The sequence below is a fragment of the Oncorhynchus nerka genome, linkage group LG13 (genome assembly GCF_034236695.1).
Source record: "Oncorhynchus nerka isolate Pitt River linkage group LG13, Oner_Uvic_2.0, whole genome shotgun sequence".
Classification (NCBI taxonomy): domain Eukaryota; kingdom Metazoa; phylum Chordata; class Actinopteri; order Salmoniformes; family Salmonidae; genus Oncorhynchus; species Oncorhynchus nerka.
In genome coordinates this window covers 29,911,664-29,972,644 of record NC_088408.1, presented here as the reverse complement: position 1 = coordinate 29,972,644, position 60,981 = coordinate 29,911,664, and the positions used below count along the sequence as shown (strand labels likewise).

The 60,981-nt window shown below is 44.3% G+C and overlaps 4 protein-coding genes across 4 annotated transcripts; 2 read left to right on the top strand and 2 right to left on the bottom strand.

Moving 5' to 3' along the window:
- The first annotated feature begins 1,342 nt into the window (after window positions 1-1,342).
- Window positions 1,343-3,868, top strand: LOC115139325 (desmin-like). The gene is made up of 3 exons (XM_029676564.2): window positions 1,343-2,006; window positions 2,166-2,290; window positions 2,569-3,868. The coding sequence occupies exons 1-3, from the start codon at window positions 1,860-1,862 to the stop codon at window positions 2,663-2,665; spliced, it is 369 nt and encodes a 122-aa protein (XP_029532424.1). The 5' UTR covers window positions 1,343-1,859; the 3' UTR covers window positions 2,666-3,868.
- On the bottom strand, window positions 3,523-11,106 carry pgm3 (phosphoglucomutase 3). The gene is made up of 13 exons (XM_029676561.2): window positions 11,002-11,106; window positions 10,298-10,506; window positions 9,786-9,970; window positions 9,245-9,312; window positions 8,965-9,098; window positions 8,542-8,737; window positions 7,654-7,811; window positions 7,074-7,157; window positions 6,902-7,000; window positions 6,689-6,808; window positions 4,534-4,656; window positions 4,216-4,389; window positions 3,523-4,063 (listed from the first exon to the last, which is right to left on the bottom strand). Exons 2-13 carry the CDS (start codon window positions 10,502-10,504, stop codon window positions 3,977-3,979), a joined length of 1,635 nt encoding a protein of 544 aa, XP_029532421.1. The 5' UTR covers window positions 10,505-10,506; window positions 11,002-11,106; the 3' UTR covers window positions 3,523-3,976.
- A 663-nt stretch (window positions 11,107-11,769) lies between these two features.
- On the top strand, window positions 11,770-54,570 carry LOC115139321 (clathrin coat assembly protein AP180-like). The gene is given in 28 exon segments (XM_065026321.1): window positions 11,770-12,475; window positions 12,701-12,870; window positions 31,729-31,871; window positions 32,194-32,269; window positions 37,071-37,173; window positions 37,404-37,497; window positions 37,814-37,925; window positions 38,155-38,261; window positions 38,419-38,460; window positions 39,018-39,079; window positions 39,338-39,343; window positions 39,494-39,506; window positions 39,604-39,698; window positions 39,898-39,974; window positions 40,113-40,127; window positions 41,841-41,930; window positions 43,273-43,446; window positions 43,773-43,847; window positions 44,481-44,501; window positions 44,504-44,554; window positions 46,778-46,843; window positions 50,608-50,727; window positions 50,977-51,001; window positions 51,189-51,255; window positions 52,143-52,196; window positions 52,340-52,420; window positions 52,511-52,619; window positions 52,737-54,570. Coding segments are annotated over 26 exon segments (1,989 nt in total). The 5' UTR covers window positions 11,770-12,475; window positions 12,701-12,740; the 3' UTR covers window positions 52,601-52,619; window positions 52,737-54,570.
- On the bottom strand, window positions 54,227-57,226 carry LOC115139324 (serine protease 23-like). The gene is made up of 2 exons (XM_029676562.2): window positions 56,996-57,226; window positions 54,227-56,265 (listed from the first exon to the last, which is right to left on the bottom strand). The coding sequence occupies exon 2, from the start codon at window positions 56,244-56,246 to the stop codon at window positions 54,726-54,728; it is 1,521 nt and encodes a 506-aa protein (XP_029532422.1). The 5' UTR covers window positions 56,247-56,265; window positions 56,996-57,226; the 3' UTR covers window positions 54,227-54,725.
- Window positions 57,227-60,981: the final 3,755 nt, after the last annotated feature.

Sequence of the window (60,981 nt, the reverse complement as noted above, 5' to 3'; positions counted from 1 at the left end):
GATGGCCGAACGGCATAGGCACGATGCAGTAGATGGTTTTGAGTACAATATATACATATGAGATGAGTAGTGTATGTAAACATGATATAAAGTGGCATTGTTTAAAGTGACTAGTGATACATTTATTACATCTAATAGGTGTACTTCAATATCTGCATTGTTTTTAAAATGGCATCGAAACGAACACATTTTGCATTCCACATTGTGACAAAACAAAGAAATTAAAGGAAAAGGGGAATGGGAAAAATGTAATTGCACCACCAACTAACCCTGCACCTATACACCCCACTACTTTGGCCCTAAACGAGCCAACAACACGCCTGGGAGGATGGAACCCCTTCTCTCAAAACTTCCTGTAGATTTTCTGCACTAAAAATCTCTCACACCCAAATATTTATCTGCTGCTGCAACTACCACATCTATCTTCTGTGATTTTTGCCCCATCACCATGGCTATAAATGCAAGAAATCGAACCTTATTGGCTCTCTCTTCAGGCCTACATTTACATTTACATTTAAGTCATTTAGCAGACGCTCTTATCCAGAGCGACTCACTGGGTGGCTCCCAGTCGACTTACTCTATACACAACTCTCTTCACTGCATCAGCATAGGACACTTTCTGCCCCACTTGAACTCTGGCAATCTCAGCCAGTCTCGCTCTCTCCCAGTGCACTTCAGATCCCCAGTTGCATGGGCACCCCCACAGTTGACACACAGTGCTTTCTCTATCCAAACTGTACACTCCCTCGGACTATGCCTTGCATGAGCACATTTCTCACTTCGTGGGATCTCCCTTCTACTCTGCTGCAACATGTCCAAATCCTCGGGACCTAAAGCACCAAAGCGGGTTCAGAGCATAGGCCCTCACAGAATAGTAAATGTAACCTTATTAGGAATAAACTCGGTGTCAAAGATCAATCGCCATTGCCACCGGGTCCACGTCTCACCAAACGGTGGGCGTCAGAAACACTAGAAATATTCCCTTTCTTTCATTTGATCCACCTCTACACTCAACGCTATCCCTCTGATCACCACTCTTAACAGCACCCTGCAAAGCACACCACAGATTGAGCCCCGAGCCGCACAACTGTATTTTCCCGCTAACCGGAATACCTGTCTTCACACTTCCTCATTTGATTGGTCGGATTGGTGGGCCTTCTGCGCTGGTATACGCGTCATCACACTCCCTCATCTGATTGGTCGAATAGGCGGGCCTTTTGACTTTGTGGCTGTGGTAACTAGTGACAACCAATAGAAAATGGTCAGTTTATCATTTTGTAGTGGCATCACTCAATGCTGTTCTGACGGTGACTGGGCGTGCTATGCCTGTGTTCCGCGAAGAGGTTCCGGGGTAGTAAATGGTGGGGAAAGGCACATCTCCTGTCGTCAATTAAATTAAATAGTAAATATAATATTGCTACTGTACCGAAGTATCCTAACAATGGAAATATATTATATTTCTATGAGCCTAACACAGAAATAGTTAGAGGACGCAACATTGTGTCTGTCAAATTATGGAAAACAACTTTCACAGCAGTGGATTTAGCACCTCAGAACCCGTATGACCTTACAAGTGACGTCAAAAATGTTGTCCCATTAGCGAAGAAGGTGAAGAGGGGGGTGAAAGTGATGCGGGCTAATTTTGCAGTTCATTCACCCCATCCACTAATGGTCCACTAATTTAGGAGAGTAGGCTAGTCTAGATTATTATTGTCTGTAAACATTCTTTAAACCCAGTGTAATAAAACACATTGTATAAATAATGTATACTCATTCAACCCTTTATTTTGATCTACTAACGAAGTCTGTGATTAGTTTCCAGCGGTGAGTTAAGGTGAAGACACTTAAAGGCAATCATCATGAGTCGCAGCCCAGAAAGGATGTCTTCTTACTGCCGCCACTTCGAGGGCCCCCTCGCCGCCTCCTCTTCCTACCAGGTGCAGATCTCAAGCCCCTCGCCAACTTGTGATGCTGTGGGGAGACGCATGACAGAAGAGACACATCTGGTGAGTAGTGCAACTCCCACAACACATATTTACTGTAGAAAGAAGCACGGCAGGTCAGAGCTCTTTTAAAAGTGGGCAACGAGTTTTTTTTAAATGGACTCTAACAGCCGCTTAGAGATGGATCCCTATGACCTAAAAGCTTGTGTGTGTTTTCCACAGGAGCGTATTGAGGGGCTGAAGCTGGAGATGAAGGTGATGAAGGAGAAGATAGCTCTGCTGCTGAGGGAGTACCAGGAGCTGCTCAACATCAAGATGGCCCTGGAGAATGAGATCACCACCTACAGGTGACATCACACCTTCCCCAATAGTCTAAACAGGCTTCTGCTCTTCTCGCGTCTTATCTCCTTCTTGAATAGACAGAAGTGGACAGGTGAAAGCAAATTCACAGTAGGAATCATCCATATTGCTTTCACCTATCCTGGGTTTGTCAGATCTGTGGAGGAGATTAAAAGAGAAGACAAGGAAAGGCAGCAATGCATGTCTTTTGATATGGTTGTTCTTTTGATGTTAGTAAGTGTACGTGTGTTTTGTCATTGCTTCTCTGTGGTTGTGTATTTGTCAGGGCTCTGATCGAGGGCAGGACACCAGTCTCAATACCATGGCACAGAGCATGTCTCTGGGTGGAGGAAGAGGGGGCATGGCCATCAGTGCTAGCATGAGTGCTTGCTCCGCCTCTGCCTCCGTTAGTGCCTCTGGGAATGGGTATGGTGCTGGGCAGAGTCCCCAGTAATGGACATAACGGAAACACCAAAGAGGCCCCTGTCGGGGCAGTGGAGGTGAAATCAACAGAGAGCTATGAGGAACAGTCAGTGGAGATGACTGAGCGGAAGACTCTTCTCATCAGGTAGAGCAAGCCTGGGTCATAACCTATGATCTATCGATAAAATATGAAATACCGGTCATTTTTGTCATCTGAAAATATGCTAATTGTGTACATTTTTGTATACATTTGTATATTTGTGTCACCCAGTATCATTTTCAAAACACTTTTGTCCTGGCCTTTTAACTCAGAACAGTTAAGACAGAAGACATGTATGAGAGTGACAAACAGGAATGCACCATCTCCATCTCCGGAGCTGCTGACGACACAGACGAGGATTAGAATGTTAGACCAATACCCTTTAGACCTAAGCCCTAGCGCTTCCACCCACAAATGTATTCTACACCAACCCCCTCGGATAATGGTCTTCAGGATCAGGACGCCTATGGTCCTCTTCTGTGTGTCTCTGGCTGCACTAAACTCTCTGAGCCTCACACTGCCTTTCTGTTAGCCTTTAACTTCCCTGTGTCTTAGAACCAGCTCTCTATATAAGCAACAACAACAAAAACACACAAAAAAAGCCATTACCATATTTTCTCTTGATGTGGTCATTTCAGAGAGTATAGCTGTATTTGGGTTATTCTGTTAAGTAATACGGCAATTAAGTCTATGTACTAATGCATGCCATTTATTCCATGTAACTGGAGGGTTTTTGAGAGGATACGAACTAAAAAGAAATGCAGAACAAGTTTGATGTCAGTTTCACTTTCATATCTTTACTCTTGGTGTTGAACAATTACATAGCAGCACAGTCTTTCCAGTTGAGATCTGTTCATAGCAGTGCAGTTACTCAGATATGAACAGAAATGCTAAATTGATCGACAATAATAACCGGTAATGTAAACACTTATAATTACATGGGAATAGTACAAAACAAATACATTGACTGGATTAAGGTTGGATAAGAAGGGGGATTACATTTTATTTAACCTTATTTAGCATATGCTCTCTTCACATTTACTGAAATCAATCACATTTTCCAGACTCATAGAAAAGTAGCAATAATACAGTATTAAATGCAGTATACCGTATAAAATGATTTGGCACCTGATAAAAAGGCTACAAAATGGGACTGGATTCAGGAAGTGTGGTCCATCTTCAGGAGATTAATGGATTTTTCATTAGACTTAAATTGCATAGTGTGTGTGTTTTATAACGATTTAGGCTCCTCTCCTACTCCTCCAGCGAGGCGGTACACTGCCAGGCTAACTTCATGTGCCAGGGCATCGGCACTCTCCTGAAACACACAGAAACACATTACCATCACCACCATCAGACAGTGAGAGACAGAAAAAGAAAGTGCAAATAAAGTTAAAGGCATAGTGAGTGAACATGGAAGGTGAATTGAGTGGCTCACTATCACTCCATGTCTCAGCCTCTCAGTCCCACCTGTGTGTCTGCCTCGGCGTACACTCGGACCACATCCTCTGTGCCAGAGGGACGGACAAAGGAGCGTGCCCGTCTGTACTTCTTCACCCGGCTGTCTATGGCCTCCTGCAGACCTGCTGGACTCACTGTTCTCCTCTCTGCATCTGTAGTGTCAATCACCCGCCGGTCTGCCACCTATAGGCCGCACAACAACACTGCAACTGTGAGGCACTGGGATGAACTGTGTTAAAACGTATGTACTAGTTTCCTTTTAATATACAGTCATTTATAGAAACATACGATGCAACTCCCTGAGTGCACACACGCACAAACACACACCTTGACTTTGAGCTGTCTGTTGGGCAGGTCTGTGTAGATGGCATCCCATTGTTGTACTGTCATCCCTCTGATGGCTAACACAGCCTCAATCAGCAGCATGTCAGAGATAGCATCTCCTACAGTCTTACAGAGAGAGGGAGAGAAAAAAATGTAAGTAATGCACACAGAATTTGACCCTTCATTGCAATGACTGTGTGTAGTCCCTGAATTGCTAAAATGGTTGACTGTGGGTGTTTCGCAAAATATGCATATTACAGTGCTGCACACTCATGTGCCGAGTGCATTCTCAGAGGACATTCTCTTGAGTATGTTCTTGTGAGGACGGGAGTGTGGAGAATACATAAAACATTACATTTGAGAAGCACTCGCACTTCCCCTACTGTATTACCTCACACCGCCCCTCCCCCATTCACTGAACCTTCTTCCAGCCAGGACAATGGCACCAATAGATGAAACAAGATATACACAAAGCAAACGTTTTACTTTATAACTATCATCTAGCTATATGTCAATAGTAATAATCTAGCTAACCAGATAGTTTATTCACGTGAATAAATGTCAACAGTCAGACGTCTACAGTGGGTGGTCCCTAAAACGCTGTGTGCTGAACGATCGGCAGACAAACGCTAGAGCCACATTCGGTACGATGTGTGTGAGCCTTAAGAACTGAAATTTCAGCCTGTTTTGGTGGGATGGAGTTTTGGCCTGCCTGGTGACATCACCAGAAAATGTGTTAATGGACCAATAATAAAGGCAATTCCAAACCTCTCTGCCAATAGATGGGTTGGTTGTTTAGCAACAAGTGCGCAAATATGGGGCAAAAACAACAGGGTTGGCTGAGATTGTTGACAACATGTAAACTATATTTTGCCTCCAATGTTTATTGAATAAATTGCACATGAGCACTTGTTGTCTATGAAATACATTGTTACAGTTGTTGGTTAGCTAGTAAGTGAATTTTTTAAATATTAGCATAGAGGTGACGTCAGTCAAAACACCTCAAAACAAATAAAGGTATCAAGAACAAGAAAACACTTACGTTCCCACATGGCAGTTTCTTGTCATTGTTGCTGGTCATCCAGAATCACAACACATGGCAGTTTCTTGTCATTGTTGCTGGTCATCCAGAATCACAACACATGGCAGTTTCTTGTCATTGTTGCTGGTCATCCAGAATCACAACACATGGCAGTTTCTTGTCATTGTTGCTGGTCATCCAGAATCACAACACATGGCAGTTTCTTGTCATTGTTGCTGGTCATCCAGAATAACAACACATGGCAGTTTCTTGTCATTGTTGCTGGTCATCCAGAATCACAACAACACATGGACTTTTGTCCCATTTAAAAAAAAATGTATTTAACCTTTATTTAACTAGGCAAGTCAGTCAAGAACAAATTCTTATTTACAATGACGGCCTCGGAACAGTGGGTTAACTGGTCTAGGAACAGTGGGTTAACTGGTCTAGGAACACTGCCTTGTTCAGGGGCAGAACAACATATTTTTACCTTGCCAGCTCGGGGATTCAATCTAGCAACCTTTCAGTTACTGGCCCAACGCTCTAACCACTAGGCTACCTGCCGCCCCACTGAAGCATGCACATCATTTTTTGTGACGTTCTCAGCTAAGCCGTCTATAACAGCTAGCTGTCAGTTTTCCCCTCCCCAATCAGACCACTCCCAGACAGTCCTAGGAGAAAAAGAAATCTTGAGAATTTGCTTAGCTAAGAAACTGTTTGTTTTCAATGAAAATGGTCAAAAAGAAACAATCACAGTAAGGCACGTCATTGTTACCCAGAAATGATTTGATATTGAGATAAAAACAGCTGCATTGGACCTTTAACATAAAATACTGTAGTCAGGCAACATATGAGATGTGAATAGGCAATATTTAATTCTGAAGTCAGAGTTTATTTTCTCTTGCATCAGCCCAAATAATGTCTACCAGCGGTTGTGTTATATTTCTTAACGGACTTGCCTAGTTAAATAATAATGCTTAGAAATGTGCACAAGCGGATTACGCATCTAAGAAGTGCCCTCCGTGCTTTTATTTGGACTCCGACTGATGCATGCTCCAATTTCCGTGCTCGGACCGCAGTACTGTATTATGCATATTTAGAAACACCCTGTGTTGACCTGACAATGTGTGGCCATACCTGGTTGATGAGGTTGACCGTGTTCTGCAGTAGAAGTGCAGCTCTCCTCCTCTCGTCGTTGGTGTTGGAGTCCTGGGCTAGCTTCTGAATCTTCTCCTCTGCTGCGTTACTGAACAGAACCTGAGACAGGGCCACAACATAACCATAGTCAGACGGGCGGCCATTGATTGCGTGCTTTCAGTGCGAGTGTGTATTTGTATGTGGCTTACTCACAGTCCCGTGGCCGTTAGCCTCAAAGTAAACACCAATGTCAAACTCCTGGGCTGCATGGTGAAGGTGTTTCACTCCTGTCTTGGTACACCTCACTATTACCTGGGAAGAGGGAGGAGAGGTCAGCACTGATCGCATGTGTGTGTTGGAAAGACTGAGGAGTGTGTGTCCACACCTTCATGGTATCTTCCAGGTATTGTGTAGAGCTGCCGTTAGCGTACGCTGTCTGCACCACGGCTATCTGCAGGTCAAGACCAGCCTGCACAAACCCAAACACAAACAGGGGGAACACAGGTTAGTGTGTGCACACTTCTGAATGAGGATGGTACCGAGTTCGTGTGTGTTATGTAGGGGCGTGTTTAAGCATCATTCATCTTGGTTAACCCAGAACTAAAGTCTTGCGTAATTGTTCAGCTCCTCGATTAAGTTCTGAGTCCATACAGAAGCAATGAAGAAATGCTAAACGAGGAGCATAACCGGAACAAGTAGCTCCACCCTCTGTCTTCGCAAGCTATGGGCCGAATGTCACCTCCCCTTCCAAATTTCAAAAGATGCTAACACCTGCGAAATCGTGATTTGTCCAAATAACCAGTGATGAAAAACCCAAGCCCCGGAACTATTTCTGCTCGTTAGCGAACGGTGCTCATAGTATAGAGACAGATCGACGGTACCACTTATGTTTACTGCAGTCTGCCCACCAGAGATTAAAGCATCCAAGGTAAGTATAGCAAGTGTGTGAGTGTGTGTGCATATACTTGTGTGAGCAGTTCTTTGAGGTAGGTGCTGATGAGAGTGGCAATCTTGTCTCCATCTAGCAGATGGAATCTCCCTGCAGAACCGCTGTAGTAATAAACTATACGATCAGCATCGCCATCATAGGAACAGCAACGCTCCCCAGCAGTCATCTCCACCCCTAGAGAGAGCGAGAGACAGAGAGAGAGAGAGAGAGAGAGAGAGAGGAAAAAAGAGAGAAGAAGAAGGGTCAGAGCCATCCACTTCAGGAGTCTGGCTGTGGCCTACAGTATTTATTACATGTAACTCATTGAGATGTCTTCCCTCTGGTTGCCAAACATGGAAACTATAATATAACAATCCTGACTGTCCTGCGTTTCATAATGAGATATAGCAGGTCTGTTTATCAGTCACCTGTAGTCTGAGACACACTCATGAGTCAAAGTTCGGTGTCGACCTCACGGTGCATTAGGACACACCAAGAGGTGAGCCCTACCTCTAACAGCAGTCCCCGTGTAGCTCAGTTGGTAGAGCATGGAGCTTGCAAATACAGGGTTGTGGGTTGAATACCCACGGGGGACAGTTTGAGAAAAAACTATGAACATGTATGCACTTGCTAATGTAAGTCGCTCTGGATAAGACCGTCTGCTAAATGACAAACGTAAATAATCTTAAGTAGCTTCCTCTCCAGTTTCTTGTTCTTTCCCTATACAGATCTGAAATGTAAAATGACAGTTGCAAGTGGATATTCTCCATATAGCTTTTTCACTTGACCCTTGACCCCATCTCTTCACAGCAATACAGATGCCGTGCAAATAAAATACCGGAAACTGGGCGAGGATGCTATTTGTGGTCTATTGAGAGGCACACATGGAGAGAAAAGAGACCAGGAGAGGTCTGCTGGAACGCACCTTTGGGAGCTCTCTGCTGCACTTTGACGTAGTCGGCTCCACACAGGTGGTTGAGTTTCCCGCTGGAGCCGTCGTTGAAGAGGGACAGCTGCAGCTCGTTCTTCAGGTAGGTCTCCATCTCACACACCTTCAGAGCCCCGATACCATTAGCGCCGTCCACCAGCAGGGCCTTCTGATCATCTGTACGGTTAGGCACCTGGAGAGAGGGGGCGGAATGGGTAACATTATTTTTCACGAACAATCATTTAACTGCTTGAAAATGTGTATACATGATTTATAAAATAATATACATGCTTATAACTGCTTACAAATGTGTGTATGTGATTATAAATGATAGAATACAAATATTTTATGTATAGTCATGCTTATTAAATGGAGGTTATTATAGTGTTACAAACAGACAGAGAGGTGATGTAGTCTTACGTTCTTAGTGAGCTGGATGAAAGCCTGGGAGAGTTTCCGGTAGTAACCTTTGACAGTGGCTTCACCATAGCGACCCTGGGTGTTCTGACAGCATACCATGTAGTGCAGCTGGGGTGTCGTCACCAAGCCATAGTCTGATAGACAGGGAAAGATACCAATCAGTCATTTACAAAAAATAAAAAAATAACCAACAATCAATCACACACCAAGGTGTAGTCGAATAAGAATGACAGAAGGATTGACATAATAGACAGCTAAGGAAACCTAAGAGTTAACGCACCTTTACTGTGGCCTCCCAGGGCATGGACTCCATCCAGTACTGCCTGTGATAGGCTGTCACTACTGGGCCTGAAGTAACACAACCAATCAGATTAAACGTCTAAGGAGATATCAGAGTTGCCTGACGACTCAAACTGAATTCTTCCTCTGCTGTATGTTCGCTACATAGTTCAGTCTGAGAATTCCATCTATGAAGTTGTTTGTGGTGACGTCAAAATGTTGTACAAAGCAAAGTCATCAGTGACTGGATCATATCTAACCAATGAGAGTATCAAAGCCAATGACACATTTTTAGACGCCGCTTTACCCACGTGTGTTCTGGCCCAACCCATTGGTTTCTGGGACCAATCAGAACGGTTGCATTAATTTGCATCACCCGGTGCCTCATGTGGAAAGAGTTTACGTATTTAAGACCATTCCATTGGTCCTAAAGTTAAATCTCCACCCACCCAGGACACCGGGTGATGCAAAAGGAACTCACCCCGTTATATTGATATTCATGGTTATAGTTTAGTTTCTAGAGAATGCGAACACCCCAGTACCTGGTGTCTTTGCCCACGAACACGCTGGCCTCTTGGGCCATGCTGATGGCCTCTCTCTCTATGACGTCTTTCAGAGCGGTGAGTAGCTCCTCCTGCTCTGCGTTGGCCAGCTGGGTGGCATAGACCTCCCACGCAGGGGTCACCATCTCCCCCATGGGGTCCACCAGCTTCACCCCGTTATCCTCCTGGAGAGGGGGTGATATAGTGGATAGGAAGGGAGAGGTGGAGAGACGGAAAGAAGGGTTATGATGAGAAGAATAGGTAAATGGAGGGTGAGGTAAATGGGGGGGAGAGAGAGAGAGAAACATGGATATTGTGTAATTCAGAAAAGCAATAGTTTACCTGAAACCAAATCAATACTAGACAACCTTCCTCTAATAATATCTGAAAATCGGCCCTGAGAGCACACCAGAATAAAACACCAGAGACTATCAGTTAAAGAGAGACTCTGAAGCCACACAAACACAGTGAATGATTAATAGGCTACTGAATGCACTTCATGTTTTGTTCACCTCAGGGTTGTGTGACGCAGTGACCATGACTCCGATGGTGGCCTTAGTCTTCTTGGAGCGGAGTGTGGCCAGTAAACCCATTCGGAACATGACATGGTCTAACTGCTTAGAGTTGGTGCGGAACCCAGCAGTACCATACTGTAGGACCAACCCTACAGGTTTAGGGTGGACAGCAGACTTCTGGGATACTTCCTCAAACTGGGCCATTCCTGAAACACATAACAGGGAAACAAAGGGGATGTCCTGAAAGTCTGAAGTTGGTTCTTTTCTTCAGCTCCTCTCCTTCATAACATGTAGTTTATAGTCGTCAAGGGGCTAAACATGTTAGGAATCCCAAAGAATCACCATGATCTGATATTCATTCTGAACACATTACAATAATAACGACGACAGCAATACACCTTTGTAAACACTATTACAATATTTGATCTGTCAATTTAATGAGGTGACTGAGAAAACATGTTCATCATGCATTCGTCGTTAATCCACCATAAACCTATGCCCTACTAGGACATACTTTACGGGTCAAAGGTGTAACGTTGTCTGTGCTGAACATTGATGTCAACCAGCTAGCTACTGCAGAAACATGATTGAGCTCCTCTGACATACGTGCAGCGTAATTTACTTGTTAAACGATCAATAGAATACAGACTATTCATTTCGAAATACTTACTAAACTGATCAATTGTTTTTCTTTCACTTACTTGCAGTTGTTGAAGAAGAAGCTACCAAGGAAGTGGAGTGAATGGAAAGCTTCCTGATTCTCCTGGCGACGTGGCTGCGGTTCAGGGTACGTCACGTGACCACGCCCTTCAACTGTGGTGCGCTGCTACTTGGAACGAACCCAATAATCTGAGCACATGAACTGGGCGGATTACACATTCTGTTTTGATGCATTTATTCAGTGGCCACCGTTTTAGACGACGATTTCAAACAAGAACAATTAGTGGGTTTGTTTTTCCAATGTTTATTTTCCCAAGACAAATAAATACGGTATATTTTTAATCATAGAGCCTTTAATAAAGTGCCTAGAATAAATGTGTATAATAAAATGCAGTTATTGTCTATTATATTATCTTGTTCTGTATAGCCTTTGCAACAAACGGCAGACAACGCTACTTTACTTATAAGGGGTCGAGGCAATACAATTATGCTAATTATATTGCTTTATAGGCTACAGTGTGCGGCAAAATTTCAACGACCAGGCATGGCTACAGTAATAATGAGAGAGTAGTTTAATTGAGAGAGTAGCGTCATGAGGGCACCTGCCATTTGGAAAATATAGGCGAATCCCTGTGCGCAGTGTGTTCGAACCTGGCTTCTAATATTGTGCACCCTTGCAGCAGTGCACACTTGAAAATGAACACTGTCATATTAGCGATATGAGTTATATACTGTAGGCCTACAGGAATACTCCCCTTTAAGAACTCACGACCGTAAACGTGGTAGATTTGGGCGTGTGTCGGCTAATAAAGCGTCACCTGACCCTGACCTAACACTGACTGCACTGAGGGAAGAGAGGACAGAACCGCAGACAGATAGACACTCTAAATAAATAAATAAACGAACGAGTGAATTAAATACACAATTATTTCCAACATCTCCATCTTCATATAGTAGCCTATTCCGCGTCCTTGGATTGGTGCGCCGGTCAGTGTTGGCTACTGCCACAGGGGGAAGAGGCGCAACTGCTGTAGACAAAGAGAGAAGGGCAACGCGCCTATCAGACATTCCTGATCAGAAAAAAAGATCCGGTAGGAATATTTTAACCCACGAGCCGACAAGGACACTGTGCGTCATTACTACAAAACGGTTATTTTGAAAGCTCTACATTCTACCCGTGCATTTACCTCCTCCGGTTTACCGTTTTACGTGGGGAGTGGAAACACTTGACCGTCAATTCGATGTTCCTGCAAAACGGATAAGAGAATATTCTGTGGATTTCTGATGAAGTTTGGACATTTGGCCAAATCCATTCATTCCGAGGACAAGAAGCGCTGCGCGGTCGCAACGTTTTCGATCTCCTGGTTGATTCTTTGTTAGGCCTATTGCTTTATTGCTGTGGTGCGAGGAAATATATTCTATTGCCAGCGTAGTGTTACGTAAGAGTGGCGTTATCCAAGGTGCTGAACTGGGCGTTATAACGGGACACAAGGCAAGGGAAGAGAGCAATCTTGCGTAAGTCTAACCATGTCAGAACACACATATAAACGTAACCTAATTATTTAATTTCAAATTATGTCTTTATTTATTTACTTGAGCTAATTTTGAAAATGTGTTACCCATTCAGAAGGTCACAGGCCTATCCGTGAGGGATTTGGAGAGGACCGCACTGCACTGGCATCGTTGATACCCGTATTCCTGTAGGAAGACCGCCTTTTCATATTCTTTTTTTCTCATTAGTGAAATAAGTTCTTGAGGTGGTCGACTACACGGGGAGAAAATGTCGGGGCAGACGCTCACGGATCGTATTGCCGCTGCGCAGTACCAGTTGACGGGATCAGAGGTATCTCGCGCCGTCTGCAAAGCCACCACTCATGAGGTGATGGCGCCCAAGAAAAAGCACCTGGAATGTAAGAGCACTCCCATCCCCACCCTTTTCTGCATATATTGATATTTCGGGTCTTTAGGCCTACTCTCCAACTTGGTTAGGATAGACATTTGTTTATTCAGAACTCACAGAAACACACACACATACTGTAATCACACACACACACACACACACACACACACACACACACACACACACACACATACACACACACACACACACACACACACACACACACACACACACACACACACACACACACACACACACACACACACACACACACACACACAGAGGCAATATCAAGTGTAGAACACATGTCACTGTAAACTGCATCATTTGTATTAGATGTCTATGGACAATTTGTTTGACATTCATTAGAATGTCACTTTATATGTTAGGCAAATCTTCAACCAATGCATTACATTTCTATGTTCCTGCCCAGCATGTGGGCAGAGTGGTAACATTAATTGATGTTTCCATGGAGATGACCCCAATGGTGACCCCTAGTCATCTCACATGTGCAGCCCATAGTGATTGGAGAGAGAGGTGGTCATAATTCAAGACAGGCTGACACACACGATAGTTATAATACACAATGCTCTTGTTCACTTGCCCTTGCACACTACCCCTCCCAAACTTCCCTTAACAGATCCTTATGGCAGGAACGCATGTCTTCAAGTCTTCACGGGCTGCAGTGTCTGCTAGTTTTGTTATTGATTAGCTAAAGAGCTCCCTTACTTGGTTTCACAGGTATAGCCTACACACTATGCCGTATATCAACTGACAATGCACGGGCAACAACTAGAAAACAGATATATGTAGCCCGACTATAGGTAGATAGGCCTTTACATCCAAGTTGGCTTATTAACCAGTAGACAATTTTTCCTGCATCACCACAGAATTGCAACTTCATACCAAACAGCTCTGTTTCTATAAAGACACAGGTCTGCCTCATGACAAGACATTATTCATCACTGTCATTCGGCCTTGCAGCCTGAGTCAGACTAAACCAGTCATCCTCCGTTGCGTGGATGGGTGGTGTTCCACCTGGCTATGTGTGTGTGGTCAGGTGGCCGGCCTAGTCTTAGGCTAGGTCTAGCAGGACTCATGCCTTGTACTGTGTGATCCGCTCTCCACTGAATAATGCATTAATCAGCTAATGTCTGGCCTGCATTATTTACACAGCCAAAGGTGGCAATGCTAATGATAGAGTAGGCAGGAGACTGCTAGGGATTAGTTTAGCATAGCACAGACAGAGAGAGACAATTCACAGAATGGCTGTCAAGGGAAAGACCTGAGCTCTTTAGCCAACACATTATATTTGAATGTTTACTGTACATTTATAGGATTTTCATTTGATCACCCTGTTGCAGGATAACTTTTCTGCAATATACTTCCTGATTTGTCCTTGTTTTGAAGATTGCTCATTAAGAAATGCTAGCGGCCATGACTGATGCCAAAAAACGAGAGTTGTCTTGGGAAGTGTGGTTTGATGTGGGTGTGTTATGTTCACATATCGTACCTTGGCACCGTAGCAACAATATGGTCACTTCCTCAAAATAGTCACTTCCTTAAAATAGTCACAATTAATCTAAGATAAATTAAGAAATCTTTAATTAATTTAGACGTTTTTGCAAAGGAAGTCTTAGTCATACAATTGTACATAGCTAAGCTATTTGGTGCAGTATTTCTCAAGTGAAATTAGCATGAGGCCTCCCGAGTGGCACAGCAGTCAAAGGCATTACTACAGACCCGAGTTCGATCCCAGGCTGTGTTGCAGCCGGCCACGACTGTGAGACCCATGAGGCGGCACACAATTGGCCCAGCGTCGTCTGGGTTAGGGGAGGGCTTGGCCGGTCGGGATGTCCTTGTCCCATCGCGCTCTAGAGTCTCCTGTGGCGGCCGGGCGCATGCAGTGTTTCCTCCGACACATTGGTGTGGCTTGCTACCGGGTTAAGCGGGCAGTGTGTCAAGAAGCAGTGCGTCTTGGCAGGGTCGTCTTTTGAAGAACGCATGGCTCTCGACCTTCCCCTCTCTGAGTCCGTACGGGAGTTGCAGCGATGAGACAAAACGTCGGCTGTTGCTCTATTTTACTGCTGCTCTTTAATTACCTGTTACTTTCATTTCTTATTCTTATTCATTTTTTAAAAACTGCATTGTTGGTTATGGACTAGTAAGTAAGCATTTCACTGTAAGGTCTACACATGTTGTATTCAGCGCATGTGACTAATAAAAAGTTGATTTGATTTGGGCAGATGACGTGTGACGTCCATAGGCATTTTTCCCATTACTTTTTTCACGCCAATAGGCATGCACATTTATTTGAGTGCAATGTAAATGAATGGGACATATTGAGTGTGTTTACATTCACAGTAATAATTTGATATTAAACTGATTATGTCAGTAGGCCCCACACCTCTGGGTGTTCATTTTGTCCAGGTGGGAAAGGGCAGTTTGGAGTGCAATAGAGATTGCATCATCTGTGGATCTGTTATGGAGGTATGTAAAGTGGAGTGGGTCTAGGGTTTCTGGGATAATAGTGTTGATGTGAGCCATTACCAGCCTTTCAAAGCACTTCATCAATCAATCAATCAATCAGCTGATGTCACAAAGTGCTGTACAGAAACCCAGCCTAAAACCCCAAACAGCAAGCAATGCAGGTATAGAAGCACGGTGGTTTGGAAAAACTCCCTAGAAAAGCCGGGAGAGAGAGAGAGAGAGAGAGAGGAGTGGTCTGGAGACACGGTGGCCCCGGCCAACGATACCCCCGGACATGGCCAAATAGGCAGGATATAACCCCACCCACTTTGCCAAAGCACAGCCCCCACACCACTAGAGGAATATCTTCAACCACCAACTTACCATCCTGAGACAAGGCGGAGTATACCCCACAAAGATCTCCCCCACGGCACAAACCCAAGGGGGGACGCCAACCCGAAAAGGAAGATCACGTCAGTGACTCAAGTGACGCACCCCTCCTAGGGATGGCATGGAAGAGCACAAGTAAGCTTGTGACTCAGCCACTGTAATAGGGTTTGAGGCAGAGAGAGGGGAACAGGCCAGGCAGAGACAGCAAGGGCGGTTCGTTGCTCCAGTGCCTTTCTGTTCACCTTCACACTCCTGGGACAAACTACACTCAATCATAGGACCTACTGAAGAGATGAGTCTTCAATAACGACTTAAAGGTTGAGACCAAGTCTATGTCTCTCACATGGATAGGCAGACCATTCCCAAAAAATTGAGCTCTATAGGAGAAAGCCCTGCCTCCAGATGTTCGCTTAGAAATTGTAGGGACAGTACGGAGGCCTACGTAGCGTATGTGTAGGTATGTACGGCAGGACCAAATCGGAAAGATCGGTAGGAGCAAGCCCACGTAATGCTTTGTAGGTTAGCAGTAAAACCTTGAAATCAGCCCTTGCCTTAACAGGAAGCCAGTGTAGCGAGGCTAGCACTGGAGTAATATGATCACATTTTTTTTAGTTATAGTCAAGATTCTAACAGCCATGTTTAGCACTAACAGAAATGTATTTAGTGCTTTCTCCGGGTAGCTGGAAAGTAGAGCAATGCAGTAGTCTAACCTAGAAGTGACAAAAGCATGGATTCATTTTTCTGCCTCATTTTTGGACAGGAAGTTTCTGATTTTTGCAATGTTGTGTAGATGGAAAATAGCTGTCCTTGAAACAGTCTTGATATGTTCGTCAAAAGAGAGAGGGTCCAGAGTAACGCAGAGGTCCTTCACAGTTCTTTTGAGACAACTGAACAACCACCAAGATTAGTTGTCAGATTCAATAGACGATCTCTTTGTTTCTTTAGGACCTAGAACTAGCATCTCTGTTTTGTCTGAGTTTAAAAATAGAACATTTGCCGCAATCCACTTCCTTATGTCTGACACACAGGCTTCCAAGGAGGGAAATTTTGGGGCTTCACCATGTTTCATTGAAATGTACAGCTGTGTGTTGTCTGCATAGCAGTGAAAGTTAACATGATGTTTCCGAATGACATCACCAAGAGATAAAATATATAGTGAAAACAATGGTGATCCTAAAACAGAGCCTTGAGGAACACCGACATTTGCAGTTGATTTGTCAGAGGACAAACCATCCACAGAGACAAACTGATATCTTTCTGACAGATAAGATCTAAACCAGACCAGAACTTGTCCGTGTAGACCAGTTTGGGTTTCCAATCTCTCCAAAAGAATGTGGTGATCAATGGTATCAAAAGCAGCACCAAGGTCTAGGAGCACAAGGACAGATGCAGAGCCTTGGTCTGACATCATTAAAAGGTAATTTACCACCTTCACATGTGCAGTCTCCGTGCTCTGATGGGGTCTAAAACCAGACTGAAGCGTTTTGTATACATTGTTTGTCTTCAGGAAGGCAGTGAGTTGCTGCGCAACAGCTTTTTCAAAATGTTTTGAGAGGAATGGGAGATTCGATATAGGTCGAAAGTTTTTAAAATATTTTCTGGGTCAAGGTTAGGCTTTGTCAAGAGAGGCTTTATTACTGCCACTTTTAGTGAGTTTGGTACACATCTGGTGGATAGAGAGATGTGTATTATATTCAACATAGGAGGGCCAAGCACAGGAAGCAGTTCTTTCAGTAGTTTAATTGGAATAGGGTTCAGCATGCAGCTTGAAGATTTAGAGGCCATCATTATTTTCATCAATGTGTCAAGAGATATAATATTACAAAACTTGAGTGTCTCCCTTGATCCTAGGTTGTGCAAACTCAGGACAACTGAGCTTTGGAGGAATACGCAGATTAAAAGAGTCCGAAATTTGCTTTCTAATGATCATGATCTCTTCGTCAAAGAAGTTCATGAATTTATCACTGCTGAAGTGAAAGCCATCCTCTTTTGGGGAATATTGCTTTTAAGTTAGCTTTGCGACAGTATCAAAAATCAATTTTGGATTGTTCTTATTTTCCTCAATTAAGTTAGATAAATAGGATGATCAAGCAGCAGTGAGGGCTCTTCGATATTGCACAGTACTGTCTTTCCAAGCTAGTTGGAATACTTCCAGTTTGGTGTAGCGCCATTTCCATTCCAATTTTCTGGAAGCTTGCTTCAGAGCTTGGGTATTTTCTGTATACCAGGGAGCTAGTTTCTTACGACAAATGTTTTTTGTTTTTAGGGGTGCTGCATCTAGGGTATTACGCAAGGTTAAATTGAGTTCCTCGGTTAGGTGGTTAACTGATTCTGTATTCTGACGTCCTTGGGTAGGTGGAGGGAGTCTGGAAGGGCATCTAGGAATCTTTGGGTTGTCTGAGAATTTATAGCACGGCTTTTGATGATCCTTGGTTGGGGTCTGAGCAGATTATTTGTTGCGATTGCAAATGTAATAAAATGGTGATTATGAGGAAAAACATGAAGATCCACAACATTTATACCACAGGACAAAACTAGGTACAGACTGTGGCAGTGAGTAGGTCCGGAGACATGTTGGACAAAACCCACTGAGTTGATGATGGCTCCGAAAGCCTTTTGGAGTGAGTCTGTGGACTTTTCCATGTGAATATTAAAGTCACCAAAAATGTGAATATTATCTGCCATGACTACAAGGTCCGATAGGAATTCAGGGAACTCAGTAGCTATAAAAAGTGATTGAGTAGGCTGCATAGATTTGAGTTTAGGTTTATTTTATTTTTACAGGGACAGTGCACATTAATCAACGTTTCAGTAAAAGTGCCCGGTTTTAGCCAGCCGGCTAATTTTCAACCGCAGTCCCCATAACTAGAAGCTCAAAAGAAAAAAACGCAGTCGTTTCTTTTTTTGTAAATTGACATTTGCTATTGTAAATGTTAGCAACACCTCCGCCTTTGCAGGATGCACGGGGGATATGGTCACTAATGTAACCAGGAGGTGAGGCATCATTTAACAAAGTAAATTCATCAGGCTTAAGCCATCTTTCAGTCAGGCCACTCACATCAAGATTATGATCATTGATTAGTTCATTGACTCTAACTGCCTTGGATTTGAGGGATCTAACATTAAGTAGCCCTATTTTGAGATGTGAGTTAATAATGATGGGAATGGAGGTCTTTATTCCAGTGAGATTGCTAAGGCGAACACCACCATGTTTAGTTTTGCCCAACCTAGATCGAAGCACAGACACGGTCTCAATGGGGATAGCTGAGCTGACTACACTGACTGTGCTAGTGGCAGACTCCACTAAGCTGGCAGGCTGGCCATCTCATTGTGGATGTGAGTTTATAGCTACAGACATGAGTGCTATTGGTCGGTAGTCATTTATACAGGTTACCTTAGTGTTTTTGGGCACAGGGACTATGGTGGTCTGCTTAAAACATGTTGGTATTACAGACTCGGACAGGGAGAGATTGAAAATGTTAGTGAAGACACTTGCCAGTTGGTCAGCGCATTCTCGCAGTACATGTCCTGGTAATTCGTCTGGTACTGCGCCCTTGTGAATGTTGACCTGTTTAAAGGTCTTACTCACATTGGCTGCGGAGAGCGTGATCACACAGTCTTCCGGAACAGCTGGTGCGCTCATGCATGTTTCAGTGTTATTTGACTCAAAGCGAGCATTGAAGTAGTTTAGCTCATCTGGTACACTTGTTCCACTGGGCAGCTATCGTCTGTGCTTCCCTTTGTAGTCTGTAATGGTTTGCATGCCCTGCCACATCCGTTGAGCATCAGAGCCGGTGTAGTATGATTCGATCTTAGTCCTATATTGACACTTTGCCTGTTTGATGGTTTGTTGCAGTGCATAGCAGGATTTCTTATAAGCTTCTGGGTTAAAAGAAATAAGTTACAAGAGTCCGCACCTTGAAAGCGGCAGTTCTACACTTTAGCTCAGTGTGAATGTTGCCTGTAATCCATGGCTTCTGGTTGGGATATGTACGTACAGTCACTGTGGGGACGATGTCATCAATGCACTTATTTATGAAGCCAATGACTGAGGTGGTGTACTCCTCAATGCCATCGGAGGAATCCCGGAACATATTCCAGTCTGTGCTCGCATAACAGTCCTGTAGCTTAGCATCTGCTTCATCAGACCACTGTTTTATTGATCGAGTCACTGGTGCTTCCTGTTTTAATTTAGCTTGTAAGCAGGAATCAGGAGGATATAATTATGGTCAGATTTGCCAAATGGAGGGTGAGGGAGAGCTTTGTATGCGTCTCTGTGTGTGTGGAGTAAAGGTGGTCCAGAGTTTCTTTTCCATCTGGTAGCACATTTAGCATGCTGATAGAAATTTGGTAAAACAGGTTTAAGTTTTCCTGCATTCTAGTCCACGACTACAAGGAGCGCCGTCTCTGGGTGAGCTTTTTCCTACATGCTTATGGCAGAATACAGCTCATTCAGTGCGGTCTTAGTGCCAGCATCAGTCTGTGGTGGTATGTATACAGCTACAAAATATACAGATGAAAACTCTCTAGGTAGATACTGTGGTCTACAGCTTATCATGAGATACTCTACCTTAGGCGGGGCAAAACCTCAAGACTTCCTTAGATATCGTACACCAGCTGTTATTTACAAAAATGTTCTGTCCTGCTTTTACAGCGTATAACCAGCTAGCTGTATCTTGATAATGTCGTCATCCAGCCACGACTCTGTGAAGCATAAGATATTACAGTTTTGAATGTCCCGTTGGTACTTTACGTTTCTTTTACTGCTAGCTAAAAGACGCTGATCAGGAGGGATGGCGAACATATTGCATCTGAAACAGTTCTCAAAGTTGGATTTTCTAACAAAATAGGGGGTGATAAGGGATGAAAGACCAACACTTGAGCTTAAACGTTCGAATCCTGTTGCTGCAGGATTATTTTTCTTTGACAATATAGTTCAAATTAAGATCCTACAACTGTATATGTCTTCCCTTTGTTGTGACATATAGATAGCTTTGTCTCTTGACTTTTCCAGGGCCATTCAACAAACTAGATGAATATAGGGCACCCTGTTCTCCCTATATTCTTTTCTTGCCAAGTAGCTAATGCCCTCAAGGCAAAAATCAAGGCTTCAAACACCAAACATTAAATTAGGTCAACATTTTTAGGCAAGGGCTCCGCTTAACCTATGTTTATCAAGGGAAACACTGGTAGGGCATATTATTTGTCTTCTCCTCAGGGATAATGATATGGAAGGGTATCTCTACTTCACATATTATATATATTACATATAGTTTGCACTTTTATGTGTTTGCATAACACACATTCCACAAATAATGCCCTAGGCCTAGACAAAGACATGGACATGGAATAAGAATATTGTATATCTCATTGACACTTTGCCGGTGACATCAATTTGCCACTGTGATGATACATCAAACATCTAAACCCCTCTAGTCTTTGTGTGAAGCCATTATTTTGGAGAATATAGAACTTGTTCTCCTTCGTCATTGTGTCATGATTGCTGACCCTTAAGGGGCAGTCCGGTTGCTGTGGAAACAGATTGGAGAGAGGCTCAGAGACTCCAGGGGTGATACTAATGACAGAGGGGGGTTCTGGGTAGGCACAGTGGTGGACAAACGACTCCAGAGTGATATGACAGATAGTCATTTGAGGGAAAAGCATACATATGCTTGGAATTACATTTTCTAATCAAATCAAAGTTTATTGATCGCTACAAGGATTTGAAGGTGTTATAGGAGGTGCAACGAAATGTTTGTTACTAGCAGTACAGTAGAATGTCTCGCAAATACAACACACACACACACACACACACACACACACACACACACACACACACACACACACACACACACACACACACACACACACACAAATAGAACAAATAGAACAAATAAATCAAGAAATAGGCATCCAAATTAGATATATTAAAGTAGGCAGGTGTGAGAATCCATAATATAAATGTGTGATGTGTAGATGTAACAGTATAACTTTAGACCGTCCCCTCGCCCATACCCGGGCGCGAACCAGGGACCCTCTGCACACATCAACAACAGTCACCCTCCGAAGCATCGTTACCCATCGCTCCACAAAAGCCACGGCCCTTGCAGAGCAAGGGAACTACTACTTCAAGGTCTCAGAGCAAGTGACGTCACTGATTGAAACGCTATTTAGCGCGCACCGCTAACTAAGCTAGCCGTTTCACATCCGTTACACTCACCCCCCTTTTGACCTCCTCCTTTTCCGCAGCAACCAGTGATCCGGGTCACGGCACCAATGTAACAGTATAACTTTAGACCGTCCTCTCGCCCAAGCTAGCCCAAGCTAGCCCTCTCGCCCAAGCTAGCCGTTTCACATCCGTTACATAGAGGCAGTATATAATTTGGAAAAGAAAATGGTAAGCACAGTAATGTAACCTTTTGATTTCACCTCATTTTAACATTCTGTCGTAAAGAGCACATGTTCAACTTGCAAAAATATTTTTCCATCTCAAGCGGTTAAATAAAAAAAATTGTACTACAGAAATTACTTTGTCAAAGCAACAAAAATAATTAGGGCTTTACAATTATGGCGAAACCTGGACACATTTTGGGATTAAGTGGGTTGAAATCTTCCTAGAAGTGACACAAGGTTGACAGAGGGACATAAAATGCAATATTGGTGCACAATTTTGCAGGTACAGTATATTTGGACGAGCCATGTCGAGAATACAGTATACATACACAGAGCATAAACAACAATATACAGTATAAACAGAATATGAGCTGACAAGCGTTCAATGACTCTTTATACAACGGGTGGGTCTAATCCAGAATGCTGATAGGTTAAAACCGTATTCCAGCTGGTGTCTATTCCATAAATTACTACTGGCTAAATCTATGACATTAAAATGCCTATTTACTCTGTTCCATCTGACTACGCAATCCACCGTCTCATCAGCCCAGCCAGGCAATTCATAAACTTGATTTCCACTATAAAAAAGCATCTATCTCACATTTCTTTTAGACTAACATTTAGTTTTGAACAGCAGAGATTTGTATAGGCTTGCTGTCTGTCTCTCTGACATTTGCAACATTGTTTCAATATTCCAATTTGATCTCCAGCTGTCCAATAGTAATGGACATGTCGTTCTCAGCCAGTCGAAATAATGAAACAACTGGCATCATTTTTATGGATATATACAAAGACATGTCAATTGAAAAAAAAGGGCAAATGAAACGAAGGTCAACTAGTTTGCAGTCTTTCCAGCTTCAGTTTGAAATGATTGTGTTAGCTGTGTTGTTGGCTAGCTCCTCTGAACAACAGTTTCCTGACGAGTGAGCACATTTTCTATACCAGGCGAAATCAGAAGTGAGTGCTACGGGGCGGTAGTCATTTAGCTCAGTTACCTTAGCTTTCTTGGGAACAGGAACAATGGTGGCCCTCTTGAAGCATGTGGGGACAGCAGACTGGGATAAGGATTGATTGAATATGTCCATAAACACACCAACCAGCTGGTCTGCGCATGCTCTGAGGACGCGGCTGGGGATGCCGTCTGGGCCTGCAGCCTTGCGAGGGTTAACACGTTTAAATGTTTTACTCACGTCGGCTGCAGTGAAGGAGAGTCCGGGCCGTGTCAGTGGCACTGTATTGTCCTCAAAGCGGGCAAAGAAGTTGTTTAGTCTGTCTGGGAGCAAGACATCCTGGTCCGCGACGGGGCTGGTCTTCTTTTTGTAATCCGTGATTGACTGTAGACCCTGCCACATACCTCTCGTGTCTGAGCCGTTGAATTGCGACTCTACTTTGTCTCTATACTGACGCTTAGCTAATTTGATTGCCTTGCGGAGGGAATAGCTACACTGTTTGTATTCGGTCATGTTTCAGGTCACCTTGCCCTGATTAAAAGCAGTGGTTCACTTTCAGTTTTGCGCGAATGCTGCCATCAATCCACGGTTTTTGGTTTGGGAATGTTTTAATAGTTGCTGTGGGTACGACATCGCCGATGTACTTGCTCGAATCAGCGTATTTGTCAACGTTGTTGTTTGACGCAATGCGGAACATATCCCAGTCTACGTGATCGAAGCAATCTTGAAGTGTGGAATCAGATTGGTTGGACCAGCGTTGAACAGACCTGAGCGCGGGAGCTTCCTGTCTATAGGCTGGAAGCAACAAAATGGAGTCGTGGTCAGCTTTTCCCAAAGGGAGGGCGGGGGAGGGCCTTATATGCATTGCGGAAGTTAGAATAACAATGATCCAGGGTCTTACCAGCCCTGGTTGCACAATCGATATGCTGATAGAATTTAGGGAGTCTTGTTTTCAGATTGGCCTTGTTAAAATGACTTGTGCCATTGCTGGACGCAGGCCTCGCTCTGCTCTGTTGCCAGTGAATTCACGATAAAGAAACAAATTTGTTGTTTTATTGAAAGCGTACGAGCGAATGAGATATTACAAAAAAAAGTACTATCAGTTTTGATTCAAGAAATGTATGGTAATATTTTTACGTAGGAGGGTCTAACCCACGAGGGCTCACATGCGCAGTTGTTACCCATCTCCGCTGCTGTGCCAGTCTGCTACATAAAATAATGATCTAAAATAATCGCAAATGTTTTATGTGGAAAAGAACACATTTCCCGACTCAAAGCCAATAGTACTTTAGACAAAAATAGCTTATTTGGTCATACACTTTCAATAAAACAACACATTTGTCCATATTTCGCAGATTTCTGAATCATGAATTCACTGGCAACGGAGCAGTGAATTCAATTCTCTCCCTGTAGTGCTACACTGTAGTGTTTCAGTATAGCACTACGGGGAGAGAGAGGGGGAGAGGGGAAGCTCCCAAGCTCCATGAACTAGTTTCAATGTATGGAATCACTTGGGAGTTTCTGTATTTTGGGTAAACTTCTCCTTTAATGATCTTCTTGACCTTCCTTTGACAACTAGTGCTGTAAATGTCCTGGACGGCAAGCAGAGTGCCCCCGGTGATGCGTTGGGCTGACCCCACCACCCTCTGGAGAGCTATGCTGTTGAGGGCGGTGCAGTTGCTGTACCAGGCAGGGATTCAGCCCAACAGAATACTCTCAATGGTATATAAGTTTGTGAGAATCTTAGGGGCCATTCCAAATTTCTTCAGCTGCACGATGTTGAAGAGTCGCTGTTGCGGCTTCTTCACCACCGTGTCCGTGTGGTGGGACCATCTCAGGTCCTCAATGATGTGCACACCAAGGAACTTGCGGCTCATGGTTGGGGGTGTTCTCCCTTTTCTGTCTGCTGTCGTCCACGATGAGCTCCTTATTTTGCTTCACATTGTAGACTGTCTAGTGTTGGTAATTAGGCCTACAACTGTTGTGTCATCAGCAACAAGGTTATTATAGTAAACAAAAACTGAAACTAAAATAACAACTAAAATGAGAAAAACTATTTAGGAAACTGAAATGAAAGCACTTGAAAAACAAAGTATTCTAAATATATCTTTGACAGCAAAACGAACAAAAATAAAAATCATCATGAATGATGTTTTTATAGATTTTTTTTGTAAGTATGTATATTTTTTTTATAATGGACATTTCGTGCTTCTGAATCTGGTGGGTAAATGCTGCCAGGAGATCGTGATGTTTCAAATAGGCCTAGCTTGTGCATCACTATCACTAGCTCTCACTAGCTAACAGGGAAGATATTCCGAAGGCGAGCATGGCTGGGCTAAAACAGCTTGTGAAGTAGCTGGAGCTTTTCGCAATCCACACCGACCAACTTCAAACTGACAGCCAGTCGTTGTCTGATGTGGTGCTGTGGTTTCTGAACCTTGATGCACACTTGCAGTCAACTTGTAGTCAACTTGTAGTCAACTCTGAGCTATATGGGGTTACAAAGACATTGAAGATGTAGACCTATGTAGTCTGTGATGTGACAGGAATCAATGGTGTAGTGGTCAGTGTAGCCTCAGGCATGTTTCTATGCATGGACACATAATATTTGTGCGTGGATGTATTTATGTGTGTAGGCCTTTTCAATGATCCAGTCAGTCAATGAATTAGTCAGTCATTGTTGCTGGAGCTTGTCCAGAGCTGATACCTCTGGATATGGATTCTATCTGTCTGACTGTGACTGCCGATATCTTCAGAACGAAGTTGACTACAAGTACAAAGTTGCCAAAGTATTTGAAATTGTTACAAACAAGTGAAGGATGGAATTATGCTTCAAATGAAAACCGAGATGACTGCATTGAAATACACTGAGTATACAAAACTTGAAGAACACCTCTTCTTTCCATGCCATAGACTGACCATGTGAAAGCAATGATCCCTTATTGATGTCACTTTTTAAATCCACTTCCATCAGTAGTGATGAAAGGGAGGAAACAGGTTAAACAATGATGTTTAAGCCTTGAGACATGGATTGTGTTGTGTGCCATTGAGGGTGAATGGGTAATGCAAAATATTTAAGTGCCTTTGAACGGGGTATGGTAGTAGGCACCAGGCTCAGCAGTTTGAGTCAAGAACTGCAACACTGCTGGGTTTTTCACACTCAACAGTTTCCTGTGTGTATCAAGAATGGTCCACCACCCAAAGGACATCCAGCCAACTTGACACAGCTGTAGGAAGCATTGGGTCAGCATCCCTGTGGACGCTTTCGATACCTTGTAGAGTCCATGCCCTGACGAATTGAGGCTGTTCTGAGGGCAAAAGAGGGTGCAACTCAATATTAGGAAGGTGTTCCTAATGTTCGGAATACTTATTGTATAAATAGGCTACATGGGCTATATAGGCTATTTCAATCATATTGAAATATATTTCATGTTCAATCAATCTAGTTATATTTAGCAACTAAGCTACTGTCTGTCATTTTTGCCTCAATGTGTTTCATGATGTGTGACAACACGAGCGCAATGATGTGCGCAATCTGTGCTTTAATGCATTATTATTGGGTAAGCATAATAAGCAAACCTCCATATCTCTCTAGGAGCTGATCTGTCATCAGTATTGTGGAATCATTCTAATGTTAAGGTAAGATTTGAATGGATAAAGCTGATCAGAGAGCAGCACTGCTTTTCTTTCCATCCTATCAGTATCGACACATGGTCTAACGACGCACTTAGCAAACGTTCTCTCTATGTGCTTGGGAAACACTCTTAAAAAAGTTTTTGTTTGTACATAACGATGCATCCGGTAAGATGATCGTAATTCTTAAGTTACATCGCAACTGTCGAACGAGGCCCTGGTGTTTGAGTATGAAGAGACGCACGCACACACACACTCCTGCCTGCTGTGAATTACTGAAGTAGTCTTTATTTTGATCAGTCAATCATCATTAGATTTACACACTGTAAGGGTTTTCCTCCTCTTCGTCTGAAGAGGAGGTGTAGCAAGGATCGGACCAAGATGCGGCGTGGTAAGTGTCCATGGTTGTTTATTTAAAAACATGAACTGAACACTCAATGAATACAAAACAATAAACGTGAACAAAACCGAAACAGTACCGTGTGGCGAACAAACACAGACACGGAAACAATCACCCACAAACACACAGTGAAACCCAGGCTACCTAAGTATGATTCTCAATCAGAGACAACTAATGACACCTGCCTCTGATTGAGAACCATACTAGGCCGAAACATAGAAATTCCCAAAACCTAGAAAAACAAACATAGACAACCCACCCAACTCACGCCCTGACCATACTAAATAAATACAAAACAAAGGAAATTAAGGTCAGAACGTGACAGTACCCCCCCCCCAAAGGTGCGGACTCCGGCCGCAAAACCTTGACCTATAGGGGAGGGTCTGGGTGGGCGTCTGTCCGCGGTGGCGGTTCTGGCGCGGGACGCGGACCCCACTTCAACATTGTCTTAGTCCGCCTTATTGTCCGCCTCCGTGGCTTTCTCACCATGGCCACCCCTCTCAATGACCCCACTGGACAGAGGGGCAGCTCGGGACAGAGGGGCAGGGGCTCGGGACAGAGGGGCAGGGGCTCTGGCGCCTCTGGGCTGAGGGGCTCTGGCGCCTCTGGGCTGAGGGGCTCTGGCGCCTCTGGGCTGAGGGGCTCCGGCAGCGGCGCCGGACAGGCGGGAGACTGCGGCAGCGGCGCCGGACAGGCGGGAGGCTCCGGCAGCGGCGCCGGACAGGCGGGAGGCTCCGGCAGCGGCGCCGGACAGGCGGAGGCTCCGGCGCCGGACAGGCGGGACCACCTGCAGGGAGGAGACAGAGAGACAGCCTGGTGCGTGGGGCTGCCACAGGAACCACCAGGCTGGGGAGACCTTCAGGAGGCTTGGTGTTAGGAGGAGCCTGAAGGACCGGGCTGTGGGGGAGCACTGGAGCTCTGGTGCGCACCCTTGGCACCACTTCCCCAGGCTGGACAACTACTCTAGCCCGGACCCTCCAGAGTGCAGGCACAGGTTGAACCGGGCTGTGGGTAAGCACGGGAGATCTAGTGCTTACTACACGCACCTCTCCCTTTGGCTCCACTCCCACATTTGCCCGGCACGAGCGGAGCGCAGGCAGAGGACGCACTGCACCCTCCCAGCGCCCGGAGACACAGCACGCAGAGCCGGCGCAGGATAACCTGGACCAAAACTGCGTACCGGCGACCAGACCCGCTGAGCAGGCACCATACGCCCTGGCTCAATGCCCACACTCGCATGGCACTCTCGGGGGCTGCCCTATAGCGCACCGGGCTATGGGCACGCACTGGCGACACCGTGCGCTTAACCGCATAACACGGTGCCTGACCAGTAATGCGCTGCTTATCATAAGCACGAGGAGTGAGCTCAGGTCTGCTACCTGGCTTAGTACCACACCTCGTGTGCCCCCAAATAATTTGGGGCTGCCTCTCGTACCTGTCGCACTGCCGTGCTGGCTTCGCCAACCTCATTCTCCTGTAGCCTTCCTTGCACTGCTCCATCGAATCCCAGGCGGGCTCCGGCACTCTCCCTGGGTCGACCGCCCACCTGTCTATCTCCTCCCAAGTCGTGTAGTCCAGACTCTGCTCTGATGCTGGCCGCTGTTGTTGCTGCTGCTGCTGTCGTCGCTGCGGTTTTTTACCACGCCGCTCAGCTTTCGCTGCCTCCAGCTCTGCTTTAGGACGGCGATTTTCCCCAGCCTGTGCCCAGGGTCCCTCTCTGTTCAGTATCTGCTCCCATGTCCAGGAGTCCTGTGATGCTGGCCGCTGTTGCTGCTGCTGCTGCTGTCGTCGCTGCGGTTTTTTACCACGCCGCTCGGTCCTTGGTGGGTGGGTGATTCTGTAAGGGTTTTCCTCCTCTTCGTCTGAAGAGGAGGTGTAGCAAGGATCGGACCAAGATGCGGCATGGTAAGTGTCCATGGTTGTTTATTTAAAAACATGAACTGAACACTCAATGAATACAAAACAATCAACGTGAACAAAACCGAAACAGTACCGTGTGGCGAACAAACACAGACACGGAAACAATCACCCACAAACACACAGTGAAACCCAGGCTACCTAAGTATGATTCTCAATCAGAGACAACTAATGACACCTGCCTCTGATTGAGAACCATACTAGGCCGAAACATAGAAATTCCCAAAACCTAGAAAAACAAACATAGACAACCCACCCAACTCACGCCCTGACCATACTAAATAAATACAAAACAAAGGAAATTAAGGTCAGAACGTGACACACACACACTGCTCTGTGGTGCATGTGTGAATGTGATGGGCCACACATATTCTTGTTTCTCTCCATTAACATTTAAACAATACACACATAAACAACACACAACAGGGTTGTCTGTTGAGATGGAGTATATGGTTGAGTTGTGGTGTAAACAGAGCAGGGACAGGGACTATCCAAACAGGATATGATGTAAAGCGTGTCAGGTCCATAGAGGAATAATGACATCAGTTGTCAGTCCTGTCACTGTACTGTGATGTTATTAAGATCATTCTAGGAAGTGACAAAGAGATTATCTGCTAAATATCTCAGATGTGACTCTATATACAGTCTGTACATCCTTCAACATTAGACAAACACTGGACACAAAAGCTGTTAACAGGAGACGGTATTAGCACATCATGGTTTGTGTGTGTGTGTGTGGCTGTTGGGGGAGGGGTCACCACACCAGTCCCCTCACCAATGATATTATCCTGTGGACAAAGCCCCTGCCCCTCTATCTTTAATCCTGAAATTACCAACAAGCCTTCCTCTTCATGCATTCACTCATGCACACCTCTTCATGCATTCAGTCTAGTCAGTATTGGAGAATAATGTATTATATTGCAGCCTTCCAGCTTTTGACAGGACAGAAACATGGTTTGGCTATACTTGTAGCAACCTTCCCTATCCTAGAAGGGATGGTTGGTGGACACAGTTGCATCATGCCCATAGGGGGCACAAAGGCACGTGGCCCCTCAAAAATGTCAGATGTTAAATGAATTACTTAACTGAATTTTTATACCCACGTATTATAATTATTTTTTTTAAATATGTCAGCGGTATTTTGCGGGGGGCACACTGACTGGACCAGGCAGATAGAACCCCCCTATTCTCCCTAGTAAGTGGTTCTTTCCAAGGTGCACGGAGAACAGAGATGCCTAGGCAGGACGCTAGATACTCTAGTTCGTGCGGTATCACCAGTGGAGGAGGAGAGAATGTAGAGTGAAACACAGCATTTGATTTGATTTGAGCTGCTGGTGATGTTCAGGAGGTATGTTTGTTTATGAATGTGATCAAGCTGTGTAGCCTATTGGTTCCATCTTCATTAATAAATAAAACTAAAATGTTTTTGTTATTTCTCTGTAATACCAATAAGGAATACTCTGTAATAAGACAACAGCATTTTTTCCAAATTTCTCCAGGCCCCCTCCATCCTCTCGTACTTTGTGCCCCCTCTAACATAATAGGTGCATGATGCCCCTGGGTTGCCATTTGTGATAATTTTTTATTTTTATTTACCTAGGCAAGTCAGTTAAGAACACATTCTTATTTTCAATGACAGCCTAGAACAGTGGGTTAACTGCCTGTTCAGGGGCAGAACAACAGATTTGTACCTTGTCAGCTCAGGGATTTAAACTTGCAACCTTCCGGTTACTAGTCCAACACTCTAACCACTAGGCTACCCTGCCGCTCTTAAGTTACATCGCAACTGTGGAACGAGGCCCTGGTGTTTGAGTATGAAGAGACACACACACACGCGCATGCACGCACATAGTCATACACATCCGCATGCATGAACACACACACAGTCCTGTTTTTATTGCTATAGATGTAACTTAAGATAACAATAAAGGCCAGATGATATCTCCAATCCGCCTCTCTCTCTCTCTCTTCCGAGCAGCTAGTCTCGGAAGAGACTCCCAGAGTGCTGAGTTGACGTGTTTCAGAGGGAATTGCGCTCTTAGTCAGACTTGTCTGTCTGTCTGAGTGGCAGTGTCTCTTCTATGGGGGAGATCATGATGACAAGGCACTATTTCTCATTGTGTATTGGATCCTCTCTACCACTGCTTGTGTGTGTGTGTTTTTTTAAGGCTTTGAATGTGTGTCTTGACTCTTAAATATATGTTTGCAATGCTTAGCTCCATGAGGTACATAGTGAAGTGAAGAACTCCAAGGGTATTTTAGTGCTTTTACACATTCCAGTAGCAGAACCAACATCCATACCCAAGCGCACACACACACACGGACACACGGACACACAGAGACACACAGATTCATTCACACACAGACACAGGTAATGACACACGCACACATAATACACAGCCCGCACTCATACTCCAAATCCACAAAGCGTATGAATGGAGCAGTCTGGAGACTGAAGCAAACTCATTTGACCCGATGTGAGGCTGGCTTCAGCTACGGCAGCGCATTTCATATTTCTTGGGCCAGCTTGTCTTAAGACTTTAAATACTTACTCATCATGATTTTACAACTCTGGATCAAAATTAATCCTGCTATATTCCACTCTCTCAAAATGGCTGACTGTTTCACTGGTCTTGAATCAATAACAGTACAGTTTCACTGATTCTGAACCTAACAGCCTCCCCCCAATACAAACTAACCTCTTTATGTGTTTCAGATCTGATCTCGGCCACCAATGCGACCAATGTGAACATCCCTCAGATGGCTGACACTCTGTTTGAGAGGGCCACCAACGCCAGCTGGATTGTCGTCTTCAAGGCCCTCGTCACCACACACCATATGTGTGTCCATGGCAATGAGGTCAGAGGACAGTAATTTAGTACACCACCACAATAAAATAACATTTTACTGTTTCATAACCACGGACAGCTGTCCATGGTGCTGAAAACAGTGCTATTTGGAATGCTGCTCATTCTGAAACATGGTTATCAAAAAAAAGTGTGCATGTCAAGAGCTATTTTTACATGGTTTTCCACACTTTGCAATATATACTCTCGATTTTGGACTAACATACTAGTATTCAATTTGTAGTTGATTATTTCAGTGAATATGCCTTTATTTTCTTGCTGTTGTTTTTTAGAATGGTTTTGCCATGTCAGCCTATTTCCTTCTGTTTCCTCAGAGGTTCATCCAGTACTTGGCCTCCAGGACCGCTCTGTTCAACCTCAGCAACTTTATAGACAAAACAGGTTCCAACGGTAAATGCACTTCCTTTCCAAAAAATGTGTTTGTGTACAGTGCTTTAAGAAAATATTCAGACCCCTTGACTTTTTCCACATTTTGTTACATTATAGCCTTATTCTAAAATTGATTAAATCGTTTTTTCCCCTCACCAATCTACACACAATACCCAATAATGACAAAGCAAAAACAGGTTTTTAGATATTTTTGCTAATTTATTACAAATAAAAAATGGAAATATCACATTTACATCAGTATTCAGACCCTTTACTCAGTACTTTGTTGAATCACATTTGGCAGTGATTACAGCCTCGAGTCTTCTTTGGTACGACGCTACAAGCTTGGCACACCTGTATTTGGGCAGTTTATCATACTCTTCTCTGTAGATCCTCTCATGCACTGTCAGGATGTATGGGGAGTGTCGCTGCACAGTTATTTTCAGGTCTCTCCAGAGATGTTTGATCGGGTTCAAGTCCGGGCTCTGGCTGGGCCACTCAAGGACATTCAGAGACTTATCCCGAAGCCACTCCTGCGTTTTACATTTACATTTAAGTCATTTAGCAGACGCTCTTATCCAGAGTGACTTACAAATTGGTGCGTTCACCTTAAGACATCCAGTGGAACAGCCACTTTACAATAGTGCATCTAAATCTTTTAAGGGGGGTGAGAAGGATTACTTTATCCTATCCTAGGTATTCCTTAAAGAGGTGGTGTTTCAGGTGTCTCCGGAAGGTGGTGATTGACTCCGCTGTCCTGGCGTCGTGAGGGAGTTTGTTCCACCATTGGGGGGCCAGAGCAGCGAACAGTTTTGACTGGGCTGCGCGGGAACTGTACTTCCTCAGTGGTAGGGAGGCGAGCAGGCCAGAGGTGGATGAATGCAGTGCCCTTGTTTGGGTGTAGGGCCTGATCAGAGCCTGGAGGTACTGAGGTGCCGTTCCCCTCACAGCTCCGTAGGCAAGCACCATGGTCTTGTAGCGGATGCGAGCTTCAACTGGAAGCCAGTGGAGAGAGCGGAGGAGCGGGGTGACGTGAGAGAACTTGGGAAGGTTGAACACCAGACGGGCTGCGGCGTTCTGGATGAGTTGTAGGGGTTTAATGGCACAGGCAGGGAGCCCAGCCAACAGCAGTAATCCAGACGGGAGATGACAAGTGCCTGGATTAGGACCTGCGCCGCTTCCTGTGTGAGGCAGGGTCGTACTCTGCGGATGTTGTAGAGCATGAACCTACAGGAACGGGCCACCGCCTTGATGTTAGTTGAGAACGACAGGGTGTTGTCCAGGATCACGCCAAGGTTCTTAGCGCTCTGGGAGGAGGACACAATGGAGTTGTCAACCGTGATGGCGAGATCATGGAACGGGCAGTCCTTCCCCGGGAGGAAGAGCAGCTCCGTCTTGCCGAGGTTCAGCTTGAGGTGGTGATCCGTCATCCACACTGATATGTCTGCCAGACATGCAGAGATGCGATTCGCCACCTGGTCATCAGAAGGGGGAAAGGAGAAGATTAATTGTGTGTCGTCTGCATAGCAATGATAGGAGAGACCATGTGAGGTTATGACAGAGCCAAGTGACTTGGTGTATAGCGAGAATAGGAGAGGGCCTAGAACAGAGCCCTGGGGACGCCAGTGGTGAGAGCGCGTGGTGAGGAGACAGATTCTCGCCACGCCACCTGGTAGGAGCGACCTGTCAGGTAGGACGCAATCCAAGCGTGGGCCGCGCCGGGAGATGCCCAACTCGGAGAGGGTGGAGAGGAGGATCTGATGGTTCACATTATCGAAGGCAGCCGATAGGTCTAGAAGGATGAGAGCAGAGGAGAGAGAGTTAGCTTTAGCAGTGCGGAGCGCCTCCGTGATACAGAGAAGAGCAGTCTCAGTTGAATGACTAGTCTTGAAACCTGACTGATTTGGATCAAGAAGGTCATTCTGAGAGAGATAGCGGGAGAGCTGGCCAAGGACGGCACGTTCAAGAGTTTTGGAGAGAAAAGAAAGAAGGGATACTGGTCTGTAGTTGTTGACATCGGAGGGATCGAGTGTAGGTTTTTTCAGAAGGGTGCAACTCTCGCTCTCTTGAAGACGGAAGGGACGTAGCCAGCGGTCAGGGATGAGTTGATGAGCGAGGTGAGGTAAGGGAGAAGGTCTCCGGAAATGGTCTGGAGAAGAGAGGAGGGGATAGGGTCAAGCGGGCAGGTTGTTGGGCGGCCGGCCGTCACAAGACGCGAGATTTCATCTGGAGAGAGGGGAGAAAGAGGTCAGAGCACAGGGTAGGGCAGTGTGAGCAGAACCAGCGGTGTCGTTTGACTTAGCAAACGAGGATCGGATGTCGTCGACCTTCTTTTCAAAATGGTTGACGAAGTCATCTGCAGAGAGGGAGGAGGGGGGGGGAGGATTCAGGAGGGAGGAGAAGGTGGCAAAGAGCTTCCTAGGGTTAGAGGCAGATGCTTGGAATTTAGAGTGGTAGAAAGTGGCTTTAGCAGCAGAGACAGAAGAGGAAAATGTAGAGAGGAGGGAGTGAAAGGATGCCAGGTCCGCAGGGAGGCGAGTTTTCCTCTGTTTTCTTGGCTGTGTGCTTAGGGTCGTTGTCCTGTTGGAAGGTGAACCTTTGCCCCAGTCTGAGGTCCTGAGCGCTCTGGAGCTTTGCTCTGTACTTTGCTCTGTTCTTTCCCTCAATCATGACTAGTCTCCCAGTCCCTGCTGCCGAAAAACATCCCAATAGCATGATGCTGCCACCACCATGCTTCACTGTAGTGATGGTGCCATGTTTCCTCCAGACGTGGAACATTCTCCCATCTCCACAGAGGAACTCTTGAGCTCTTTCAGAGTGACCATTGGGTTCTTGGTCGTCTCCCTGACCAAGGCTCTTCTCCCTCGATTGCTCAGTGTGGCCAGGCGGCCAGCTCTGGGAAGAGTCTTGGTGGTTCCAATCTTCTTCCATTTAAGAATTATGGAGGCCACTGTGTTCTTGGGAACCTTCAATGCTGCAGAAATGTTTTGGTACCCTTCCCCAGATCTGTGTCTCCACACAGTCCTGTCTCGAAGCGCTATAGACAATTCCCTCGACCTCATGGCTTGGTTTTTCCTCTGACATGCACTGTCAAGGTCTGTGCCTTTCCAAATCATGTCCAATTAATTGCATTTATCACAGTTGGACTCCAATCAAGTTGTGGAAACATCTCTAGGATAGTCAATGGAAACAGGATGCACTGAGCTCAATTTTGAGTCTCATAGCAAAAGGGTCTGAATACTTATGTAAATAAGGTCTTTATGGGGTATTGTGTGTAGATTGATAACGATTTTTATTTTTATTTAATCCATTTTAGATTAAGGCTGTAACATAACACAATATGTAAAAAGTGGGTCTGAATACTTTCCGAAGGGGTCTGAATACTTTCCGAATGCACAGTATGTGCGTGCATGCGTGCATGTGTGTGTGTGTGTGTGTGTGTGTTGGGGGTGTGAAACTTGTGGATTCCCTTCCAGTTGAGAGCATAAACAGATACAGTAGATCCGATGTGAGAGGAGCAGAAGGAGAGGAAGAGAGGAGGATAGGAAGAGACAGGAGCTGTCTGGGAAGAGGAAAGGACATCACTGCTAATAACATGAGGAATAGGAGCAAGCGTACAATGTGCCCCCGCTAAACATTCAGTACTGTCAGTACATGCACAAACACTCACACTAGCACATGCATACACGCACATAATAGGGTTGCACAGTATCCAGATTTTCATATCATCCTACCGTCCTCTTACTCTCATCCTGGGATTTACGGTATTATCGTTTTAGCATTCAAGGGGGAACTAAATACACAAAAAAGCCCATTAGGTGTGTATTACCAGAATGCTAAGAAAATTAGCACAAACTTATAGTGAATATCAATAGAGGCTGCTAGCTAAACATGCTAATGATCGCAAACAAAAATAAACTGATTGCAAGGACAGGCAATTGAGCTCATAAAGTTATAGAAGTATAGGTAGTAGCTTCCCTAATGTCATTTTTGGTGAGTTTGGACATCATTTGGACAGCAAATGTGGAGAGAGGCATCAAGCAAATGAACATAGTTTTGACTCATGCTTGTGTGAAGGAAGAACAGGACTGGTTCTGGAGCAGTGTGTACATGCTGTATCTATGTGGAGTTGCTAGGGCAACAGGCCCGCCTGCGCTGTTCGGAAGGAGAATAGGGGGGAGGAGCAGACGGGCCGAGAAGGGAAAGAAGAAAAAAGAAAGAAGAAAAGCTTCAAAGAAATAGTATTGAAAAACCATCCGGTTGCTATTTCCAATTAACCCAGTATACTGTATATATGGTATACCCCCCAAACCTAGCACATACACACACACACACACACACACACACACACACACACACACACACACACACACACACACACACACACACACACACACACACACACACACACACACACACACACACACACACACACACTAAACTGCTTCACACCCACTAAACTTCTTCACACACACTAAACTGCTTCATGTCCCTAGGATTCCGATGTCCTGCTCTTGTCTCCAGTGTCTTGCCCTGGGGTCATTATAGATCCCTCCCCTTCAATCCCTTCAAAACCCTCAAATCAGATGCATAACTTAGAAAACTGAAGAGCCTGAAGTTAACTGATCGACAAGATCAATCATAAGATAAAATACTGTCTTTAATGTGTTACAGAATTAAATCAACTTCTTCCTTCATGAAACCGTGGATGTTAAATGAAACAATGTATGAGTTTAGCACATGCATTTAGTCATTAGCCATTGGATTTATCAGGAGCTGTATTTTGGTGTGATGTGAATGTGATGCTCAATATGTTCCTCAGGCTATGACATGTCTACGTTCATCAGACGTTATGGCCGCTACCTCAATGAGAGGGCCTTCGCCTACCGCCAGATGGCTTTCGACTTCACCAAAGTCAAAAAGGGGTGCGTCACTCACTTCCCTGTCTCTCAAAATCCTTTTAGGTCCTCATCAGGGAGGCCCACCTCATACCGTAATTCACCTCATCACTGAGGCCCACCTCATACTGTCATTCACCTCATCCCTGAGGCCACCTCATACTGTCATTCACCTCATCACTGAGGCCACCTCATACTGTCATTCACCTCATCCATGAGGCCCTCTTCATGGTCTTCCCTGTGTGTTTCCACCTCAGTGCTGAGGGGGTGATGAGGACAATGACTCCAGAAAAGCTGTTGAAAGGCATGCCTGTCCTGCAGACCCAGATCGACACACTGCTGGAGTTTGACGTGAGTTGGACATCTGGTCACGTCTATCTCTGTCTGTCTGTCTGTCTGGCTCTCTGGGACTTGTGTTCTGATGACTGATGGTCATTAGCTGAAAACTGTCAGGCCACAAAGAATACTGTTTATTTTCCTGTTTAATATTCTCTTCCCTCTTTCTCTCTTCTATTGACCTTGATCTTTCTGTATGGGTGTACAATTGGTGATGTTTCGGTACAGCAGAATATTGCTGGAGTTTAATAAATTAGTTAATTGCTTGAGTTAATTGATGCTCTTCTTTTATACTATATGACTGGTTAAATAAAAAAGGTCTCTCTCCCAGGTCCATCCCAAGGAGCTGAATAACCCTATCATCAACGCAGGGTTCCTGCTGCTCTTCAAGGATCTGGTCAAGCTGTTTGCCTCCTATAACGATGGGGTCATCAATCTATTAGGTGAGCTAGACATTTCATTGGATGCATACCAAATGCCACCATTTTTCCTAAATAATGCACTACTTGTTACCACAGCCTTATGAGCCCCATGGGCCCTGGCCAAAAGTAGAAGGGAATAGGGGGCCATTTGAGACAGACTCTTTGTCAACAGTTAATAGATAAATGACTTCCTTTCACCATGTAGCCATTTAGCAGATGCTCTTCTTCACAACAACTGTTGTTTCTGTAGAGAAATACTTTAAGATGAAGAAGAGCGACTGCAAGGAGGCCTTGGAGATCTATAAGAGGTTCCTGACCAGGGTCACTAAGATCGGAGAGTTCATGAAGCTCGCTGAGGTAAAGGAAACTTCCTAATGGATTAGGATGTATTCTAACTAACTCCAAATGAAACTAACACAGTGCTTCCTCATGTGCAGTGTCCGTCTGTACTTCAAATAGAATGATGCACTGATATGGTTGGGAAATTGTGTCTTGTGTGTGTTTTGTTCCACAGACTGTCGGAGTGGACAAAAATGATATTCCTGACATCAACTATGTAAGTCACTTGTTTTTGTGCTTACTCTCTGGAAGGATGATGAAATAGTTGTAACATGCCACCAACAGAGATGTTTCATCCATCATAATCCCCCCCCCCCCTCCTCCTCCTCCCCGCGATCCCAGTGTCTGCACCCTGGGGTGGTGACGGACCTAGTAGATTCGGATGATGAGGACTGTCCCTTTAAGCCTATTGAGGACCCGGTAACCATAGAGACACAGGATGGCTTGGCAGAGTGCCTGTTTGGAGGATGGGGTGTTGGCATGGGATTCTACAGACTGACACTTCTGACTGCAGTTTGTGTGTGTGTTTGCATATGTGTGTGCTTCCGTTTGCACAAAAGATGGTAGAGTTTAAGTAAAATGTTCCTGAACACTTCATTCTACAGGACATTGAGTTTATACAAAGGTGGGATAGTGTGGTGAGTTAAAACCAAGGCTTTGGAGTGGTGCTGCCATAGAAATAGAATAGGGTGTTGAGTTACTTGAAGTGTTGGCATGCGGCGGAATGAACCTGCAGTTACTGTGTTTCTGATTGGTTCTCTCTTCTCTCCTCAGGCTCCCAGCAGCATCCTGGAGTCTCTGGAGACACACATGAACAGTTTGGAGGGGAAGAAGGGGTAAGAGGACCCTGTCTCTAACCAACCCATTTCTGAAAGAGCTACCGTAAAATGTGGAAATGTCCCCAATAGTTATCTTTACACAGAGAAAATAGTACATGAGAAATGACAGGATGAGAAAAACTAGAGGGAAACTCATAACTTGGGCTTTTTACTGTCCCAGCACTATAGTGTTCTGAATACAGTTTCCTGTTATTATCTTTTACTTGAATAGTTATTCTCTCTTTGTTCCTTTCTGTTCGTCATCGGGGATCACAGTGAAGGGTGAGCATAAACACTTTCTTTGGGGTCTGACAGATTAGTTTATTGTAAAGTCATGAAAATAAGTAATTTCAATGTAAATGATTTCAGCTCTGAAAGGTGATATCTAGCTGTGATGAAATTGTCATATGAACTTTTCCTTTTCTCTTTCAGGTCTCCAACAAAGGTGAGTGGAAGATTAAACATTATTTTCCCCGCCTTTCTGTTTCTGCTCATATGTCAACACATGGATACAAATAGGCATTTCTCTCTCTGTATTCCAGGGGTCCCCTACCAATAACGTGTCCCCGACCTCCACCCCCGCCAAATCTGCAGCCGCCGTGCCCACCCTAGCGCCGCCACCTGAAGAAGCCACCGAGTGAGTGTCTACTTCCTTTGCCTACCGCAGCATTTACCTAATTTCCTCAGCGATTCCCTCAGTTCTTGCATTTTAGGATTCTATCTGTTCCATTTTTATTTCATAAAATGGTGAATAAGGGAGACTGTATTTTCCCTTTCGTCCTCTCTCTCTCTGCCACCATTTCACCATCTGTCTCCACCCTTCTGTCTCGCTCTAGTTCTCTCTTAGATCTGGACCCTCTCTCCTCCTCTGGTCCGTCAGTAGGAGCCTCAGCAGCCCCTACGTCCTGGGGAGGTAATGTCCCACATCAAAACTTGATACATAGCTTGATTATGAATTAAAACGTAGTTACATTATCTAATTAACAACAATGTAATTGAATTCCCCCCCCCCATCACCTTCTCCCATGCTCTTCTGGGGATGCTGTCACAGACCTCCTTGGATCAGGTGAGTGCTATCCCACAGTGCCTCTGGTATTAACCTCTTTAGTGTGTTAACAGTATGTGTCAGTTCCTCTAGATCTCCCACTGTGTTTCATAGTGTTGCTCTAGTCTAAGGAAGCCGTCTCTTTCTCTCTTCTTTCTTTCCCTCCCCCGCATCTCCTTATTGGTTTTGGTTCATACGGGGACTTTATGTTTTTGGTTGCTTTGGTTCTAATGGGATGGTTTTTTATTTTTATTTTTTAAATTGGGTTGTTTTGGTACCTTCATTTCTTTCTAATGGGATTTGTTTGGTTGCTTTGGATCCTATGGGGTATTTTGGGTTGATTCATGGGGTTGTTTTGGTACCTTGTTTTGGGGTTGGTTGGTACACCTTTTGGGTACCTGCAGAAATGGGCGAGTCCATGCTTCCTGACCCCACCTTAGCTGTAGAACCCGTCCCCTCTCCCGCTGGTGTAACGTCCACCCCTGCAGCTGCGGAGCCAGGAGTCTCTCTGGCTCCTCCCCCTAATGCGGCCGCGGCCGCTGCCCCCACCCCCGGCGCGACGAATATGGATCTGCTGGGAGGTTAGTGGGCTTCTGGAGGATTCTCTACAACAGAATCTCTGCTGGACAGCTCAACCCAAACCAACCCGCCACATGCACACAGAGCATACAGTGTTCTCTACATGCATATACACACAGTGACACAGATACCCCAAAACAAACACACCATGTTTGCAGAACATGTCAGAACATGTCAGTCAACACGCATATACACATACTGATATGCATTCTGTACATATACACACAGAGACAAGCATGCTCACACTTGCAGACACACTCAGACATGCTACTCATATATTTTTTCACATGCTTCTTTTTGTTTGATAGTCCAAAAGCTTTTCCTCAACTTCAGAGAAAAGCCAGTCTATCAATCAGTCATGTTCTTTATTACCGCTTACGACCGGGTTCCCCAAACTCAGACCTGGGTTCCCCCCTGGGTACATGTTTTGTTTTTTCCCCCTAGAACTACACAGCTGATTCAAATAATCTAAACTTGATTATGAGTTGGCTATTTGAATCGGCTGTGTAGTGCTAGGTCAAAAACCTAAACGTGCAGTCGGGGGAGGGGGGGCAGGACGGAGTTTGGGAAACCCGGGCCTAAGAGAAATCTTGCTTTGTTTCTGGGTTCACTCTGCGCCATGCTTGTCCAGTTATGTAGTGTAAAATACCTAGTTACCTCTTTATAGTTTAGTTGTAGCTAAAGCCTACCTCCCGTACACTCTGCTGTGCCTCCTGTCTGTATTCTCATTCACCCCTTCACCTGTCAATCACTCATGCCACAAAGTAAATGTTTTGTAACTAATCTAAACTCAATTTGTTAATAAGTATATTAATCAAATATATTAAATATTGTATACGTGACATGACATAAGTATTTAATCTACAGTATAGTACCATACCATATATTAAGTACATGAAATACCTTAATAAAGTAAAATTAGTATTTCTAAACTCTACAGGCACAGTCTATCTTTTAAGTGGCTTCTTGACCTTCCTTTTCTGAAGTTCCTTGACTGACTTATTATCTCTGGCTTGTGTTTCGTTTCCCTGTTCTCTCTACTTCTCTCTCTGTCATCTGTGTATGTGTGTGTGTGTGTGTGTGTGTGTGTGTGTGTGTGTGTGTGTGTGTGTGTGTGTGTGTGTGTGTGTGTGTGTTGTGTGTGTTGGCTATCAGATGCATTTTCGACCCCTGCCACCTCTGATGCCTCTGCTGAGGGCGGAGCTCCGGCCTCCACGCCAACCCCAGCCGCTGACGCTGCTGCCGGTGGGTTACAGGACATGTGTATATATGTGACTGTGTGGCGTCTGTCTGTGTAAATGGATGTATATTTGTGTGGATGTTCGTATGTGTGTGTTTGGCTGTGTTCCAGTGCTCGGTGCATCCATTTGTATATTTGCTTTTGTGTTTGGAGAGTGTGTTGATTCCATTGTTGTGGGCGGGTGTAGCTAGTTTCCCTAGAAATGTGATGCTACTGGTTGTTTCTAGGCATGGCTGATGTTGTTACCATGGAGATTGGTGCTGAAGCTGCTATGAGAACAGTGGTTGACCACTACATGCTAGATTTCGCCTGAGGCTTCCTTTCCTTTGGTAAACTCTATCCCAAAATGAATCTGCAAGCTCCTTGGTTACACTCAAATCTGGTGTGTTATTGGCAGTGGTGGAAAAAGTACTCAATTGTCAAATCAAATTGTATTTGTCACATGCACCGAATACTACCGTGAAATACTTACTTACAAGCCCTTAACCAACAATGCAGTTCAAGAAATAGAGTTAAGAAAGTAAGTATTACAAGTACATGGAATTGCTAAAATGTACTTAAGTATCAAAAGTGAAAGTATAAACCATTTCAAATTCCTTATTTTAAGCAAACGAGATGGCACAATGTACTTAAAAAAAAAAAGATTGACGGATCACCAGAAGCACACTCCAACACTCGGACATAATTTACAAATCAAGCATTGCTGTTTAGTGAGTCCACCAGATCAGAGGCAGTACGGATGACCAGGGATGTTCTCTTGATAAGTATGTGAATCGGACCATATTCCTGTCAAAATGTAACAAGTACTTTTGGGTGTCAGGGAAAATGTATGGAGTAAAAAGTATATTGTTTTCTTCAGGAATGTAGTGAAGTAAAAGTAGAAGTTGATAAAAATATAAATAGTAAAGTACCGATACCCCAAAAAACTACTTAAGTAGTATTTTAAAGTATTTTTACTTAAGTACTTTACACCACTGGTTATTGGTATATTGAGAGAGTGTGAATACTACTAATATTGTTTTTTCAAAGATGTTTCCTGCTACATTTCTTCACAAATCATGTTCTTTTCCTATAGTTTTTCATCAGACATGCATATTTTCCAGATTCTCTCTTGATCATATACAGTACTTCATTGTTTTTTACATTTACGGTTTGTTTCTAAAGAATATGTAGCTGTGAATTCCTAACTGAGCTTGTATCTTCTCCCTCAGAATCTCAGACAAATGCAGCTACTCCTCTTCTCTACTGAACTCTTATATAGCTCTTCGTTTTACACTGTGTTGTGGTCATTGCGTAACATCCTCATCTTCTCTTGTCATCCATTCCCCCTGTTCTCTCCTCCCAAAGACCCCTTTGCCCCCTCTGGTGGTAGCTCAGAAGCAGTAGGCCCAGGGCTGGACCTGTTTGCCATGATGCCTATGGAGAACAACTGCTTTAACTCAGGGGCGCCCCCTTCTGCCCCCTCATCCACCATCACAGCACCTATCACCCCCACCACCCCATCGATAGACCTCTTGAGTGGTAAATGTTTACGCATGTGTGTGTGGTACTTCTTAACCTTTTCTTTTGTCCCCTTTCGTCTCTGTCCTCTACTCTGCATCCATGTCCTCTCCTCTCCTGCATTTTTTTCAGTCGACTGCATTTTTCCTGGGTGTCCTTTTCTCTTTGTGAGGCTAACTTGCACATGTTTCTGTTCCTCTGTTTCCTTTCAGCTTGGATGCATTCTGCTGCCTCTCTGCTCCTGCATTGACTTTCAATCACAATTTTTCATCTAATTAATCAGTGTTTGTATTCTGCTGTTCTCATCCCTGTGTGTGTGGGTGGGTGGGTGTTTTCTTGCCCTGTAGCTATGTTTGATTCCATGCCAGATCCAAGCTTCACCAAAGCAGACCTTGCCCCCAGTGTTGACATGTTTGGAGCAGGTACCCAGACTAGCGCCATCTCACTGCTCTCCTCCTTGCTACTCTCCTCCCCTCTCCCTCTTTCCCTTTGCCCTCTTTTCCCCTCTCCTCCATTCTCCATCTAATTTCTCTCCATCGGTTGTCTTGTTGTCCTTGATCAGTGAAGAAAAGGAATTGTGAATGATTTCCTCTGGGTCTGCTACAGGCTATTCAGCAGAGCCTCAGCTGCTCTTCCTTCCTTCCTTCCTTCCTTCCTTCCTTCCTTCCTTCCTTCCTTCCTTCCTTCCTTCCTTCCTTCCTTCCTTCCTTCCTTCCTTCCTTCCTTCCTTCCTTCCTTCCTTCCTTCCTTCCTTCCTTCCTTCCTTCCTTCCTTCCTTCCTTCCTTCCTTCCTTCCTTCCTTCCTTCCTTCCTTCCTTCCTTCCTTCTTCTCTCTCTCTCTCTCTCTCTCTCTCTCTCTCTCTCTCTCTCTCTCTTTCTCCTCTCTACTTTGTGTCTCAGTGTGCTTATTTATTATAAACTAAAACCTTGTCGTCTTTCTCAGCATGTGTTTGGAGTGCTATTTCTATATGTACATTCGTGCATGTGAATTATTGTATTTCAGGGATACTGATTGTGTACCAATCTAACCCTCCTCTACCCTCCCCTTACAACAGATGCCTTCTCCTCCCCTGCCCCCTCTCCTCTGCCCCCCCAATGGACAAGGGGGTGATCATGGACCTGTTTGGGGGTGGGTAACTGTACACCCTCCCCCCACCCCTCACTATGCCCCTTGCTGCTGGTCGACGGTCTTCACATGAGTGGCCTTTGTGAAAGAATATCTCTCTTTATCAAAAAATCCATAATTTTGATTTATTATTTGATTGTTTAATTGATTATTTTCATCATATCATTCACCTTCATCAACATTTCTCATTTCTGGTGACCCGTAATCTTGTTAGTGTAGTTAAGTTGTTAAGTGTGGTATTCAGGCAGGACACAGTGACTTTTCTATGTCCTCTCTAGAGCATATTGAGCTTGTGTTGCTAAGTAAACTCAGCAAAAAAAGAAACGTCCTCTCACAGTCAACTGCGTTTATTTTCAGCAAACTTAACATGTGTAAATATTTGTATGAACATAACAAGATTCAACAACTGAGACATAAACTGAACAAGTTCCACAGACATGTGACTAGCAGAAATGGAATAATGTGTCCCTGAACAGAGGGGGGGGGTCAAAATCAAAAGTAACAGACGGTATCTGGTGTGGCCACCAGCTGCATTAAGTACTGCAGTGCATCTCCTCCTCATGGACTGCACCAGGTTTGCCAGTTCTTGCTGTGAGATGTTACCCCTCTCTTTCACCAAGGCACATACAAGTTCCCTGACATTTCTGGGGGGGAATGGCCCTAGCCCTCACCCTCCGATCCAACAGGTCCCAGACGTGCTCAATGGGATTGAGATCCGGTCTCTTCACTGGCCATGGCAGAACACTGACATGCCTGTCTTGCAGGAAATCACGCACAGAACGGCAGCATGGCTGGTGGCATTGTCATGCTGGAGGGTCATGTCAGGATGAGCCTGCAGGAAGGGTACCACATGAGGGAGGAGGATGTCTTCCCTGTAACGCAAAGTGTTGTGATTGGTTGCAAAGTCAACAAGCTCAGTCCGATGATGCTGTGACACACCGTCGCCAGAACATGACGGAACCTCCATCTCCAAATCGATCCCGCTCCAGAGTACAGGCCTCGGTGTAACGCTCATTCCTTCAACGATAAACGCGAATCCGACCATCACCCCTGGTGAGGAAAAACCTCGACTCGTCAGTGAAGAGCACTTTTTACCAGTCCTGTCTGGTCCAGTGACGGTGGGTTTGTGACCATAGGCGACATTGTAGCGAGTGATGTCTGGTGAGGACCAGCCTTACAAAAGGCCTACAAGCCCTCAGTCCAGCCTCTCTCAGCCTATTGCGGACAGTCTGAGCACTGATAGAGGGATTGTGCGTTCCTGGTGTAACTCAGGCAGTTGTAGCCATCCTGTACCTGTCCCGCAGGTTTGATGTTCGGATCCTGTGCAGGTGTTGTTACACGTGGTCTGCCACTGTGAGGACGATCAGCTGTCCATCCTGTCTCCCTGTAGCGCTGTCTTAGGCGTCTCACAGTATGGACATGGCAACTTATTGCCCTGGCCACATCTGCAGTCCTCATGCCTCCTTGCAGCATGCCTAAAGCACATTCACACAGATAAGCAGGGACCCTGGGCATCTTTCTTTTGATGTTTTTCCAAGTCAGTAGAAAGGCCTCTTTAGTGTTTTTATATCTGTGACCTTAATTGCCTACCATCTGTAAGCTGTTAGTGTCTTAATTAACAACCGTTCCACAGGTGCATGTTCATGGAACAAGCATGGGAAACAGTGTTTAAACCCTTTGCAATGGAGATCTGTTTTTTAATTAATTTGACCTTTATTTAACTAGACAAGTCAGTTAAGAACGAATTCTTATTTTCAATGATGGCCTAGGAACAGTCGGTTAACTGCCTTGTTCAGGGGCAGAACAACAGATTTTTACCTTGTCAGCTCAGGGATTCGATCTTGCAACCTTTCGGTTACAAGTCCAACGCTCTAACCACCAGGCTACCTGTCGCCGCCTCTGTGAAGTTTTTTGTACTTTTACGAATTATCTTTGAAAGACAAGGTCCTGCAAAAGGGATGTTTAGTTTTTTTCGGAGTTTAGATGTAGATGTGCCGCAGCATATTGGGATCCAAGGAGTTTCTATTGGTGTGTACTGTATGTGTGTATACCTGTGTATGTCTACTGTCCTATCTGACAGTGATAACGCTGCTCTATCTGTTTGGCGTTCCTAGTGTGGAGCGGATGGCTGACTTCTTAACCCTTCTATGCCCTCATGCTGCACTGCTAATGGCTTGGCCCACCTTGGCCTGGTATGGTTTGGCTTGGTTTGGTTTTACCCATCAGACTCCACTGGTGGAGAGACCAAGCCTGCTGCCCCTCCAGCTGCCTCTGGTGCTGAGCTGATGGCAGGTAATGTACCTACCGATGCACGACACACCCACCATGCATGACACACGCACCAGGCATGACCCATTCACATTGTATGCAAGACACATAACAGTAATTATAAACTGGATGGTTCAAAACCTGAATGCTGAAACATTTATTTTTACTCTTCTAATTCTGTTGGTAACCAGTTTATAATAGCAAAAAGGCACCTCAGGGGTTTGTATATGGCCAATATACCACGGCTAAGGACTGTATCCAGGCACTCCACGTTGAGTCGTGCTTAAAGAACAGACCTTAGCCATGGTATATTGGTCCTATACCACATACCCTCGGGCATTATTGCTTAAATATACAGTTGAAGGCTGAAGTTTACATCCAGCTTTGCCAAATACATTTAAACTCAGTTTTTCACAATTCCTGACATTTAATCCTAGTAAACATTCCCTGGGATCACCACTTTATCACCCCTTTATTTTAAGAATGTGAAATGTCTGAATAATAGTAGAGATAATTATTTATTTCAGCTTTTATTTCTTTCATCACATTCCCAGTGGGTCAGAAGTTTACATACACTCAATTAGTATTTGGTAGGATTGCCTTTACATTGTTTAACTTGGGTCAAACGTTTCGGGTAGCCTTCTACAAGCTTCCCACAATAAGTTGGGTGAATTTTGTCCCATTCCTCCTGACAGAGCTGGTGTAACTGAGTCAGGTTTGTAGGCCTTCTTGCTCGCACATCCTTTTTCAGTTCTGCCCACAAATTTTCTATAGGATTGAGGTCAGGGCTTTGTGCTAGCCACTCCAATACCTTGATTTTGCTGTCCTTAAGCCATTTTGCCTCAAGTTTGGACGTAGGCTTGGTGTCATTGTCCACTTGGAAGACCCATTTGCGACCAAGCTTTAACTGATGTGTTGGGGACTGATGTGTTGAGATGCTGCTTCAATATTTCCACGTATTTTCCCTCCCTCATGATGCTATCTATTTTGTGAAGTGCATCAGTCCCCTTGGCTGATTTCTTTTGATTTTCCCATGATGGCAAGCAAATAGGCACTGAGTTTGAAGGTAGTCCTTGAAATACATCCACAAGTACACCTCCAATTGTCTCAAATGATGACAATTAGCCTATCAGAAGCTTCTAAAGCCATGACATCATTTTCTGGAATTTTCCAAGCTGTTTAAAGGCACAGTCAACTTAGTGTATGTAAACTTCTGACCTACTGGAATTGTGATACATTGAATTATAAGTGAAATAATCTGTCTGTAAACAAGTGTTGGAAAAATTACTTGTGTCAATGTAACGGATCTCTTCGTCGTCTGACGATGAGTATGAAATATCGGACCAATGCGCAGCGTGGTAAGTGTCCATGTAAATTTATTAACTGAACACACAAAACAAAATACCGAAGTGAATGGAAGAAACAAAACAGTTCTGCAAGGTGACATAACCTAACAGAAAACAACCACCCACAAACAAGAGTGGGAAAACAGGCTACCTAAGTATGGTTCTCAATCAGAGACAACGATTGACAGCTGCCTCAGATTGGGAGCCATACCAGGCCAAACACATAGAAATGCCAAACATAGAACAAAAACATTGAATGCCCACCCCAACTCACGCCCAAACTAAAACAGAGGCATAAAAAAGGAACTAAGGTCAGTGACAGTCATGCACAAAGTAGATGTCTTAACCGACTTGCCAAAATTATAGTTTGTTAACAAGACATTTGTGGAGTGGTTGAAAAACGAGTTTTAATGACTCCAACCTAAGTGTATGTAAACTTCCGACTTCAACTGTACCACATAATATTTTCCATTGTACTGTAATATGTAACCACATCGCCAAATATATCTGACATTATAAAGTTAGAGTGGATATATTAAAAGCTTATTGTGTGTGTGTTTTTGACAATCTAGATATATTATTTCACATCCATATTTTGTATACAGTGATCATTCCTTGATTTGACTTTTTTAATAACATTTACATTTACATTTAAGTCATTTAGCAGACGCTCTTATCCAGAGCGACTTACAAATTAGTGCATTCACCTTATGACCTCCAGTGGGACAGTAGTGCATCTAAATCTTTTCAGGGGGAGGGGAGGTGAGAGGGATTACTTTATCCTATCCTAGGTATTCCTTAAAGAGGTGGGGTTTCAGGTGTCTCCGGAAGGTGGTGATTGACTCCGCTGTCCTGGCGTCGTGAGGGAGTTTGTTCCACCATTGGGGGGCCAGAGCAGCGAACAGTTTTGACTGGGCTGAGCGGGAACTGTAATAACCCTTGTATTAGTAACAACAGACAGCACACATGTATATGAACATGTGTCTGTCTGACTGAATACATCCTGATTGTATGTAACTTGGTTTTATGGCCATTCCACATGCATACTGCTGTTTTGTATTGTCATTATTGTTCTAGCTTCTGTCCTTAGTTGTCTCTCTCACTCCGTTGATGAGAGAGACAACTAAGTGTGAGACAACTGAGTGTTTTTCACTTGGTAACCCTGGTAACTGTGTTACCGTGGCAATGTTCCCTGTTTCATGGCCATGGCTGTCACAAGCCTGCATGCTATGTTATTGACAATCTGCAAATACTACTGCTTAAGGCTTAACTCTTTCTCCTCCATCTCTCTTTCTCTCGCAACATTTGTCATGTAACTCACTCCATTATTTTTCCCTTCACTACTCTCTCCCTTTCTTCTTACCTTTCCATCCTCTCCCTCCCCTTTTTTCTCCTTCTGTACTTTGTCTCTCGCTCTCAATCACTCACCCTCACACTCTCTCTATCCTCTCATTCTCTCTTCTCTCTCTCCACCCTCTCTCCATCTGGCTCTGGGGCTGGCTCATTGCTTGCTTCCTGCATTCTGATTGGGTGAGTGTTCTGGCCTATTGATGTGCTGGTTTCCCACAGTGCATTGCTGCATTGCAGTAGAAGAGCCACTGCTGCTGTTCTGTTCCCTCTGCTCTGACAAATGCTTAATATATACAATGTGTGAGATGCTCACATCACAATGCCCATTTAGCTTTGTACTGGCTAGGCTGCAGTGCTTTCTCACTCTAGAGTAGAGGCTGCATCCTAACTGTCACCTGGATACAGAGGGTGATACCCTGTCTCAAACAATCTAGCTAATAAGATACTACACTCTTAGAAAAAAGGGTTCCAAATGGCTTATTCGGCTGTCCCCATAGGAGAACCCTTTTTGGTTCCAGGTAGAACCCTTTTTGGTTCCATGTAGAACCCTCTGTGGAAAGGATTGGAAACCAAAAGGATTCAACCTGGAACCAAAAAGGTTTTTTCAAAGGGTTATCCTATGGGGACAGCCGAAGAAACCTTTTTAGATTCTAGATAACACCACAAGAGTGTAACACTATTGAGTAGTGTTAAGTTAAAAAATATGAATGCTCTTTATTGATATTACATGTACACGGACAGCATTACTTAAACTGTATATTGCATATTTGTGTGTGTGTCTGTGTGAAGACACAGTACATGTCCTCACAGTCATTGTGAGTATCAGTACGAGGGCTTGCTATACTCGTCTCTGATCACTGTTGACATGGAGACCGTAGCAATATGTCATCATGGTAATCCCACTCGTAAGGAGGACCCCTCCTGTCATGATCTGAGAGCATTATTGTGACTGTTTGATCTAAACCTCTCTCTCTCTCTCTCTCTCTCTCTCTCTCTCTCTCTCTTCCTTTTCTCTCTCTCTCCCCCTCTCCATCCTCTTCTCCCACCTCCCCATTGCTATCTTTCTCTCCCCCTTCCTTGTGTCTCATGTAGCGTTTGATGGTCTAGGGGATGTGTTGATGCCTTCTATGACACCCCAGGCCGGGGCAGCCTCGTCTCCAGTCAAACCTATGGGAGGAGACCTGGACGCCACCATGGCTAGCATGGCTAGCAGTAAGTCTCTGAGCAGACGAAGGACAGTGGTCCTCTATTTAGCCTGAAGCATTTCAGCATCATGGTGCTGCCCACCTATGCATAGACATGAATTTACATGGTAGTTACATATCGCTGCTAGGTACATTGTCATTACAGTGACTGTACATCATGTTACATAGTACTTACAAATGTGATAAGATACTGAATGGACATTATTCTGTGACTGGGAAATATTCATTGTCCAATGTCTTATTTTCTCTCTCTCAGATCTGGGAATGGGGAGCCAAAAACCGTACGTTTTCCTGTTTTGAGTCTGTGTCTTTTTGTGTATTGAAATGTCACTTAATGCCATGGATTACAATCACATAGCAGTTTCCATGTGCTCAACGAACTTTACATTTTAAAAGGTTGGGAGGCTATAGCTGTCTTTTCTTTCTCTTTTTCTATTGGCTTACTGACTGATTGACATTCTTCCGCAGGGGGGAGAACACGATGGGAGGCTGGTCAACTCCTCAGGTAGCTCCTCCCAGTTGGGGCGCTCCCATGGTAAATGTTGTCTGGTTCATATAGCATGGAGTGCAGTGACATGGCAGTGACGGGCAGGGAATGGAACCAATTACACTCGCCGTTCCTCTCTGACTCTCCAGGGTGGTCCAATCACAACACTGGGAAAATTGAAATTTGGAGTTCGGTGTTCGGTTTAAAAGGGGTGAACATTTTGTGGGAAAACTAGGGGTTGGATTGGGAATAACCCCTGGAGAGCTCTGAGAGGGCTGATGTTTTGTCTCAAACTAAAGAGCTGCTTGGAAAACCACTTCCCGTTTCTTCTCTTATGGTTCTGACCTCGAGCAAGCCACATGACCCTTCGCTGACCCCGAAATGCCCTGCTCATCTGCATATATCTTTATTTCTATCCCCATTGGCTTTCTTTAGCAACAGCTCCACTTCCCAGGGTCCAAACAAAACACACTACAAAACAGTCGCATTTAGATCACTTTAGCTTCATAATTTAATAAGCTGCACTTACCATTGCTTCACTTGGCCAAAAAGCTTTCGCTATAGGGTCTATAGTTGCTGTATTACCCCATGGCTTCAGCTGTTAATTTAGCCAAAGCCTCACTACTGATATAACAATCAGATATTTAGCTGATTAAACTGGTCTGCCTGATCATTTCTTCCAATAATTGACCCTGTGCTCTTCAATTGCTTCTGCTTGAGCAAATCACCTGAAACTGATTTTAGAGGCTAGGTTTTCTATGTGATCTCTCTCTCTCACTCTGTGTTGATTCTGTTTTAATGATGTCTTTGTCTGTGTTATGTGTGTGTCAATGATATGTCTGTGTGTTTGCTGTTGCAGTGTTGTCTTTGTTGTGCCTATGTTGTATGTAGTGTAGTAACATCCCACCTCCTCTTCCCCCCCTCCACACCCCTAGAACGTTCCAATGGGGTCCCCTTCTTTTATGGGGTCTAACCAAGGATTCAGCATGGTAAGACCACCCCGCCCTCGGTCTAGGACCATTAGGAGCACCTAAGATGGCCAATGACCCCATTAGGTGGCCCACTTAGTTTGGTGCCACTGTGAGAGATAGTAGCTGCCATAGCGTCTGACTGTCTCCTCTCTCTGTCTCAGGGCGGAGCGGTCGGGGCTGGAGCTCCCATGATGCCCATGGTTAGGCCAGGCTTTGGAGCCCCTGCAACCCCAGGAGCACCGGTAAGACACACACACACACACACACACACACACACACACACACACACACACACACACACCTATTCCATGACACAGTGTTTCCTGTGACAGATGGGATCTCCAGGGATGGCCGGGAGTCCGAGGAGGCCTCCGCCCCCCAAGAATGCCCTGGATGACCTCAACATCAAGGACTTCATGTAAACCCCTCTAACCCTCCAAGGTAGGGCTCTCTCTCTCACAGCGGCACCAAACTACATACACGCAATGCAATGAAAAGAGAGAGTTACAGAATAACATTGTGGTAATCAACTCTCTCTCTCCTCTCTCTTCTCTCCAGAGGTTGTCGTTGTGTCTGGAGCTCTATGGATGTGGATGTGTGCACTCCCCGCCTTCCTGTCACGCCCAAGTCCCTTCAGCCAATCAGCCATCAGCATTACGACCCCTGCCCTCTGACTTCCCCGTAACCCCGCCCTCCCTCTCTGTCTGATGTTTTAGCACAAACCGTGGATGTGAATCATAAATACAGAAAACAAAAATGTGTATGTGTGTGAGTGTACTTCAATGTTATCCTTTACTTAAATTAAGACAAAAAATGTAACATAAAAAATGATATTGTATTTTGAATCATTCTGGTACTCCCTGAAAGAGCTGAGTTGGAATGTGTTGTTAACCATGGAGTGTGTTCGGTGTGTGTAAACTTCACTGGCCAATCCCTGCCCTATCCCCTCCCTTGCTTTCCAATCAAATTCTGTACTGAGCTGTGTTGCTGAGGTTATTCAACACTTAGTTGTACTTCTCTCCATTCATTGATCCATCCAGCCTCTTATACAGTTCTATGGGTGTATATTGATGAAAATTGAAATATGTATCATCACAAATCTGGGTTTACGAGATGACGAATCATATGACAACTTCCATTTTCCATTCAATTCATATTTGTTTTTATTTTGTCCGTTTTTTAAAATTGTGTGTTACATGCAACATTTGTTGACTATGTTCAAATTGACATATGCGTTTTTGAATATTTTAAATGATAGATTATACATATATTTCTTTAGTCTTTATTTTGAGAGAAAATGTATTGTATATTTTAATTATGTCTATGAATTGTAAGATTGAAAAAAATGTAAGAAGATTAAAAAGATCCTTTCCCTTGTACAGTATCTCCCTATCTGTATTTGAAGGCAGTATTGAATGCAAACTCAGTCCCAGTGTTTACTGTTGCACTCCCTGTTGGTGTGAAGTGGTACTGCATTTAAGCATGTCAAGTGAAGTTGATCATCCAAATACATTTAAAAATCAAAATATACTTGTCTCCTTTCCTTAACGGCCAATTATCTGAATTGAATCGATAGATGAAAGGCAGTTGGTGGAAATAATGCAGTCCTTACACCTATCAGTGGTCATGGAGTGAATGAGACAAGGAAATGTTTGTAAACATTATTGGGACACTTCCACAAGGTCATTGTGATGCAGTGATCAGTACGGTTGTATCGTCCCCTGTAGCAACACTCCAGGGGTGTTGCGAACTAATTGGCTGTAAAGTATTCATATATACACTGGATGTTCCATGTGTCGTTTCTCTTCCAAAGTGACTATCTTAATGTGTTGAGAAAGAAAAAGATACAGAACATGTATCATATACAATAATGTGGATAACAATGTTTGCTATATATTTGGTTGAAGGCAGTGTTGTTTGGTTCTTGGATGGCATCACTCCTCTCCTCTCCCCCACTTGCATGTGAGTCCCATTGAGATCCAATAAAATTCAAATACACTGATGTCTTCACTGTTGTCATTCATGCTCGATGTTCAGTCCATCACACATTTTTTGGGTATTCAATGGTAGGCTTTAATATAAAGAAATACTAATTATTTTTAACAAGCTAAATTTATATTTAGGAAATACTCAAGAAAAGAAACGTTTACATTTAATCCAGATAGCAGAACTATGAATCATGCAGAGATGGTAAAAATGAGCACCAATGGAATTAATCTTAGCCCCCCGTATTACGTGCACAATGGGCATTTCTCGGAAGCAACACATCAAGGCATATAAGACTGAAAAACCTGTTAGTGTTTGGAGAGCACCATAGAATTTTGAGACCTCAAAATCATTTTTTGGCATTCTGGATAGGAATCTGTTTGATTGACTGGAGCATGAAAATCATCCCATATTCCAAAATCCTATTCCATCTGATCTGTCTGTGCTGGCCATTTGATAGTTCGTTGACCACCATTTCAGCACTTTGAGGTCTCAGTGAAAAGTGCTAGATGAACATTTGTTTCTTCCTCAGTCTGACAGATCCAGCAGATCCCTGACTTCTCAGGCCTTCGTACACATGCTGGGATCCCCATGGATCCAGTGGCAGATCTGAGCGTATTTAGGTGGAGTGATCCTCACCGCCACATTATAATCCCTCTTTTCACCCCGGTCCCCTTCCACCCAGCGATGCCCTGAGAACACTCCAATCACCTTCCGCTGCCACTTCCTCTTATTGGACCCCTCCACTTCCTGTCTGAGCCGGATGTATACGCCAGCACCTGACGCCCCCTGCTGGGCGTCACAGTGCTGATACAACAGGTCGTCTGACTCCTCCGTCACTGAACAGAAGCGATAGACCACCTTTTCTTTCTCTCCCTCCGTTTGTCCTCCCTCTGGCTCATTGTCAAACCCTGAGAAGTGGATGCGACCCAAGGGGAGGGGCTTTGCAGCGGGCGCCACCCCCAGCTCCATGTGCTTCTGTTTGATTGGCCGTTTCAACTCTAGGAGGGCGTAGTCATAGTCAGGGGTGACGGCGTTAGTGTCATCGTCCCCTGTGTGTATCCAACCCTTGGGGATGTGGATTTGTTTCACGCGTGTCCAGCGGAAGGAGGGCTGCTTTTTAGTTTCTGTGCTGCGTTGTACACGGCTACTTCTGCTACCTCTCGTTCTCTGCCTACCCCCTCCCTCTCTCCTCTCCTTCTCTGTGTTCCCTTCTTCACCTCCCTCTGCTCCGGTCTCCCCATCAACCGCGTTCTGTATCTCCCCCTTTCCCTTCATTCCTCTCCGCCTCCCTCCTCTCCGTCTCTGCTCCTGTCTCGGTCCTTCTTCATCTATCCCATTCCCATCCTCCTCCTCTTCTCCAACCTCTTCCTCTCCTTCCACCTTTCCCACCCTTTCCACATCTCCTCCTCTCCTCCCACCTCTCCTCCTCCCCCCCCTACGTCGTTTAGATTTGACCTGTAGGACCCCGACTTTCAGCCTGCGGACCTCCTGCAGGTAGTCCTTCCCGTCGTGGACACAGTGGGCTGCCGTCAAGATGTGTTTGTCAGACACCAGGACCCCGGAGCAGCCCGTGGACAGGCGGACCGCCGTGGAGAACGGGTAGTTGGTGGTAAAGTGGCTGTCTGAGATGACAAAGCGCCCGTCTAAGCCGTACACCTGACGTTTCCTGCGAGTGTGTGAGGGTGTGCGTGAAGTCGTCTCATTCAGGCCCTGCAGTGTGACATCGGTGTATGTGCGCGTGCCGTTTTCGTACACCGTCTCGTATCCCAGCATGCTCTCCACCGTGGCCTGGTCGGGAGGGGGGAGAGCGCTCTGACACTCTATCCTACACATCCCCTCCCCCTCCCCATCTGCCCCCTCATCCTTCCCCCCAAATGTGGGAGCATCCCCACATGCCCCATCACCCTTCCCCCCAAATTTGGAAGTCCGCAGATGCACTGTGTGCCTGTCCAGAATCGACGGGATACTCTGCACGGACCAGCCATACTCTTTATCGTCGTCATCGTCACCGTGGCCCCCCCAGATAGGAACACACAGGGGCAGGGCACAGAGCAGCAGACACAGGGGAATGGGGCCCATCACACTGCTCCACCAGGGCCTAAGAAACAGAGGACAGAGGAGGGAAGAGTGAGCTAAAAGAAAGACATGGGTGACTGGTGTTTAAAATGAGGGCTCAGGCCAGCAGAGGGTGCTCTATCCCCAACAGTCATCACAAACTGCTTTAGTGTTATTGAAGGCTTATCTTTGCAATAGCGTCTCACCGGCAGATGCCGCTGGTAGTGAAGTCCGTTATACGTTTGGAACAGTTATGTGGCATAGGAACTGGCTTATTAAGACAAGTAGTAGCCTAACTAACGTTGGGCTCCAACAATAGCCTACTTTCACCTGATGATACCATGAAAAATGGAACTAAGGCCATTTGATATTTGTTTTTCAACTATAAATATTGTCATAGACTTGCCTACATTAAACGAAATATTTATTTTAATGCAGCAAGACTACAAAAGAAACAGCTTGATAAAAGAACAACATAGGTATGAACCTGACCAGAAATATGATTTTATTCATATGGAAACGATGATGAATGAATGGAAATACTGTACATAGGCCTATTGGCTATAGTGTGATGCGTAATGGTGATAAAACGATTACATTTTCTCATAATGGTCGTAGTAGTCTAATCACTCATAGAAAATCACAATGCAAAGTAAATAATGCAACTGTAATCGAAATTGATGATCATTGATTAGTAATGCCTGGCCTGTGTCTATACATTCCTGCCTAACACGTGAACTGATTGAAACGGAGAGTAAACAAAACAATCATACCTGCAAGCATTTGGCAAGAAATGCAGAAGTCAGCAAAATGCCTTTTTTAAATATATAAATCGGTATTTCATCCAGTCGGGTTTGATTCAGTGAGTGAAAGACCGCGTCCCATCGTCACCAGCGCATCAAACAAACGGAACGCAATGGAACGCCGTTCGCGAGATCTTCACCGAGATTTGTCCATGATGAAGAAAAAAAAGGGAATAACAAAGTGCGGCTCGTTCATGTTACAAGGCAACACCGGGGGAGGTACTGCCTGCTTTTGCGGAAAGCAAGGAGGGGGACTGACTGAAGTTGAATGAAGTTCTTCAGTATGCGAACTGTGGAATTTATGTCCAAAAGCAGGCAAATTATATAAAACGTGTTATTGTATTTTAGACCTTTTTTTTGCCCCCATATACTTATTTGCATTGCCCACCTCACACATCTACTGGTGTTGCTTTATATTGTTTTATGACAAAATAACTTATTGAATGGCAGGCTGGCACACATTGATTCAACTCTAGACCTTCATAGATCTTAAAGCTGCAATATATATGTATGTTTTTGGGCGACCCCACCAAATGCACATAGAAATGTGAGTTTATCTGTTATTCTCATTGAAATCAAGTCTAAGAAGCGGGTAGATCTGTTCTATGTGCACTATTTCTATGCATCCCATTCTTAAGTTTCGTTTTTGTCTTTTACTTCAGTTTTTGTACACCAGCATAAAATAGCTGAAAATACAATATTTTTAGTTATGGAAAATATATTTCAAAGCGGTTTAGATGGAACAATGACTCTTTACACAATATTTGCTTGTTTTGTCACAATCTGAAATTAGGTGAACCGTTGGAATTTTAGCAACCAGGAATTGCCGGAGCGATTTTTGCATAGTGCACCTTTAAGGAACAACCTGCATTTCAACTCCAGCAGGTTTATTTTGACAACGGGTTGGCCTCCTGGCTGCACAGGCACTCAACTCATTCACCAAATGAACTCTCTCTTTCTCTTCCTCCCTCTCTCCCCCTCTCCCTCCATCCTCCCCACTCCCCTTCCTTATCCTTTCCTCTTTAATACACATAATAGCAATAGCAGTATTCACAGTCAAAGATCTAAATATTTCAATCTTTAACAGAGAGCTTTGGCTGGTTCATGTTACCATATATACGTCTGCCTTAACATGTGACTTCCTGTGTATATGTGACTCTCTGTTCCTATGCTGTGTTTGTTTCTATATGGGTCCCATAGATGCATGCCATTATATGGCTTTTAAGGATATAAGAACTGTTTGCTTTTTCCCCTTCTGTGTAAATGGGCAGCCTGGTAGAACTCTTCCATTGGTTGATGAGAACAGGAGGTTGCTGACACATTAATAGGGGAGGATGTGCTCGTGGTAATGGCTGGAGAGGAATAAGTGTATTGGTATCAAATACATGAAACACATGGCTTCCATGTGTTTGATGCAGTTCTATTGGTTCCGTTCCAGTCGTTATTATGAGACGTCCTCCCCCCAGCAGCCTCATGGAACAGAGGTCAATGAAAGAGCCAAAAATGATCATTGTCATTCATCATCATGACAGGACGGAAATGCTTTGTTTAAGATAGCCATAATAACAACAACTTTTCATATTGATATACCAACAGCTGAATGGTGAGTGCAAAAGTGAGGTAAAGCAGAGGAGTAGAGAGAGAACACACTGTGGGTGTGTGTTCATTCTGTGTCTCTTCTCTTTATGTAATATGGAACATCTTTCTCTTCTTCTCTCCCTCCCTAGTGAGATGTGCCAGATTATCTCTGAGATTAGAGAGAGATGATAATCACTCCAGTGTGGGTTTCAAACAACAATGTGCACATATGCATGTTAAACACTATTATAACAGTCTCCTCGACTGAACTTCACACCCCATTCTAGAGGTTTAGCCCTTTGTGGGCTCCACATACAATAGATGCGGTAAAAGAGTCAATGTGACGCAAAAACGGTCATACCAATCGGCATATAGGGACAAGAAAGTAAGAAAGACAGTGACTACAAAAGTTAGCCAGCACTACGGTATGTGTTGCTATGGTGATTTCAGTAAACAAACAGTGCAAATCAACATCCGGTAGAAAACCACGCTATGGCAGACAGAAGAAATGTAAATATTTGATATCTGGCTGCCATTTCCGTCTACTGTGGCCGCTGATGGCATTCACAGCCAACCTTAACAGCATTTACAGTCGTTCTCTCATTGAAAACAATGACATCCAATTTGCCGTCTACCGTTTTCCTCGTGCAATCTAAACTCAGAGTAAATCATTCCTGCTGTAAAGATGTTGATGTTGATTCCATCCTGGCCCATGGATGTGAGTAAATGTTATTGGTTAGTTCGCTTGAGGGAAATAAAGCATTCTAATTGGGACAGTTAAGAAAAGTGCCTCCACTTTGACAGTGAAGATAACAAATGGTGTGAGGAGAATAAAATACAGAACAGTTTTGGACAGTTATTCAGGAAATGAGAAAAGGAGGATTTCTGAGTGAAAGTTTTGTGTAGAGGTTTAAAGGAAAATGGAACAGACATCTAAATAAAGTTCAAGAGGTTGAGGAAGTAATATGCATGTTTGACAGGGGGGAGGGTTTGGGAAAAATGGGATAGATTGGAATGTAGAAAGAGCACTGGAGAGAGAAAGAGAAGGATATGCTGGGGATAACTTAGTCAGTTGCACAACTGAACACATTCAACCTAAAATGGTCTTTTGGGTCATTCTACGAAAATGGTGTCTTTCCTGTCCCAGGCCTTATTCACCAGGAAAAACACTTACAAGTGTGAGATAATGACACCAAAAATATATATTTTTGGTTTTAATTGAAGTGTTTTATTATCAATAAAACATATGTAAGAAAGTTATATTGCAAAACATTTTTTAAATATATTTTTCTCCCTCGTTAAATGTCATAATACAATGGAAAGTATGTTATTTAGTGGACTACTAAAAAAACGAAAATATCAAATAAATATAACAAATAATTTACAATAATAGCTGACCCTCAATTTCATGTCACTGGTGTTAAAATGTTGTTGTTTTTTAAAACACCAAATGCAACATCCTTGCCAAGTTCTTCCTGGGTCACATGTTCATTGGAGACTGAACTATTTTGAAAAGCACATGATGAGTGTGCACTCTCTCTTCACATGTTAACAATTTGATGATTCACTTGGTAATTTCATGCAAGGACTTGTGTCACTGGTGTTATACAGTTTATAGTAAGGGGAGAGGAAATTGGGTTACAATTATTGATACAATTGCATGATTTAGTGATTTATTTACAATTTAAGATTTGTGGATTGAGCTAATTGGCTGCCATCTTTAGATATGCCATCTTGTCTGCAGATTTGTCACTGGTGTTATCGTAACTGTTGTTACTGTTCTTGCTGGTAACATCTGTGACATGACGATAATGCCAGTGACAATCAATAACACCACAAACTTTTGTCTCAACGGAATGTTTCATAAAACCATGAACAATTTTATAAAAAAAGACTATTAGCATTTTATTACTGTTTCAATATTGTAATCACATAATATGGCTTTACTTTTGATAGATATAGTGAAATTAGGTGCTGCTGAAAAGCAAAGACTCTACAGACATCGCAGGCATGCTGACCCACACCACAGAGCAGCCTACCTTAAACAAAAACTCCAGACTTACTTAAAGGATTTAGAGATTCAAAAAAAGAAAGAGAGTGAAGGATCTCACAGAAAGGGAAAAAAGACAGGGGCGAAGGAAATGGCGAGTCAGACAGGCAAAACACAGAGAGATTGAGAGCAGAAAAGCAAAGACTCTACAGCATATATGATGAACAGAGAGTAGCAGTAGCATAAAAGAGGTGTTGGCGGGTGACAGGACACAATGCAGAAAGGTTGGCAGGTTTGTTGCTACCTACCCTCACCACCTGGGGGTGGCCCGACAGGAAGTCCAGGATGCAGTATTAGAGGGAGGTGTTTAGTCCCAAGGGTCCTTAGC

Coding starts and splice junctions, on each gene's coding strand:
- LOC115139325 (XM_029676564.2), top strand. CDS start 1,860: ATGAGTCGCAGCCCAGAAAGGATGTCTTCTTACTGCCGCCACTTCGAG. Junction 2,007..2,165: donor TGACAGAAGAGACACATCTG/GTGAGTAGTGCA, acceptor TGTTTTCCACAG/GAGCGTATTGAGGGGCTGAA. Junction 2,291..2,568: donor AATGAGATCACCACCTACAG/GTGACATCACAC, acceptor TGTATTTGTCAG/GGCTCTGATCGAGGGCAGGA.
- pgm3 (XM_029676561.2), bottom strand. CDS start 10,504: ATGGCCCAGTTTGAGGAAGTATCCCAGAAGTCTGCTGTCCACCCTAAA. Junction 9,313..9,785: donor TTCGTGGGCAAAGACACCAG/GTACTGGGGTGT, acceptor GTGTTACTTCAG/GCCCAGTAGTGACAGCCTAT. Junction 4,657..6,688: donor CGGTCAACCTCATCAACCAG/GTATGGCCACAC, acceptor TCTCTCTGTAAG/ACTGTAGGAGATGCTATCTC.
- LOC115139324 (XM_029676562.2), bottom strand. CDS start 56,246: ATGGGCCCCATTCCCCTGTGTCTGCTGCTCTGTGCCCTGCCCCTGTGT.